We start from the raw sequence: 72,089 nt of genomic DNA on the forward strand, positions 1-72,089 counted from the left end.
CAGGTCTTTGTTCTGATCTGTGAAACACCATCGACACGATAACTCAGTAAATAGCTAATGCTGGCCGATAATATTGGCACACCGATTTATCGGCCGGGCTCTAGAGTTGCGCATTGATCCTGATGAAGTTGATCTCTCTGTGTGTCAGTACGGAGGAGCTCCTGGAGCCCCAGGGTATGGAGGCTTTCCCGGCCAGCAGCAAGACCCTCTCTATGGATACTTCAGTGGTGTTGCCGGCCAGGTAAGTTGAAGGTCCCTGTTTGTTGCCAGTTTAGTGTGCAGCTAATGTCCTGTTTGTCCTGTTCAGTTACCAGTGTAGTTTTGCATTCATGAGGTCTTTAGCTGCCAGTTTAGTTGGAGTTCATGAGTGGACTTTGAGTTTCTCTCTTGACTAGAATGCTTATATCATTTCCCCTTTGTTGTTGCTTAGATGTTGTGTTTGCATGGTTACTGTTTGCATTGAAATGTGTACCTTTGGTTACATAGGATGGGCAGATATCAGCAGAGGAGCTTCAACAATGTCTAACCCAGGCCAACTTCTCTGGGGGTTATAAACGTAAGTGTTTTCGTCAACTTCTTTCCAGACAAGAACAGATTACAGTAGCAGTTGAAAGAGGACATAGAATATTCTCTGATGTAACTTTGATTCATAAAAAATAAAGTCAATTGCAATTTACAAGCCGAATTGAAACCTTATATTTAGGCTGGAAATTGAAATGGTCCTTTGACTAAATGGCGCCCTCTTTGGCAACCCCAATACAACTTCAATGTCTTTGCAATATTTGACATCAGAAATAGGCTTTGTTCTAAGTTCAAGATTTTCATATGAAGGAGGGCACAACCATGCCTCATGTTCATGACATCTCTGTGGTTATGCACAACCTCTCCTAATTCATCAAAACCAAGACAGAAATGGTTTCCATTCTTTGCACCTTTGAGGATTTAGCTGAATCAGACCAACACTCTTAAAACGAATGTGTTGAAAACAACACAACTTGTTTTTAACATATCTCTGTGCCCAGATAGGGACAACACATTCATTGTAAGAGTGAAGATTTGAGGACCTAATGATTCTGTGAATGTGTAACAATTTACTCTGCCTGCTTACAAGTCAAAGAAGGACTATTCAGAAATGAAATGGATTCTTAGAACAACTATTTTGCTTTGAGCGCCAGCAGTAATGTGAACCTTTCCTAAGATGTGTGTTTGTATTATCATGATGCTTACTATTGTTCATCTGACTTCCAGCTTTTAACCTGGAGACATGTCGACTGATGATCAGCATGCTGGACGTATCCTTCATTGCTGTGCACCATGAGAGTGCACAATCCACATGAAAACAGTGCTGGTCGTTGTCTTCCACTCAGGCCACCTTTAACACTAGGAAGGCTGTGACGAGTCAATTTGACCACTACATTGAACAACAACAACAAAAAAAAGACCGTCTTAAAAAAGGAAAGTAGTACTGCTGGTGAAAATATGAATTTAAAGTCCAGTGGTCAAATTGTGTCGATAGTTCTAGTAGTTTTTAATTTCTTGGCAGTTCTATAAACACGTCAACCATCATTGCAGCTGCCACCCAGCTGTTTCGGGGCTGCTCAAAGGTACCTACAGTACTCCTAGGCAGGGTTTTATGTTGCCCTTCATGAAAGTGATCGTACAGTCCTGGAACTGTCAGGAGGGTGTGATGCTAGTACAGGCCATTTTCTTGGTTTCCCACTTTCCATGGTTCCCACTGTTCCGATGCCCTCGCTTCTACTTGCCAAACTGTCCAAATGTGAAAGATGATTGTTCTCAGCCTGTGAGTATGCTCCTTAACAGCGCGTTGTTCTAGAGAGACATGTCTTGCACCATGGGCTTCAATGAGTTCAAAGAGCTGTGGACGGTTCTCAATGGATGGAAGCAGCACTTCATGTCCATCGACAGAGACCAAAGTGGGACAGTGGACGCTCAGGAGATGAATCAGGCGGTCACCTCTATGGGTACGTGCCGCCTCCACCTGTTTGGCTAGGTGACATTTTATGGTAATCCTATTATTTGGCAGATGCTTTTGAACAAAGCGACTTACAGTATTTGAACATTGCATGATCTAAAAGCATAGTTTCAAATAAAATTGTAAAGGCCCATATTAAGCATAATAGTACTAATAGCAACAATATCAGTATCGACAACAACAGCAGGCGAAGGAACTTCACTGAATTCTTTACTTTAGTAATGATATGCATATGACAACTAAATCTCCTTGTATCCTTGTATCAAGACAAACCATAACTCTGTAACATAATTAGATTATGTTCCTGTTAGTACTGTGTGCTGAGATCCAGCATAGAGGACAGGCCTAGTAATAGGTGGAGGCTGTTTTAAAGGGATAATCCGGAGTGAAATGCACTTTAGATCACTTGCCCCGGTCACTTCCAGGCTAACGAGTTTTGGCTAAAAACGGTGAACTCGAACTTTCTCAAAATACATCCGAATGACATGATTTTGGTGTCAACTCAACGTATGTACTCCCAATAGTCCGAAAAATTGATCTAAAGTGCATTTCACTCCGGATTATCCCTTTAAGTAATATTTTGAATGTTCTAAAACATACGCCATATAGTATGAATTACACACTGGTAGACACCAGTGTTCTTTGTTGACACCAATGTTGGTTCTTGTGTCTAGGCTACAGACTGAGTCCTCAAGCCATGAACAGCATCGTGAAGCGTTACAGCTCTCATGGGAAGATCACCTTTGATGATTACGTGGCGTGCTGTGTGAGACTCCGATCCCTGACAGGTGAATATGAATATGACTATAAGGCTAATAATTCTGTGATGAATTGGCTTACTGCATGATCTGAAATTGTTTAGGCTACTGTAACACTTTCAGTAATGTCTCACCCTGACCCAGAGATTAAACAATAGCTAGAAAAATGCCCATGAGAGTCCATATGGATCTTTAAAGGTACCCTATGCAAGATTTTCACCTTAATGTAACCTTTATGAAGCCAAAGTGATGGTAAACAAATTTGTAAGAGGCATAGCTGACCTTGTCAGTAGATGGATCTTTAAAGGTACCCTATGCAAGATTTTCACCTAAATGTAACCTTTATGAAGCCAAAGTGATGGTAAACAAACTTGTAAAAGGCATAGCTGACCTTGTCAGTAGATGCAGCTTTTTGGTGATTTGTGCCTGTTTTTAATCCTTCACCTCCACAGCAAAAGCATTTTCATTGTGTACAGTCACAAGTTTGCTATTTACAACAGTTGCGTAAAATATAAATATATTGTGACTCTAGAGGCAGCCCTATATTCGCCAAAATACCTAAACCTGCATAGTGTACCTTTTAAAGCAACACTAAAGAGTTTTTCATACCTTAAAATAATCATAAATCATCATTCCAAAATCATTTCAGCGGTTCATCAACGTGTAATAGAGTTAACAGCACTTCTGCATTGACTTTGCGGCCCTCCATCGCCTATAACCGCACTATGTAACTTTACCAGATCAGGTAGCGTTCCTGTAGTTCGATGAAATGAGACATAAGAAACTACAAATTTGACTTGCCTCGATGTCGCAATACATTATACTTTCACAGAATCATGCAATATACTCTGCCTTGTCTGTGGACATCGTTATTTGCTGGATAAACAAATGAGTGTGTCAGAGGAAAAGTGTTTTAGTGTTGCTTTAACAACAAAGATCCTTAATTACTCCGCTTTAACCCTCTCTGCTTTAACCAATCTGTGTTTCACGTAGATCTGTTCCGGAGGAGGGATCAGGCTGGTCAGGGGGCGGCTACATTTCAATATGATGATGTGAGTTTCCATATCCATTCCAAGTTCTTTATTTCCTTATTTGAAATGTGGGTAAGGATATGAACAGTACACTGATGTTTTGTTTCTCTTTTTCTGCAGTTCATCCAGTGCACCATGACTTCCTGAAGAGGCTACGGATAGGACATTTCATGGCAACCATGGATACGGCATGCTATAATACCACTAATACCAATATATTAGGAATATTAGTCATGTATGGGAGAGCAAGGTGCCTGCTAAATGAATTGAGTGTTTTTAATGTGTTTTTTAAATCTTTTCATTAACACAGATTACTTTTGTAAACAATTCAGTTTTTTATGTCGTCCATCACTTCCTGTGTCTATAACTCATACTCATGTTGCGGTGCAATGCGTTGCAATGCATCCATGTTGTTGCGAATTGCCACTCTGACATGCCTTCAACAGTCAATCTAACCCAAAGCATATGGAAAATGTATGAAGTACATTAAATAAGTTCTAAATACAATTCTTTTCTTACTCCACTTCGTGAACTTTTTTTGGATCTACAGTGGCTTCGTAGCCATCATCTCACAGTGAAGAAACCAAGAAAATCTTCGGTAGGAGTCAGTTAACATAAGATCCATGCAAAGAAACCCTCCTCCTCAGATATGACGTTTGATAGGGTGTGTACTGCTAGCATTACTTGGTGTGGTATACAGGCTGAAGACTACTTGCTACCAGGTTTTAACAGACCAGCATGTAGAGCCCAAAATTATATTTTGCTTGCCATAAAAATGCTCTCTTGTAAGCACTGTCATGTTGGAAAAATTCTATGGACATCACTGAGACGGCTTATTGAGATTATGTTAGGGCAAGCTGTGTAGAACAAGGATATTACGCAACGCCTTCCACACAAATTCCAATCCTACTGAGCTCTTTCCTGTGCCTTGATCATAACAACATGTCTCCGGAGTAGGACTTTCTCCATCACTTCCGTTTAGAGGGCAGCCCTGCCCACAAGTGATCAGATTGAAGGCGTTGTAGCACAGGAGCGACTAGTACAAGAAAAGCACTGCTATATGAGCTTGTGGTTGTGAAATCTGTTTGCAGTCCCAGTAAGTATGCTGCACTCAACATTATTGCCACTAATCAGGGGTGTGATTTAAGTGATAACGTTTTGTATGTGAAGTTCAATTTCATGGGCCATATACACTGTTTATTTTAAATCTGGTTATGCTGAAAGTGGTGTATTCTATTAAATTGTGTATATTAGGATATCAGATGACATCTCACATTCAGAGAGTCTAACCGTAAAAGGCGAAGAAGTAACTTCACATGTAAACTGGGGCAACTTGGTTCATAACATACCACACTTTGAAAGCAGGGAAACTGACTGTTCAAATGCTACTTTTACCTGGAGTATCCAGATGGGGAAGGTTTTGTCTCATGGGGAATCTCACCCCACAAAGCCCTTTCTGCAAAACTTCAATAGTTCTCTTCAAATCACATGCGCTCTTCTGATCGCCAGAGAGGCTTGAAGCCGCTTCAGCCAACAGACTGGAAAAGAGGTCAGCTTTACTGTGTGCTGTAAGTTTACACTGCTCTTGTTCAGATAGTTCTCCTTACCAATATCATCTTACCTGAAAACCTTCCAACATCCTCTTAGATTTTAATAAGTATTGCATTTGAATGTAATATAATACAACAACATGAACCGTAATGAAGTTGCAAACATATTTCTGCAGAACATAAAAATGTCACATCTGCCCTCATTTCTGAAGGGAGAAGGCGTGGCAGAACTTCGCAGAAGATGGAGGTAGAATGCCTAATCTAAATTCTATTCAAAACTGTTCAGAAATATAAGCAATATAGGAAATATTGTTTTTTTAGCATGTGAGTTTACAGTAGGCCTACAGGCTACTGCTTGCGCTATAACACACAACCATATATTTGTGGGTTTGCTTGTGGGAAAAAAAAGAAATAAAAAATCGCCAATTTAAAATGCTACCTGATCAGATCTAATATTGGACCGTTATTTTGATACACTTTATACGTAGTCTATGTCAGTCGTTGCCATGGCATGGACATTGTTGGAGAAATTATTGAAACATGTATTCTCATTTATATTGATAATCTGAAAAAGCATATAACAAGTGTGATTAAGTACAATTATTTATATATTCCCCTACAGTGATTAATAATATGTGTATTCCTTTCCATTGAATAAAGGAAGTGTTAACCAAAGTGATTAATAATATGTGCATTCCTTTATATTGAATAAAGGAATTATTAACCATCATGAATAAAGAAAAGTGTAATTGTAAACTATGTTCTGTATAATCATACTTTGTAACCGAGACGTCATCTTTTTCATAGAGAAGTCTGTTCTTTTGTATCTTAATGTACCAATCAGATGTTTTTGTACTCTTTGTACTTTTGTGCACAAGATAAGGTTTCAACATTATTGTGTAGTCCCTTTTACCTGATTAATTTATCTAAGGGAACCGAAAGTTTAGTTCTTGACCACAAGTTCTGTATTTGTTGTTGATTCAGAAGTGATGTTCTGTTTGAAAGGTTCTCTCGGACACACGTTTGGTGGGACGAAGGCCAGGGCTTATTGTCCAAGTTTTAGCCATGTGAACATGTCAAAGGGCAACTTAGAGACCCTAGATACGTAAACTCTTGTATAGATACGTCAACCCTGGTATAAAAGGAGACCCCAGACTAAAATGATCAGAGTCTGGTATGAACCATTTTGTGTTGTATCATTCTCTCTCTTTGCAAAGATAATACAATTGTGTGGTCATTTGGAATTCACTGGTCCTTGTCTTTATTTGCGCAAAAACATACAAAATTATTTATCAGACATAGTAAAACTATCCATCAGACATAGACAATGTTTATGTGACAGGTATAGGTATAGGTATAATTTTAGGGAGCTAATTTTAGATATGCATCATTTTAAGACATAATTTTAAACGTAAGTTGTCTGCAAACCTTAACTTGAAGATAGAATATGGAATCACTTAAATTGAGGACAAAATAAGACAGAATCCCCTGTGTGTGGGGTGCACATGAGAGCATAAAACCATCCAAACTAAAATGCCACATGGAAACAACGCCCCTGTCAAAGACAAACCTGTCGAGTATCAGCCACATGGAAACAACGCCCCTGTCAAAGACAAACCTGTCGAGTATCAGCAGTTAAAGACTTCACGAACATCTGCATTTTCCAAACAAGTAGGCCAGGCACTTAGTGTGTCTTACCATGTAGGCTACCTCACCATATTTGTTGGCCTGAATGCTAATATATTGGTCACAGCTTTATGAACCTGTGAAATTATGGGTTCCAAAACTAGACCAGTTATTATTATCTAGATGCACCCTTGAATTAACCAGTGCCCCACTAGGGCCACCCTTGTTAAAAATCTCTAGAATTGCCAATTACGAACACCTTAATATGTCAGACCTTATGAACACTCCACTTTTGTGAAGATTCCGGAGGATCATGGTCAGAAATAGGAGACCTTTTCAGGGAAATGGATGGCCATATTGAGCCAGCTTTATGATGGAAAAAAATGGTAGGCATGTTTTTTTTCAGAATCACTAGACTTGTCAAATTAAAATAGCCTGGCTGTAAGGTGAGATATGATGCAATATATAGGTACACCTGACGAAGACCATACTGATCGAAACGTTGTGTATTACAATCACTTCGGGAGCAGCAGCAACAGTGTGCTGGTACTATTTTGACTTCCCTTTTACCTTGCACCTGTTTGAGTTGGATGTGCGTGCACTCTCTGCTACATATGATGCAATTTAATCATGGGGAAATGGTGGAAAAGCTGTAATATTTAAACACCCATTTACAGGCTTAATTCTTATTCACACGGCAGCCATTGTGCAAACTAAAAGGATGATAAGGCAAAGGGGTACACTGATTATATCATTAATGTGTTTTCGCCACCTACTGGTGAATGCATAGAACACAACAATCCTATGGCTTGTGTAGGCCTACCCTCAAGCCTGGCAATGGCCACTGTGTAAATAAGGCGAATTGTCTGCCCGCTGCATTTTCATATTAATGTATTCACAATTCTAAGTCTGTCACAATGCATCCATCTTTGGCTCACTCCAGTACCGGAGATGTCTCATGAGGTTGACATGTTTGGTTCACAGGTGTATGTTTCAGCCAGAAGAAAGGAAAGGCTTTGTGGAATATCTACAGTTTTGACAAGGGAACCAAGTATGATACATTTGTAGCCACTCTGACAAGACTGGAGAGTTCTGTCCTATGTGAACTTTCATAATGGCATTGGAAAAGAGATCGACTAGTTTTGTGATTAGTGATAAACAATTTAGCTTCACTCATTGGATCAGATCTTCGGAGTAAAGGAGACCTTTTTCCCCCCCTTTTTCTTGTGATTGGCAACAGGAGGAAAATAAGTTTGAACCAAACTTACGCTTTAATGTGTTTCGCTTAGTGGTGTAATGGCATGGTATGGCCACGCGGTGGAATAGTTTAGGTTCAAATGTATGACAACTTAGGAATAAAAACATAGGCGGAGGTCTGCGCTCTCTGAGTGCTTTTCTAGTTTTCTCTGTTATCTGCTTTTTTTTTTATCTTTTACAAAAGACAAAAAAGATACTTGAAAATAAAATGTTGATACAAGCTGTGATGTTGACACTCTTTTGTGTTGGGACTGGGGTGTACAGAGGCATTGTAGATGTGAACAAGGACTTGAATATTTTGGAGCAGTTGGTGTCTGTTGGAGCAGTGATCACTGCAAACACCAGGGCCTTGGAAGTAGATGTGGCAGCTTATTATCTCATATGCAGAAAGTTGGAATTGTTTGTTGTGTTGTACAACAAAATATTTTTCCAAACGTTTACAATCAATCAATTTGATATAATCAGGCGATGCACTAGTTTCTGAAATAACAGGGACACAAATTGTAGCTATTGGAATGTCTATTTGACTTGTGTTAACATTATGTGAGGGCAGCAAATTAATATAGATGAAAAGAAAATATGTAGGCTATTTATTAGTAATTCTCCTATTCTCTGAGTTGCCGAAAGAAGAGTCATTGTTTTATAATGGTAATAAATATAAGGGCAGCAGTCTTGCTCTAACAGTACCTCTGACCTGGTGGGTGTCACAAACCTGGCATAGAAAGAGTTCAGCTCCTCTGCAAGACAAACGGTCGCATCTGCTCTGTGGCTCTTTCCTTTGTAGTCAGTGATGGTCGTTAGCCCACTCCACATATCCCTGGTATTGGATCCTATGTAACATGACTCCACTTTTTCTCTGTACTGTCTCTTGGCCAATTTAATGGATTTTCTTAATTCATAACGGGCTATTTTGCACTCACTAGGGTTACCAGACTGGTAGGCTACTGTCCAGGCCTTGAGTGCTGAAGAGACCTCTCCATTCACCCATGGTTTTTGATTAGGAAAGATTCGTACAGTCACTCGCGGTACAACGTCATCAATGCACTTAGTCTAATAGCGTCATCAATGCACTTAGTCTTAGTCTGCACATGTAGTCTGATACAATTCCAGTGTAATCATCGATGTTATCCACCCGAAACATAACCGTCTGTTGTTTGGAAACAGGCACGTAGTGTAGCATTTGATTGATCATTCAGTGTTTTCTCCATTATTTTTTAGCAGGCATTGATAATAAAAAAAAAAAATGAAAAAGTGTTCCCTTTTAAGCCATAGGCCTATTATCTGTAACACCTCTCTCCTTTGTTGAATTACACTGTAAATCCCTGATAAAACACTTTTTGTATTGTATCTATCGTGTGTTAGGACGTTTTCAGTAATTTGCTTACACATATGAAGGGAACATTTCCATCAAATATGAATTTCCCTTGTAGGGGAAGAGTGTACTCAGAGGTACATTAACTGAAATAGGAAATCGCTGTGATGTCATCACGTATTTAATCCACACGAACGTCACTGACGTTAATGACATCACTCAACGTCATTTATTTGTTCATCTATGACGTTTCTAAAAAAAAAGAAAAAAAAGAGTCAATGCTATGGGCTTCACTCGACCAATCTGTTGTGTGTAGTGTAGTTCTTTTATTAACACTAACAGTTTTAGATACAGTAAACAATTAACTTCTCTGAAAATCCAATGAATAGGTAAGGTATAATATATATGAATATAATTGAAAGAAAAAAATATTTAAAGGTTTAAATTGCGGAACTTCTGCGTTGGTAATGGAAAAATCTTTGGCCTCTGACCATACTAGTAGGCTAGAAAAGGCCTTGAGGACCTTGCGGTGTTGCGTCCAACTAAACTGTTTCCAGCTCAGTAGGCTATCAGAAAAACCCCAGGAGAAAACCCTTCGTCAACTAGATGTCGGTGGCGCAAAGAGGGCTATACATACAGACGGCATCTCGTCATACTCATGGTTCCCGCCCCCAGTTACCGTGGTTACCATGACTGAAACATCCCCGTGGGGGAAAACATTTGTTTCCACTGCATGCAATCTAATGGAGGTGGACGGTGTGAGTACAGAAAACACCTTTAAAAAGATTAAATATTTTAACAAAGATCAATAAACGGCTAAACCACGTTTGGACTGATAGTTATCTCTGTATCACCGAGGTTAAGAGTAACATTAAGTTCCCTCATTTTGGTAATTCCAGTTAAATAGCCAGAACTGTCTCGAGTACACCCATTGTAGAACTGGTGTCAATGGCCAGACTGAGTAGCTCGGTTTAGCAAGCTAAGTCTTATGGCATAACACCACATACACATAAGTTGCTTCTAAATGTATTCTCACATTAATGTACATTTCCTACAATGTCCGTGGGAATAGTTTTAATACGTAATGTGTAGGCTACGTTGGTTATGTTAAACTGATGATATTAAAGTTAGCTAGTTAGCAACCTAATGAAGCTACCATCGAATATTAGCTTCCAGCGAAGCTTGTCATCAAAATTGGGAAACTGAGAGTGAGTTAAGTTGTTAGCATACACTGGACAGTTAGGTAAACACAATTCCTTCACATCATTGTCTTCAGAAACAAGCAGAGCTGCATTGGAAAGTAAAACGAATATATAAAGTGTAACTGTTAGCGAGTTCGCCCATTCACTTTCACTGTGCGATGTTAGCATGTTTTCCCCCACAGAGGGGGCGGCAACCATAGATTTGTGGGCGGCAACTTTCTAACCGTCTGTATCTATAGGCTACTATGCCAATTTCAAACAGCCATTCCTACGTTTAGAAATGATTCTTTTATTCTTTTCGTCCATTTTAAATAACTTCGTTAGCTTCAGGTGCTTTGCCTTTCACTCGTGTTTTAAAATATTCAGTCTGAAAATAAGTCACCTGCCAAACTATTTATGGTAACCTGAAATAATGGAAAGGTGAATTGCGAGTCTAACGAAGTAAGTGTGCCTTTGCAAGTGGTCGCTGCTGAACACTGGTAAAGGTATAGTAAGTGCCCTATGAATATCCATTGTGTTCTCTCTGAATATTCTAACCTCAAACTGAAATTGCTCCTCATTATAGTGTTCTTGTCCGTTCATCGTTTGCGTAAATACGCCCAAGTTCGTCGGCTAAACAGTCCTGGCTCTGTAAATTATGGAAAGCAAATATATGTGGTTCGGACCGAGCTGTAAACAATAATGCTAGCCAATTAACTGAGGTCCATTTTGTGTGTGTGTGAGAGATAGAGAAAGTATGTGTGTATGTGCCCATGCCTGTCTCTGTGTGTCACGTCAACAGTAAAAGCGCACTGAAAGAAAGTCACATTCACTAATTCATTCAATCATCAAGTCTTCACTCCGAACCTGTAGGGGCGTTAAAACCTAAGACTCCCAGAACTCAAACTGGAAGTTCAAACTTCCTGTTACCTGTACACCTGCAAAGGAACAAATGTTTGGTCAAACCAGAGCCCCTTTAGGGAGAGCCGGTCCACTTTCTATTAACTCCATTGTACCGGATTGTTCCTGCAATCTGTTGAAATTCCGCTAGGGGCGCTGCCGAGCAAGTGATAAATGAATTGTGGTCTATGGAGCTAAGCGGCTAAAACTCGTTTTTTTCACAGTTGACAACTTCATTTCTTAATGTACATTGTCGTAGTAGCTACCTGAGTATAGGTTTTCCACTGGAAATGAAATAAAAAGTCACTCATGTCCTTTCTGCTTTTCATAGGATGGGCCGCTTTCCGTGTAACATGCTAGCATTTAGCTCATGGATGCTGATTGGTCAGCGAGAAATCGCGACCGATTACGACGACTGTCGTGAAGCTGAACCTTCTTTTAGGTCTATGGCCGTAAAGTGGTCCGCTTTTGTGTCACGTGACATGAAAACTTTGAAAGGGTTTTTAGGAATAACAACACATATTGAAAATTGCATTGGTCAGCTAATTGTCAAGTCAAGTTATCCTGCATCGCATGCATTAATGCAATTTCAGGAGAAAAAATTATATGAAGACAAATGTGGTATTGGGGGGTTCAGCTCCATTGCTACCCATTCATTCATCACTTGCTCGCGATCGCCCTCTAGTTGCAGTACCATGCGGAAGTATTTAGCAAGTGGTCCTTCTCCCCTTATTAGACATTCTCTGGTCAAACAAAGGAAAGTCACATCAGCAAACACAGGAGAACTCTCAGCTCTGGGTCACAAACTGAAGACGCAACTGGTAGGCTAACTGAGACTTTGAAATGTTTGAAATGTAAAGTTTAAAACAGCCAGTTCATATGAGTTGATGCTGAAAATATATGAAGTTTAAATGTGAGCCTACATGCTTTGATATTATCTGAAACAGTGTTGCTTGAAGTGTTGCTGCATTTATTTAAGTTACATTGTAGATGTTTAGTTTGTATATTCTAAAAACTATTAAGTATATTTTGATGTGAATTGATTTGTTTTATTTGCATTAAGTGCTTCAATTCATGATTTCATTTCAATTTATTTGCAGTAAAAGCTGTGAATTAAAAGCGATTAGTTTAAAGCAATTAGTTTAAAATGATGTTTAAAAAGATTTAAAATGGTTTAAAGTGATTTAGTTTAAAAATGACTTTATTTAAAATAATACAATGTATATTTTGTGTTTATCTTTAAGGTTATCAACCTATCCTACTATTCTACATTATCCTATCCTATCAGCTAATCCAACAACTGCTATCAATAACCTCTACTATTCCTGCTACAACTACTACTGCTACTTATGCTGCCATATCAAGTTGTATGTTGCCATATTGCCAACCATCTTGCCTTCTAAAATAAAGAGAAGAAAGAGGATTGAGTTGTCCCGTGCGTCCTTCCAGGTTGCGAGAGGCCTTTTTCAAGTTTGGACAAAAGAGTTGAGAGCCAAAAACCTACATAACTTGACACTGTGTGTGTGTGTGTGTGTGTGTGTGTGTGTGCAATTCTATACAAAAGTAGCATTAAGTTTCATTTCAATAAGTTCCATTTTTTTGCTAATTAGGCCTATACTTAATTCCGATACAGCATAGCCTCAAGTTAACTTTGATTAAAGACAAAACATACATATTTCTTTATGGCAAAGACTAAAGATACACAATGACATCACTTAGAATCACTAGCTATAATATACAAGGGTTGTACTCATCTGCCTTTGGTGAGAAGAGTACACATCCTGACTTTGTAAATCTTGTTCAGATATTGTAATACTATTAGAAACATGGAGGAAAGGAGGTGAAAAGTTTAACTCCATTCCAAATTGCAAGGAACTCTGTATTCCTTCAGTTAAACATCCCAAAGTAAAATGTGGAAGAGATTCAGGGGGAATTGTGGTATTGTTTAAAGATAATCTTACTGATCATATTTATCCTGTAAAGAAGGGGAAGTCACATATATGGATTAAGTTAACAAAGGAACTCACTTCCTCAGATTTTGACATCTATCTATGCGCAATCTATATACCCCCATCAGAATCACCCTATTATTCTGAAGAAATCTTTGAAATTCTGCAATCGGAAATAATACAATTCCAATCTGAAGGGTCAACTTTGCTAATGGGAGACATGAACGCAAGAACGGGTACAGAAAAAGCTCATATAAATCCAAATGGCTATGCATTCATTACTGAAGCTCAAATAAACTAAAACAAATTTAAACGATCACGTCAGAGTGCAGATATAGTTAATAAAAATGGCAAACAGCTGCTTCAACTTTGTAAAAGCCTGGGTCTTGCCATCACTAATGGTAGAATGAAAGGTGACTCTCTGGGTAGGTACTGCTCACATCTTGGTAGTAGTGTTGTAGACTATGCAATAACAGATATTGATCCAAGCTACATTCATTATTTTATGGTTATGCCTCGCATCCCACTCTCAGACCACAGCCACATCACGCTGAGTTTAAAAACAAGAATGATTAAAGAAACATCCCACAAACACAAAACCAAACTACGGTATATCCCCTGCCAAGTCAATTTCGGTGGGGAACTGACAGTGTGCTTCAATATGAGACTGAACTTAATAGTACCGAAACTGAAAACCTAATCTACACATTTTTATTCACAAAATTTCAAGAGGATAGAGAAGGCATAAATCTAGCGACAGAAAAATTATCTGAAATTTTTACTTTAGTGGCCAGCATAACACTAAAAGTAAAGAAAAAATACAAGAAAAAGAAATCTACAACTAAAAAGAACGAGTGGTTTGACAAAGAATGCCAAAAATTAAAGAAACAGCTAAGAGCACTATCAAATAAGAAACATAGGGAGCAAACTAATATAAGCACACAGTTATTATACAAAACAAACTCTTATCAAATTTAAATCATTACTAAGACAGAAAAAAGGCACATACATGACTAAAAAAAACTACAAGATATAGAAGAAGCAGTCAATCAAAATTCATTTTGGGAATTATGGAACAAACTGGAGATTTCCAAAAAAACTAAACAGATCCCCCTAAGTGATGCAAATATCTGGACAGATTATTTCGGGCACCTCTACAGTGAAGACAAACTAAATCCACTCCAAACGAAATTAATTGATAGATTACAAGAATTGGAATCAAAAGTAAAAAATTAGTCGAACAATCTAGACACCCCCTTTTTCACTAGCTGAACTAAATGAAAAAATAAAAACCCTAAAAAACAATAAGGCATGTGGGTGCAATGGGATACTTAATGAAATGAATAGGGAGTGGAATAACAATCCATCTGCTGCACAGCTGAGGGGCATTTTCCGTCGTTTAATGGTCCGGTGTGGTGTCTCCCCTACCAGGCAACGTGACAGCACAAGATGACACCGTGTCTCTTGCCGCCGTGGAGATGTCCTCTGTTGTGCCATCAGAGGATACTGAAGACCTTCCTTTCCCCTTTTGTAAACCTTCCAGGACTTGTGGAAGATCACAGCTGCCTGCAACTCGTTTTGGGAGCCTAATAGACAACGCCCTTGTTTACATTTCTGGGTTTGTCGTTCGCCAGGTTCTCAAAACATTGCCAAGTTGTCAAGTTTGTCGAACCAGCCTTGTAATGGATGTTGTCCTATCCTCATTCGATACGAGTTATCATCTTCTAAATTTAAAAAGTAGAGGAGGTCTGATGATCCCTTCTGATGGCACCGTCAAGATGGTGAGATCATCGATTCATTCGCCAGTCAGGGCACACAGTGAGTTTGTCCCAGGTAAAAACCATTCATGCAATGAAACAATTTGTTAGGGCAGATCTTGGTTCGGAGGATAGGCTATATTCACTCTTGGGGATCATATTGAGGACACACAATTTGGCATTGAAAACCACTACTTTGATTTGCTGTCACTAGTTGTCACAACATTTTATAAATTAAGTAGTGATGCTCCGATCGATCGGCCGCCGATCATGATCGGCCGATATTGGCTAAAAATGGCTTGATCGGTGAAGCTCAAAAGCGCCGATCAAAAAAGCCGATCATGTGACCTAAATTACTTGCGTGACATTTTTCCACCTGCAGGCGCGGCGCACAGGCACACAACAGCCTAGAGTAGAGAGGAGCTTGCAGTGGCAAACATGAGTAGGCTAAAGGTTCAGTGTAAAATTAACCATTTGCAATGTATGTCGTGCTGAAATCCCTCGAGGTGGAAGCCACCAACAACGTTTTAACACCACTGACGGACAACTGAATAAGTCGGGTATGAGAAACTAAACCAGCCAACTTCCTCATGCTTCAATCTGCCGACTAGGCCTACTAACGATAGGGATGATAAGAGATGGGAAGGCATCACGTTCAGAATTAATTTGCCTCCACGAACAAACTCTATTCGTTGTGGAGGATAAGCCCTCATTAGCCTACGTTACGATTTTGCAAATATTTGTAGCCTAAAAGATTTTTGAAAGACAGTCAGACTCTCACCTCTAAAGACAAATCATAGAGTTTTATGTCACAAACTAGTCACAGACTATGCAGACATGCGATAATATCAGACATGTTTGATATTGTCGTAACGGCAGAATTAGAAAAAGACTCCGACTGGCTTACAACCGCTAATTGACACCTTACATTAAACGAGCACACGGGAGCGCGCCGCGCCATGATTTCTGTCCCGACTTTGGATATTTATTCGCCGACTGTGAAAACATGGCAATATCGCGCAATGTAAGCATGAATGTAAGTCGGCCCTAACCTGTCTTGATCCACGATATTACCCCGCAGGCATGAAATACTAATGTGTATCTCCTCACGTTACCAAACAGTGTAGCCTACATTGACAAGCTGAAGAATAGCTTCCCAAGCGCAGACGCCTGTCCAATGTCCCTGCTAGCTTAACAGCGCACTTTATTGACCCAAACTGGTGGCATTTAACGGCATGTTTCAGTCATGGGGGATTTCAAGAGAAAAAAGACTTGCAATTTATTGCTTACAGTAGCTTACATTGTTTCTTTTTTAGGGATTTGGAACAGAGAAAAAGCCATAGTTTTGCACTTTGTGGCAGTAGGTTTTGGTGTAACACGTTTTTCATTTAATGTAGTCAGTCTATTTAGAGGCTATACTTTTCAAGTAGCCTAGGCAATGTAATTGCCCATCCCATTTAGGTGATCTGTGTGTTGGTCTGCCTGACCCCCTCCGTGTTAGAAATCATTTTATGTCTCGCTGCATATTTGGAAAAGATGGCCAAAGTTATTTCATTTTCTAAATACAAATCGATAAATGGTGCTTCCTCAACATCTTGACTAGCCTATAGGCCTACTGTCTTTTATGCCACTTACATTAATTCATAGTTAGTTTAATTTCTACAAATGATGCAAACTCTGCTAGACTATTGTTAAAAGACTCTCATTCCCCTGCCATTCTGTGATCGGCAGTGATCGGCAATCGGCCGATCATGATTTTGATGATCGGTAATCGGTGATCGGCCCCAAAAATGCTGATCGGAGCATCTCTAAAATTAAGGCTACATCACATCGCTAAATTGGACACAATTAAACTACAGCGTGGCAATTCCAGGAAAAAACTGTGCAAAACTATTTTGTTTCAGGGGCTTTAGGTTTGCTTTATTCACTCCCCTCTGTGGCATAGGCCTATAGTTTTGTAGAAAATAATAATAACATATCTATCTATCTATCTATATATATATATATATACTGTATATAAAAAAAAAACATTGTATTTATTGTAGGCTAGGTTATTTGTTTTCTGTGTTAATCACATACTGTAGGTTAAGTCTGATCAGTTCTATTTTTGTCTGTTTATAGTTCATTTTTTTTTTTAAATATATACAAAACTAGGATGCAGGCCACTGTGCAAAAAACCCTTCCTACTGTTAGTTTTTTTTTTTTTTTTCATTTTATTGTAGGCTATGTTAGCCTATTTGTTTTTGTGATTTGTTTGACAGAACGATTGAATTCTGTGCATTTTGGAATAATTGAATTACATAGACAAAAGTGTTGCCTAGTCTAACTGTGTGTTCACACCGCGGGCGACTTGGGCTTCCAAAGATTCCGGAAGTCATTCATTTTCAATGGAAGCCGGCTTCTCTCAGCTGCCAGCAGGACTAATCCGTCGGCGTCGCGTTTTGGGCGTCTTGAGCGACTAGAAAAAGTTGAAAGTGGTTTAACTTTATGGTAATTAGCTATGACTCGGTTCAGCGACCAAACGACCAGCAACGAACATAGAATGCTACTACGTCAGAGCGGCCAAAGCATCCAAGCTTCCCACGGCATCCTTGACAGGGCGTCCAGAGCGATTTTGGAAGCTCAAGTCGCTCTTGGTCTGAAAGCACAGTAACGTTTCCATAGTAGTTTGTAGCCTATATGCAAATTAAAAAACGGATATCTAACTTGCCTGTAAATAATTATTACCCTGGATGATGTGCATCGGCTGTTATATACAGTGTAGTCTAAGCTAAACTAGAAATGCAATTCCAAGGAATTACCAGTGCATGAAAATGCAAAAAAGTACAGCTAGGTAATGTAGATATGGTTACTAAGGTGTAGCTAGGGTAAACATGGTGGTTGCATAATTTAATGAAAGTTCATAGAGTGAAGGTAGACCGTTTAAAATTTGAATGCGGATAGCTTAAACGTTCCACTTCTAACTTAACTAATGATTTGTAAAAGGTATGTTAACGATGTTAACTATGCTAACCAGATAATCAGATTGATTGGCTAACTTAGCATTTTTAGCATAACTGCTAGAAATCATTAGCGAACAATGTTAAGAATGCTAACCAGGTTGATCAGCTAACTTTGCTAATGATTGTATGGAGACTAGAGCTCATAGTGCTGTAGACGCCAGGCTGGTATTTCATTTAGCCTGGGCATCTGAATTCTCATTCGTGCATGAATGTGCGTCCATGGAGGGCGGGACTTGAGGTTGATTATATTCAAAATCTGCCGGCCGTTTTGCGAATTCCGTACCCAACCTTTAGCCCATTCTGTTAAGTTCTATTCATTTAATAAATCTAATACTGTATATAGCTATTCCGCGTGTGGCCTTTCCCTACTCTGTTGCATGCTTTGAGCCGGGCTTGTAACAAATGAAAGACTGAAAAACAAAACAAACAAATAACCAAAAATTGAAAAAAAAAAACATCACTGAATACAAACCTGATTAGTAGTTTGCTAAATAACGGAGATGCTCTTTTATATCCTTTAATTTTTGCTGATTTTCTTGCTTTTTTGAGGTCACCTTCTCCTTAATCTCAGCCATTGTAGCCTCCATATTTCGCCAGGAGTCCTCAATTCGTTGCTGTTTTGCCCCTGCCTTTAAAGGGATAATCCGGAGTGGAATGCACTTTAGATCAATTTTTCGGACGTTTGGGAGTACGTACGTTGAGTTGACACCAAAATCATGTCATTCGGATGTATTTTGAGAAAGTTCGAGCTCACCGTTTTTAGCCAAAACTCGTTAGCCTGGAAGTGACTCGGGCATGTCCTTTCGCCGCTACAAAACGCTATTTTTATACCTCTTCTACTGTTCCAAACAACACTACACTTACGTGGTAGTGAGTAGAGGGTCCCTAAAGCCAAACCGAAGTATCCCCACGTCTTTATGTGGTCGGGTAGAGAGTCCAGAATGAATTTAATCGAGTCAGTACCTTTCCAGAAATGTCGCTGCTGCAGCTAGCAACGCTGAAACAACACTTTATTAACATTTCCGGAAAGGTACGGACTCGATTAAATTCATTCTGGACTCTCTATCCGACCACATAAAGACGTGGGGATACTTCGGTTTGGCTTTAGGGATCCTCTACTCACTACCACGTAAGTGTAGTGTTGTTTGGAACAGTAGAAGAGGTATAAAAATAGCGTTTTGTAGCGGCGAAAGGACATGCCCGAGTCACTTCCAGGCTAACGAGTTTTGGCTAAAAACGGTGAGCTCGAACTTTCTCAAAATACATCCGAATGACATGATTTTGGTGTCAACTCAACGTATGTACTCCCAATAGTCCGAAAAATTGATCTAAATTGCATTTCACTCCGGATTATCCCTTTAACAGTTCCTCTCTTTTTTGCCGCTTTGCTCGAGAAATTGGGCAATCAAAATACCCTAAACAAACAAAAATAATGTAACCAGTTAGTTACACCTAAGACACAATAATAATTGAAGATATATTAAGGCCAGTTCAAACCGAAGATTCGTTGCGGTCTGAGACGTTTGCAGAGAGCAGTTGCGGTGGTGTGAATCAAAATCTTAGTTGCAGAGTTTTGCGCGGAGCTATTGTGACGTTGACTAAAAACTTTCCCGGGAATTTTTGTTACGAAGAAGAAGAAGCAGGACGAGAGTACTGACAGCTTCAGCCTGTGACGGTCAAGCGAGCTAGAGTTCAACCTATCGAGCAAAATCTTCTTAGCACGGTGGAGAAGTACATTAAACAATGCGCAGAACCAAGACAAGATGACATCAAAACATTTTGCAACAGTTTTGAACAAAAGATGAAACGCATAACAGACGAGAATATAAGATTCGAATTAGAGAGGCAGGTGCAGGAACTGTGCTATGAGGCCTTAATGAGGGACCGTGCACGGAAGGCTTGTGTCGACCCGCCTACCTCGCAGAGTGGCTTTCAGCAGTATGCCTATACGCCCAATGTACATTTTGGGTAGTACACACACTGTACAATTTCCTGTGTGAATTATATCCTAATTTTGCAAGAGACATGGAGTAGTGGAGACTTGTCCAGTGGCTGTCCAATAGGCTTTAGAGAGATAGTTCTACCATCAATAAAAAATAAAGGAGTAACACAAGACAGAGACTCGGGAGGTTTGGTACAAAACTGCATTGACTCACATACTAGAAACCATCAGAATAGGCTAATTCAATATATTGCTAAAAATTAAAAAAGAGATTGTTTCTTCAACTAAAGATATTTTCTGGTGTGCAGCATACCTCCCTCTGAATCCCCCTATTACAATGAGGAATATTTTCCTACATTAATGGAGGAAATAAATCAATTTCAAGGTAACGGTAATGTCATAGTTTGTGGTGACCTAAATGCAAGAACAGGAATTGATCCAGACTTAATCAGCATTCAAGGAAATAAGACATCAATAACATCAACAACCATACACCAACAAATAAAAACAGAAACAATGACACAGCCAGTAACAAAATTGGAAAAAGCCTAACTGTGTGTTCACACCGCGGGCGACTTGAGCTTCCAAAGATTCTGGAAGTCATCCATTTTCAATGGAAGCCGGCTTCTCTCAGCTGCCAGCACCGACCAATCCGTCTACGTCGCGTTTTGGGCGTCTTGAGCGACTAGAGAAAGTTGAAAGTGGCTCAACTTGGACGCGGTTCAGCGACCAAACGACCAGCAACGAACATAGAATGCTACTACATGTACATCAGAGCGGCCAAAGCATCCAAGCTTCCCACGGCGTCCTTGACAGGGCGTCCAGAGCGATTTTGGAAGCTCAAGTCACTCTTGGTCTGAACGCACAGTAATACACATGTGTCGGTCACTGGGTCTGTACATAGTCAATGGCCGGATCTGGAGAGTCTCAATTGGACAATATACTTACAACTCTCCTTTGGGCTGTAGTACAGTCGACTACATTATAACAGACAGAAGAAGATAGCATAAGAGTATTCACAGTCAGCCCCCTTACACCACTTTCAGATCATAGTAAAATAACACTCTACTTAAAACAGAGAGAATCAAATCAAATAATCAATGAACCTTGTGAAATGATATTCAATGAATTGAATTGAATTGAATTGAATTGAATAATCATGATGGAATTAATACAATGGTAAATGATATTACAAAAATATTCCATCGAACAGCAATAATGAGCAATATGAAAAAACAACAATCTCCAAACATTAAAACACAATACAATAAGGAAAAATGGTTTGACCAAGATTGTAGGAATTCACATAAAAATCTAAGAACTATTTCTAATCAAAAACACAGAGACCCTAACAATCAAGAAATACGCCTTAAATATAATGGAATCCTCAATCAATACAAACAAACCCTGAAAATAAAGGATCAACACACAAATAACATTCTTAAAAATATGAAAGAATCAATAAACACTAACAACTTCTGGCGAAATTGGAATACCCTTTATAAAACGAAAGACAATTTGGCTCTACAGGATGGAAACGTATGGAAAGCACACTTTGAAAACCTATATAAAAATGTGCTATCACCGTAGCACCGCGCAACAGAGCCAGTGAGTGCACACATTGAGGTATGTATCAACTCGTCTTATAGTAGGGTAGGAAGGGGGGGTTCACCTGCACCCGAAAGGTATATTTTTTTTAACCTAGTTTTTTGTAATCCTTAAGGTGTCTAGTAAAGGAATTTTGATGTTCCCCATGCAAATTATTGTCCCATATGTGATTTTTTTGTACCATCTTTTGTGTCTTTGCTTGATTTTCGGGTTTAAAAAATGAAAACTTTAAATGTACATAGAATCTGAACAATACATCCTACAGACACAATCCACCCCATTTTCTCTTCGTCTTTGCATGAGGAATTGATCGATATGAGGATTGTCATGATTAGATGATGTATGGTGCCTAAAAACTCAAATAAGCACCAAGAAATTGAAAGAAAATGGTGACATTGGCTCACTGAAACTCCTCCCCTATGGACCCTGTTGATATATGTTTTCTAACTTTTGTATTTTTACAATCTTTAAGATGTCTAATAACCAAATGTTGTTGATCCCTACTTGAAATATTGTCACATGTTGGTCCAAATGAACTTCTCCCATAATAAGGCATTACTATTCAAACCATTGTATTGGTATTATATGTATTGAAACAAAACAGAAAAACACTCATATAATCAAATATGTGTATATGTAGGGTATAACAAATCCCCATTAGAATAAACTGAAATATAAAAAAGTGATTCTAATCAAAGGTCAAAAAGGTCAAGGGCAATGATGTCTATTCATCATACAGCATGTCTTAATAATCAATCTTGCTCCTCATGTTCTCCACCATCTCCTTGACTGTTTCCTCCAGTAAGTCAGTGAGTGAAGTGGGGAGGATAGGTCCACAAAACCACACTGGTTCCAGGGTACCTCTTCTGTCTTTTCACAGCCTTGGCCAGGATCATGGGGCTTGGAACACCAGAATAGCGGTATGGCTGATCTCTTGTATGGCTAGACCAGGGGTCGGCAACCCAAAATGTTCAAAGAGCCATTTTGGACCAAAAAAACAAAAAACAAATCTGTCTGGAGCCGCAAAAAATGAAAAGCCTTATGTAAGCCTTATATGAAGTGTATATTATCTATATTAGCCTACTATCAAAATAACTAAGTAGGCTAGGCTACAACGAGGCTACATACGGTAGTGAGCTTTCATGATTAAATGTTTTTCCCTGCAGCGCATCTCGGAGAGAATGACACACCACGTGACTTCTCCGCTGTATATGGTGCTTTAAGTTCAACTTCGTGTAATCACCATCCGTGAACCGTTGTTTTCCACGTTTTAATATCTCTCAGGTTGAAATAAAATTTCTCCAGAAGTAGGCTACTGCAATCGCACTTTTTCTCTCAGTCCCAACTGGATAGTCGGCTGCAAATGTAGCATGCCTTCCCTGAAAATGTATTTCTAAATGTCTTTCTCTTTTTGTTGTTCGCCAACTTCTCATTACAAAGCAAACATGCAGGCAATCCTTCCGCAATGGAAATGAAAGCAAATGATTCGGTCCATTCTGCCTTAAATTCTCTGATCTCATCGGCTATCTTTCTCTTTTTCCCTTTGGGATCCATGGCATGGCCCATACAGACATAGGCCTACCCGCCGGTTTGTTTACAACTAGGTTTACAGCCACCTGCCTGGCACGGCGCCGCCCTGAAACGTGTGTCGCAGGCTATCAAACCTTCGTTGACAGAAATGTTGAACTTTAATATTTATTATGCACATTTTTACAACATTGGAAAACGTTAAGAAAGTTTGTCCTCATACAGAAACCATATTAAAACAAACAAAAATCCCCCCATTCATTTTCATACATTTTCGAAGACGCTCCAGGGAGCCACCAGGGTGGCGCTAAAGAGCCGCATGCGGCTCTAGAGCCGCAGGTTGCCGACCCCTGGGCTAGACGGTGGTTGACAGTTGATGTGTGGGACCAGGTTGTCTCTGCAGGGTGGGAGTTGGGACAGATCCACCTTGGATCTGGTGGTAAGCTAGCCTGGACACCAGACTCTCTTCTTCGCAGAGAGTCTGGCCTAGCGCCATTTGCAAACGTTCATTTTCTGGTTTGTGGACACTTGCCTGAAGTTTGAATTCATTGGAGTTCATTCGCTAATGTTTGGTAATGACGTATGATAGATAGATAGATAGATAGATAGATCAATAAAGTATCTATCTATCTATGATAACCACGGGGGACACAACGATAACGATAGGCTTGAAACTTAAATGTAATATCTCATGAGAACGCCCTCTGTTCGCTGATTGGGCGGAGATGCATTTGCCGGAGTAAACCAAGCTTGATGAAGCTGTGCCAGACGGAATATGGAGAGAGATGTAAATGAGCGGAAGTACGTAGTCAGGCGGGGGCCAGGCTAATGGTAAGCGTCTCATCCTCCCCAATCATTCTTTTCAGCATGATGCTGCACACATTGTTAATAGATTCTTCACGGGCCTGGCCATACATTAGACATGTAAATGCCCTGATGTCCTCCACCACATCTGACTCCAAAGACCACTGGTCACCAAGTTTTCTGAGGACATAAGTAATTATAGTATTACAATGTCACAATGTATCAATACCTATGTTCAGCATTAATTGTCATTACATGTTACAGAATATCTGACTGAAAATACTCACTTGAAGGCTGCATGATACTTTGGATTACTCTGCAGCTTTTTCAGCGGCCCAACCTTTCCTTTGCCTCTAAAGGTACTTGTAACGTCTTCCCCTGTGAAGACGTAGAGGCCAAGTATTGTTGTGTAGTAGTCTGCCCCCTTACATTCTGCTAGTTCGCTGACATTTAGGATCCGCCTGCACTTTCCTGTCCCAATATCGACGTAGATGGTCAGCGGGATGGATTTGGCGTGGTGTAGGAGGATGAAGAAAATGTCTGTGTCTGGAGTTCTCACCACAGCCACCTTGTGCCCCAGTTAAGTGGCATACAGCAGGTACAGAACAACCCAGGTGTCAGTCTCTTCCTGGCTAGACTTCAGCTGAGGTATCTCACATGTGGTCACCTGAAGCAAGTTATTGAGTAAGGTGTGCTAGTATATTTTATCTATTCCCTTTTATCTATCTGGAGAAGAGCTGGGGGTAGCTAATGCCACAAAATACCTGGGGCACATCCTAACTGATACTCTAGAGGATGATGCTGACATGAGCAGACAGAGGAGAGTGCTATATGTCCAAGCCAATATGCTGGTTAGAAAATGCCATCATTGCACTACTGATGTCAAAGTCAACCTGTTTAGAACTTACTGCTCCCCTCTTTATACAGCTCCTCTCTGGATCAGATACAAGAAGGAGAGTCTACTGAAACTGAAGGTAGCTTACAATGATTGTCTTAGGATCCTCCTAAAGAAACCAAGGAGTACTAGAGCAAGTGGGTTATTCTGCAAATTTGGTCTAACTACTTTTATGGCACTGTTAAGAAACCTTACCTTCAAGTTCATGAGCAGGCTTGATTGTGCAAAAAATGAGCTCATCACTCAATTGGTTGATCCAAGTCGTAGCTCTGTAAGATATATGTCTACTATCTGGGAACACTGGCATGAATGCCTTCACTAGCTTCCTTTTATTGTATGTGTATTTTTTTTTTTTTTTTTTAATTTATTATTGTGTTGATGAGTGTATTGTAATGTGTCCAATGTGGGCCCTGAGCCTGTAATAAAGTTTATATATATATAATGAGACACAATTTTATCAGTTTCTCATGTATAACTGGGCTTGGCTAAATATTTTCCAAAAGTTTCTGAAAAAGACTCACATTGCCATCCGATGACTCCAACTGATATGCTTTGCCACTGCTGTTCCACATTTCTCCAGGCGTGATGCAGATGCATTGCTGCCCCATACCTCAAGTGGCAGTTTGCAGAGTTGTGTCTTACTCTTGTTCATTTGTCAGGAAGGGTTTAAAGTCACTTGGCTTCCTTGTTGCTGGACCACCTATGATGTATGATGTACCGCTGGGACACGCCATGACGGAATCATTATGGTAGGAGTCCGTTGAGAAGACAAAATGCTTCTTAGCCACCATATGGTCAAGGGACTGGAGACAAATTTCCTCGAATGTTGGTTAGAGGTTCCTCAAGGCATGAAAGAGTACATTGCCATACTGGATGTAGAAAGCAACCTTTGGATAAGGCACATCTTCAGGAGTGTCTTCCATCAAGTAGTGAGGCATTTCAGCCTTGTTGGTCTTATTGAAGAACCCATCAGCTGTGCCTAGGCTAGGAGGAACTGGGAAGAGTGAGTACCGCAGAACTGCTCGTCTCACCATTATTTGAGGAAATTTCTCTTCAGTCCCTTGACCATATGGAGGCTAGGAAGCATTTTGTCTCCTCAACACTCCTACCATAATGGTTCCGTTAAAGCTCAGGAGAGATTCCGTCGTGGCGTGTCCCAGCGGTACATCATAGGTGGTCCAGCAACAAGGAAGCCAAGTGACTTTAAACTCTTCTTGGCAAATGAACAAGACAACTCTGTAAACTGCCACTTGAGGTATAGGGCAGCAATGCATCTGCATCACGCCTGGAGAAATGTGGAACAGCAGTGGTAGTCGTTGAAGGCAAAGCATATCAGTTGGAGTTTCCAAGAAAGACTCATGTGAGTCTTTCTTGGAAACTTTTGGAAAATATTTAGCCAAGCCCAGTTACACATGAGAAACTGATAAAATTGTGTCTCATTATATACTAGCACACCTTACTCAATAACTTGCTTCAGGTGACCACATGTGAGATACCTCGGCTGAAGTCTAGCCAGGAAGAGACTGACACCTGGGTTGTTCTGTACCTGCTGTATGCCACTTAACTGGGGCACAAGGTGGCTGTGGTGAGAACTCCAGACACAGAAATTTTCTTCATCCTCCTACACCACGCCAAATCCATCCCGCTGACCATCTACGTCGATATTGGGACAGGAAAGTATAGGCGGATCCTAAATGTCAGCGAACTAGCAGAATGTAAGGGGGCAGACTACTACACAACAATACTTGGCCTCTACGTCTTCACAGGGGAAGACGTTACAAGTACCTTTAGAGGCAAAGGAAAGGTTGGGCCGTTAAAAAAGCTGCAGAGTAATCCAAAGTACCATGCAACCTTCAAGTGAGTATTTTCAGTCAGATATTCTGTAGCATGTAATGACAATTAATGCTGAACATAGGTATTGATACAGCTTGGTTTACTCCGGCAAATGCATCTCCGCCCAATCAGCGAACAGAGGGCGTTCTCAAGAGATATTACATTTAAGTTTCAAGCCTATCGTTATCGTTGTGTCCCCCGTGGTTATCATAGATAGATAGATACTTTATTGATCTATCTATCTATCTATCTATCATACGTCATTTCCAAACGTTAGCGAATGAACTCCAATGAATTCAAACTTCAGGCAAGTGTCCACAAACCAGAAAATAAACGTTTGCAAATGGCGCTAGGCCAGACTCTCTGCGAAGAAGAGAGTCTGGTGTCCAGGCTAGCTTACCACCAGATCCAAGGTGGATCTGTCCCAACTCCCACCCTGCAGAGACAACCTGGTCCCACACATCAACTGTCAACCACCGTCTAGCCATACAAGAGATCAGCCATACCGCTATTCTGGTGTTCCAAGCCCCATGATCCTGGCCAAGGCTGTGAAAAGACAGAAGAGGTACCCTGGAACCAGTGTGGTTTTGTGGACCTATCCTCCCCACTTCACTCACTGACTTACTGGAGGAAACAGTCAAGGAGATGGTGGAGAACATGAGGAGCAAGATTGATTATTAAGACATGCTGTATGATGAATAGACATCATTGCCCTTGACCTTTTTGACCTTTGATTAGAATCACTTTTTTATATTTCAGTTTATTCTAATGGGGATTTGTTATACCCTACATATACACATATTTGACTATATGAGTGGTTTTCTGTTTTGTTTCAATAATTAGAATACCAATACAATGGCTTGAATAGTAACTCCTTATTGTGGGAGAAGTTCATTTGGACCAACATGTGACAATATTTTAAGTAGGGATCATCAACATTTGGTTTTTAGACATCTTAAAGATTGTAAAAATGCAAAAGTTAGAAAACATATATCAACGGAGTCCATAGGGGAGGAGTTCCAGTGAGCCAATGTCCCAATTTGTGTGCATTTTTTGGTGTTTATTTGAGTTTTTATGCACCATACATAATCTAATCATGACAATCTTCATACCTATCAATTCCTCATGCAAAGACGAAGAGAAAATGGGGTGGATTGTGTCTGTAGGATGTATTGTTCAGATTCTATGTACATTTAAAGTTTTCATTTTTTATACCCGAAAATCAAGCAAAGACACAAAAGATGGTACAAAAAATCACATATGGGACAATAATTTGCATGGGGAACATCAAAATTCCTTTACTAGACACCTTAAGGATAACAAAAAACTAGGTTAAAAAAATATACCTTTCGGGTGCAGGTGAACCCCCCCTTCCTACCAGACTATTATAACATAGTTTAATATGAAAAAACGGTGAAGTGTTGCTTTAATAAGAAACATAGCCAACTGATTTTTGAAAATGCCATTATGCAGTAGCTTCTGACAGTTCTGTTTTGGCGCTTGCTCAGGACCAGTGATGACAAAGGGACGGTCATCTGCTCCACGCAGCTTTCACTCACTCTTCTTCAAGGACCCAGGTTGGTATGTGTCAAAGACATGAATCTCATTCCCTTGACTGGCACAGACATATGTGAGGAGTTTTCTGGCAAGGTCTCCATATGATGTTATCTTTCCAATGGCCTATAAGAAGGAATGAATCAGAAGCCCCCCATCTATAAGTGTTACATTGATCTGTGGTAAAGTTGTGTCTGTGAAACCGTCCTGTAGCATTTCAAGTTTTCTGAGCAACTTGCTCTTGTCTGTCTTGAGGCTTGATCCATCAGAGTGTGCAATGGACTGTGGATACTCTGTAACTGGGAAGCTCATAATATGTCTGAGGTTAAAGGTCGTCTTCTGTGAAATCATGACAAGAAGATGAATGAATACAGTGGGTATGGGTTGAGAATGCACCTTTTGCCGCGGCAGTCCCGAAGAGATCCCGTAGGCTGTCAAGCCGATTTTTTTTTGAGGCTAAGGCAATGTACCCAAACAACCACCCGGTGGCAGAACGTTTCAACCTGCATTTCAACTGCATTTAATAATGAAGACCGCATATCCGTCAATAGTCGACTCCTTTAATCTCATTTAATCATTAAAATGAAGGTGATGACTGGCGAAAAAAAAACGATGTTTCAAAAACCATTGTTGAAATGAATGAAAATGGTTTTAGAAAATCGCCTACGATTTGCGATTGATCATGAAGACATACATGGTCCAGTACTGGGCAGTTGGGCCAAATTGCCCATTCAGGACCTCTATGAAGAACTTCTCATATTGCATCATATGAACAACCAACAGTGGTTGGGATGACAGGAACTGTTTTTGGAGTGTGACATCTTCCGGAGCATTTGTTAGAATGTCCTTGACATCATCAAGCCTGTCATGGGGGATGGTTGACTTGAAATAGCTATAAATCTTTCGCTCCATGGGAAGCGCAACAATGTCATGAATCCTGACGCATCGGTTGTAGTATTTGCCACGTAGGAAACCAATCAGTGATCCTTCAGCCAGTACACCACATTCTGTAAGTAGATGTTCCATGCCACTCTCATTGATGAATGTGCCAATGGCTCCAAAGAAGGCCAGTTCTAAATGGAAATTGCCAAGCACAATGAGGAGCTTGTCAAACAGGGGTGCATCTAAGGCTTGGATGGAGTATGCTTTTAGTGCTACTGCTAAGTCATATGTGACTACACCACATTCCTCACCAGTCTCAATAGCTACATCCATTGTCCTTTTCATAGACCTCTGAAGTTCACCTACAAAAAGGATCCAAAGCTGCCATCTTTGCCCATATAAGGAGATCCGCGAGTTAATTGAAGCTAACTGCCTATACGTTCGACCGGCATCGCGTCACACAGAGCAGGTTGTTTGCTCCACGCCCCTTTTTTGGGGAAACAAGCCCTCAGAACAAGCCTGAAACAAGCCAAAGTGAACGGGTGTTGTTCACGGTCACTGATCTATAACGAATAACTTATTATTTATAGATCAGTGTTCGCGGTAGACAGACATGCCGAGAAGTTGCTGTGTGGTTGGGTGTACCAACCACAAAGCTAAGAACCCCTAACATTAGGCTACACCAAAAATAAATCAGACCAACGAAAACGGAAATCTAGGCTAACACTTGGCTAACACTAACAGCTAGGCTATCGGCTATGACAGAAATTACAGAAAATATGTTGGAATTATCTAACGAACATACTTTACATCCAAGCCTGTCAGTCAACTACACAACATTACAATTAAAATAAGAGGCCAAAAATACAGGAAAACAATTTAGTTATTTAACTGGAGATTCAATGAGATAAGAGTATGTCCGGGTATGACACTGACCACTGCTACTGCTAGCAGGCTACTCGGGAGACCGAAGGGACATGTTTTTACTTTGATTGAATTAAGCTTTTGAACGTATTTTTCACGGTCAACGACCGGCAAAGTGGTAATATATTGAGTGGTCCTATTGATTCGTTGTGTTTTCTGTTATCATTTACTCCTACGTTTTCAGTACCGAAATCGTAAGGGTAAACAATAACAGAAAACACAACGAATCAATAGGACCACTCAATATATTACCACTTTGCCGGTCGTTGACCGTGAAAGATACGTTCAAAAGCTTAATTCAATCAAAGTAAAAACCTTCGGTCTCCCGAGTAGCCTACTAGCAGTAGCAACAACCCCACTCAGTGGCCAGTGTCATACTCGTATCTCATTGAGTCTCCAGTTAAATAACTAAATTGTTTTCCTGTATTTTTGGCCTCTTATTTTAATTTTAATGTAGTGTAGTTGACTCACAGGCTCGGATGTAAAGTATATTCGTTAGATAATTCCAAGATATGATCATTTCATTTCTGTCATACGTTAGACCGGCACATCCGGGAACTTGACTCGCGACGAACGTTCCCGCCCCTTTTAGGAGGAAACAAACTACATCTCCCATTAACTCCAATGCAAATTAGGCTCAATAAACGTAATTCGTACCGAAATCGTAGGGGTAAATGATAACAGAAAACACAACGAATCAATAGGACCACTCAATATATTACCACTTTGCCGGTCGTTGACCCTGAAAATTACGTTCAAAAGCTTAATTCAATCAAAGTAAAAACATGTCCCTTCGGTCTCCCGAGTAGCCTGCTAGCAGTAGCAGTGGCCAGTGTCATACCCAGACATACTCTTATCTCATTGAATCTCCAGTTAAATAACTAAATTGTTTTCCTGTATTTTTGGCCTCTTATTTTAATTGTAATGTTGTGTAGTTGACTGACAGGCTTGGATGTAAAGTATGTTCGTTAGATAATTCCAACATATGATCATTTCTGTCATAGCCGATAGCCTAGCTGCTAGTGTTAGCTAAGTGTTAGCCTAGATTTCCGTTTTCGTTGGTCTGATTTATTTTTGGTGTAGACTAATGTTAGGGGTTCTTAGCTTTGTGGTTGGTACACCAAACCACACAGCAACTTATCGTCATGTCTGTCTACCGCGAACACTGATCTATAAATAATAAGTTATTCGTTATAGATCAGTGACCGTGAACAACACCCGTTCACTTTGGCTTGTTTCATGCTTGTTCTGAGGGCTTGTTTCCCCCTAAAAGGGGTGTGGCGCAAACAACCTGCTCTGTGTGACGCGGGTCCGGTTGAACGTATAGCCGATAGCCTAGTGTTAGCCAAGTGTTAGCCTAGATTTCCGTTTTCGTTGGTCTGATTAATTTTTGGTGTAGCCTAATGTTAGGGGTTCTTGGCTTTGTGGTTGGTACAGCCAACCACACAGCAACTTCTCGGCATGTCTGTCTACCGCGAACACTGATCTATAAGTAATAAGTTATTCGTTATAGATCAGTGACCGTGAACAACACCGGTCACTTTGGCTTGTTCTGAGGGAATGTTTTCCCCCGCTAAAGGGGCGTGGCGCAAACAACCTGCTCTGTGTGACGCGGGTCCGGTCTAACGTATGGCAAGTTGCATGGTAAGTTAGCTCTGGGGTAGCAAAGATCAAAGTGTGCCGTCTTCACCTACCGAAGATCACAGTATCCACTAGACGGCAGTGGACAAAACTGTAGTGAAAAACGTCTGCATTTCCAATGTCATCATCCCCACCAGAGTTTAACAGGTGCGATAATTGAAAATCCCCATGTTATTTTCCCATAGAAAAAATCTCAAGATACCGGATCTCCTTATTTGGGCAAAGATGGTGGCTTTTTTGTAGGCGAACTTCAGGTCTATTGTTTCCCTCACAACATCATTCCGGGTTGGTGGGGCACTAATTGGATCCATATACCATATCCTTTGTTGTGGTAATTGATCTACTACTTAGAGTAGAATCCAGGAAAAAGGGGAAATGGCCTTGCCACTTCTGACTGGTGTAACCAAGCAAAATCAATGACTTGTAGAGTAGGAACTGATGGTGGTGATGTAATGGGTGATAAATCAAAACAAGCTTTCTTAAGCTGTTAGTAGTATGGTACAATTTCACGTTCCTTCCCGTCAAACTGGCGTCTGTTCCTCTGACTTCGGACACCTACTATACTAGGCCCAAGATTTACATTTGTGCTTACAGTATCATGAACAGTATATTCTGATAGCAGATTCCCACTGTAGCATGCAGAGTGTTTTTTCCATCAATGGTATCCATATTAACATCATAGTTATCCTATGCCTATTTGGGATTCAGTTCCACACCAGCAGGAGTGTCTCGACCGTTTTCCTCAACTGAATCAAATTCAGTCTCCAATGCCTTGACCTCATCGTAACTTATTGAATTTCCCGATTCAGCATGCGCAATATTAATTTTGAACCAGTCAAAGTCCCAACTCCCAATCCAACCACAGTGTGTTTCCAAGGTCTCACAGCACCTCTTGATACATTGAACACACATCCGATGACATAGCCATCACTTTCCGATCCACTGCTTCTATGTTGTCACTGCCAGAAGGCTCACGACTCACTGGAGTGGTTTGTAAAATAGCAATAGGGAGGGAAAGTGAAAACCAGCGCCCCAAGTGGTTGCGTTCCTATCGAAGAGCAGCTCCAATGTTAAGTCCCATAGACCGACTTTTCAAATAAATACTACGCAGCTATACCAGCGATCTTATCCACCAAAAATATTTTTCAGTCTTCATACTGTAATAATCTACTAACTGTGAAAATATCAGACCCTATTTCGCCTTATTTAAAAAAAAAACGTAATTGCTTGTTTCATTTCATAAATGGACTACAACTACAAGTGACGTGACACCCTTCGACGACGTTACTCACTTAGCATGGTTTGTTTATTAGCCTGTTAGCTAGTTGGTTAGTTGGTAGACAATCACACTTACTGCCAGCTCTTGTGTGAGTAGGAGCACAACACAAGTTATTCCAACATAAAGGTAATTACCACGCGGTTTACATCGCTCTGTTACTACAAAAATATGTAAAGCCAGTTAAGAAAATTGCCGTTTTGATCAGTTGGAGATGAAGCGCCCAAACTGGTGACGTCAAATGCTACTGTAGCTAGCTACTATAGTTCGTTATCACCATGTTAGAAACAAAACTCAAAACAATTAAACTGAACTCAAAACAATTAAACTGATCCTAAAAATAAAGTATGCCCACTAGAAGCAATAGAGTTGACCTACATGCAGAGCATATTGAAGGCATTTAACTAAGTTCCCATAGTGGGCCGAGATATTTTTTCTAAAAGAAAATCCCATCCACTCCCGCTAGCCTCTAGGAACGCAACCACTAGATGGCGATGAGATTACTTTCCCTCCCTATAGTTCCTGTGGTAGAGCAGGTGAGCATTCTTTCAGTGCTGCTAAAGACGTTGGGGTTGGTGTTTCCCATTTCGGCATAGCTTTTATCAAACTTCTGAGATGAAGTGCCACTGTTGTTATCAAGTGGAGTCACTTGTCATGATCATCGTTGATACGAGCTCTAGCATCACATTCAGTAATCGCAGAGTTATACAGAAAGTTTCCCTGCCTGTGATTGTAAGATGATGTGACGATTCTGTTTCCAAATTTGCCTTTAATTTTATTTATTAAGGCTTGCACTGTATACTTTTCACTGTCCTGCTGAGCTCCTCCAGCACTGACAAACTCTTTGTTGTATAACTCCATGATTGAACTACAGAGCAAATAGTTACCTTCTTATCTTTTCTTTTCGTGCATAAATCTTTTTGTGTTTGCCGTTCGTATCGTTTATTCAATTTGTTTTGAACTTAGTTTGGTTGCCTTAGCTACCTCGTAGTGCAGGCTGCTCTCATTGGCTAAGGCTAGCCAGGGCTTAACCCATTGTTGCCTGGGCTACAATTGCCTCCCTATTTACAATGATTTCTTTATCAATCCATCCGGATATTTTGTGAAATGTTGACCTGTGCAGGCTCCTACAGTAGTTGTTGTGTCTGCTGCCGTTTTTGGTTGAGGCTCAATATTTCTGAAGAAATCTCTACGGCAGGATTTGTGGTACTGGGCCCCTTTGGCAATTAGATCAATGCCACTGGCCACTAAAGCTTTTACGCGCTCGTTATCACTGTTTGGAGCAGCAGCAATTATGACATCACATCTGTCTTGGGTCAAGCAATCGGACAGTGTCTCCAATTGTCTTTTAAAGGGATATTGTGTAGGATTGAGAACATTTGATTGTGAAATTCTCCCATCTACCGGTTAGGGATAATATCGCAGCCTGTAGGAACTACGGAAGCCATCGCACAACAAAAACATAATGCCTATTTCTGCGACGAGAAGAAACTGTTGCGGAGGTGTGAATTAAATGCAATTTTCTTTTACTGTCTATGATTAAACGTTGCACATCGTTGCCAGCATTTGCAAGCCGTTGAAAAGCATTCATTAGGTAATGGTTGCAACAGCTCATCTCGTCGCGAATCTACTAGCAATGGCCCTACTTTCAGTCGCCTTTTCTCTATTGTCGTCGCTTGTGCGTGATGCCAATAAAACTCACTTTCGGACACGCAATACATTATTTCACTTTGCCTGTTAACCGAGCTAGCTAGCACAGAAGGCCTACATAGAAAGTTAATGGCAAGGGCTAGTAAGATTTGCTAGCTAGGTAGCTAAGGACTGTGGTTAAACGTTTGTTGCAAACTAACCTGAAATAACATAAAACAGAAACTTCTCTATTGTCATTGCTTGTGTGTGATACAAATAAAACACACTTTCGGACACAATAAACCATTTCATTTAGCCTGTTAACCGACCTGGCTAGCTAACGTTTGCACCGTAATGGAAAGTGATGTTCCCTAGCTAGTGGTTTTGTACACACAACCTTACAAGCTAATTTAGCTAACATAGGTAATTTATACACTTATGACGTGGGTGCTTGCGTTCCTTTACGAATCTGCAGTCAAGTGACATAGAGCTATATCGAACCGAGTCGGACTAGTTTGGGAGTGGAATTGGGGCTTATGTGCACTAAATTAAAGGCTATTGCTGAGACAGGGAGAGATCACGATCAGAATTATTTTACTTGTTTCATCATTGGAAAATACAATTTCAGTGTTGGAATGTTAGATAGACGTGTGGCTTGTAGAAAACGGGTTTATAACTTACATCGCTGAATGTAGGAAATTCAGCGGATAGATCCATGCATTCAGACATCAAAGGCTGAGCTGTAGTATTTCCATAGAGCATTTCACAATTGTCCCTAGCGCCCACCGGTATTTCAAAATGGCGCACGTAAATGCAGGGTCGAGTGTGAGCTATGACTATTTAAACAAGGACTTCTGAGCTAATAGGATGCGAAGAAGCATCATTGTTTTGTAATCAAACCCATGTCCCCAGTCAATGTAGCCTGGCCTAGCGCCTACGGTCTGGCAACCAGACGTTCATTTTCTCGTATTTGGAAAAATGCCCAGATCCGTTCATTGGGCGCCACGGATGTCTATCAAATGCGTCTGTGTATAGTTCATCATGGTCTTGCAACACGGTCTTACACCCATAGTCAAGCCCCCTGGCCCCCTGGCACGTTTTGTATTTATACATCAATAAACTGTTCCAAGAGGACAGTAGGGACGCAGTAGTATAACGGTGTTTGGCTTTTATAACTGAAGTGTATTGTTATTTAAGCGATACAAGTACTGTGATGTAGAGATGCTGTAGAGTAGAGTCCATTGCACATGTGTTTTGTGCTGGTGCCATGCCTTCTTCAGGGCCGATTAACAAACAAACTCTGGATGAGGGCTGCTCAGGTTAGGTCAGGTCAGGCTTGGATGCAGCTGCCTGTAATTAGTCCTAACGCAGCTATAGGCTTTGTCTGAATCATAAGTACACACGCTGGGCAGCGTGCATTTTCCGGAAGTCACGTCAGAATAGACTGTCCGAAAGTCAAGCGCTCTCACTAGATGGGTACTTCGTTTGGCGTGATTTCTAAGCACGCATCGATGCATCTTTTTTGGCCTCAGATATCCCATAATCCATTGCGCAGCGCAGGTCAAGCTCCACACGTCATGCAAATCGTCAAGCAACACACCCCCCTCCCAGAGTCAGGTGCCGCCAACTAGTTTGTGCTGTCCAAATGTAGGGACGCATGCTGAGGAGCAAGCTAACTGAGACGCTACTGGAAAGAATGGTATTATCCAGCATGCGCGCTTGACAATTGGACACTGCCATTGTCTGTATTAAGTGTCTTTATTGAAGGGATAATGTGGTGGAAGGCAGCCCCTTATCTTTGGCCAATTAACTAATCTCAATGATGGTCTACTTGTACTCTGTGACTGTGGACCTTAAGCAGCACATTTGTCTGGCATACTGATGGTTGTACTTTGTGGATGTGCACAACATTTCATCTATATCAGTTGTATGATATTGTATATACAGTATACTGCTTCCTGCTTATAATTTGTAACAGTAATATTTTTTTTCCAAAGCACCAGTCACATCGACCGTGTCCTTATCCCCTCAAAAAAACTGAGGGATATGCTGGGAAGGTACAGCCAGGGTGGTTGTACAGTTGGCGAATTCCAGGAGATGCAAGCAGAGGTAAACCAAAAAGCCATATTTATGTCACCTCTGCTAGACGTCCTGAGCAACAGCGGCCACTGTAACAGAGCACCTGAGCCGTATCGTCATCTCTTGTCAGAGCTGTCCAGGTCGTCACCAATGTGTGCTCTATTGCATCCCTGTGACGACCTGGACCAGCTCGTGGAGGAACTCAACAGTGTGACGCAGGGGGACCTTACCACCCACACTGCCACAATGCACAAGCTGCATTTGCACTGTCCTCTAATATGGCAGCTGGTGGCAGATGTGGGTGGTTTGAAGGAGGAGATGTTTCCCCTCATACGGGAAATGAACAGGGTAGCCAAACAGGCTTTCATCGGCCGAAAGGAGGACGGCAACACCACCTGTTCTGTTTCTGGGGAGAGCAGCTGCAGCGTCCAATGGTTTCCTCATCTCCCCCTGAAAAGACCAAGGGGGAGGTTTCTATTGGACGCTGCCAGAAAGGTGGAGGATGCCACTGATGGGTGCAGAAAGTTTTCTGGACACCATTCCACACTTATTCCAGGACCTTTCACTCTTTTCTGCGGCCATGGTAAACAAGCTTTTTTCAGTTTTCCGCCATGCTTCTGAAATGTAAATGATATTTTTTAATAAATAAAATATTTTGGTCAGTCTTATTACAGTAACGCCACACTGTTTTTGATTTAACATTATCGTTCATACAGGGGGGCTGTTGAAAATGCTTTTACATACTTTCACCCACCTATTAATGTCACATACCGCTTTACGTTTCTTGTCCTCAGGAGTGTGCTATGGGTTCTCGATCATGGAGAGCAGTGAATCGGTGAACATCCCCTTTACTATCTTGAGGACCAGATTGCAAACAGGTGAAGTATGGATGTCAGCCCACTTAGAAAAATGCCTGGTATGCCAGTCCAGCCCTTCCACCAACGCAGCCATTGGTTCTGTACTCTCTTATCTGTAATTATGTAAAGCGCACCACATGTCTGATAGACGGTCGAACGTGAAACAGGAAGGGGCAAAAATAGCCTAGTGCACAATGGAAATAATTTGAAGGAATCTAGCAGCAGTCTTGTAAATAGTGACCCACAGTCTTTGCAAAATCCTAATCTGAGACTGGCCTGTGACTAGACTGTGACTAAAAACTCAATGAATAGTCTTTAGATGTGAGAGGGTCTGAGACTGTAGTCTTTCAAAAATCTTTTCCAAATCTTTACAAAGTCTGTCAATGTAAGGTAGGCTTTACCTGATGTGTTTAAAGGAATAGTTCGGAATTTTGGACTTAGGACCTCATTTCCAACTCTACCGAGGTGAGGTCGGTGGAGACCGTTTTTATCGCGTTTTAAGCCTACCTTACACTGACAGACTTTCACAAGATTTGGGAAAGATTCGTGAAAGATTGCAGTATTTTGAGTAAAGCTTGAATGAGGGGCATTAGTTAAAAGACTACAATCTTTCAAGAATCTCTCCCAAATCTTGTCAAAGTCTGTCAATGTAAGGTAGGCTTTACCCATTCCTTCAGTTGCAGCGTTCCCCTTTGCTAACATTGGTTCTGAGGTAACGCATTTCAATAGTAACATTCAAAACTTACCAAAACCGTCTTACTCACTCCACAGCTCACCCGAGACAAGTCAATTAAAACGTCAGACTATCGATATACATGTCTGTGTTGATAAAATAATTTTAGAAATAAAACTAACCTTGCAACTCAATGATTTATTACATTTTGAGGGACTAGTTTCTCAATATCAATCCGCCACTGCCATACAGGGAACAAAGTAGGCTATTGCAATGCGATTCAAGGTTAGTTTTATTTCTAACATTGTTCTATCAACACAGGCATGTGCATCGATAGTCTGACGTTATAATTTATTTGTTTCGGGTGTTCTGTGGAGTGTTTTCAGTGGCAGGCTGGATGTTACCGTTGACTTGCGTTATCTCGACACCAGGTTAGCACGAGATGAACGCTGCAACTCAAGAAAGGGCAGAAATTCACTGAAAATGGTCTTCACCGACCTATATCACCCCGACTAAGTTGGAAATGAGGTCCTATGTCTAAAATTTTGAACTATTCCTTTAATCCCCTGACTCATGGTATTTTCATCGGGAAGGGAAGCCCAAGAAAGACATGTCGCTGGTATGTCTGTACAATCCGGTGTAGCTGTGAATGGTGCTAACGTCCATAGTGCAACTGATGGGTTTGTAGTCGTTGGAATCTTTCACAATGTTATAATTCACTAGTTAAAATGTCTTTACATGAAAAATTGTCTTTGGAATTGAATATCATATGGGTAATTCAAGGCACAAGGCGATCGGGATCAAAGAATAATTAATCTTTCTCCATTGACTGACCGTTTTCAAAAAAAGGTGGCTAACACAAGGGGCGTGACTTCAACTCTCTACAGGTCGGTGCAGAACGGTAGATAAAACAGAGTGGCGACACTCCCATAGTGGCAGCGCTTTTTCCAGGCTACTCCCGTGTTATGGGACTTTTGGAACAGTCAATCTCTTAGTCAGTAGTCAATGGGTTAATTTTAGGGGTGTGAATCTCTCCCTTTTAAAGGAACACCATCCACTGAGCCTTTCCATAAAGGAACACTTCACCGTTTTTCCATATTAAACTATTGTTATTCGCTTAATTAAGACGAGTTGATACATACCTCACGTTTCAATGCGTGCACTCACTAGCTCTGGCACACGGTGCAACTTTGATAGCACTTAGCTAGCTCAATGCATTCATTAGGATCCAAACAGAGATGACGTTAGAAGCGACCAAACACCTCCATGTTTTCCCTATTAAAATACAGTTACACAAGTAGTCACACGACCAAGTATGGTGAGACAAAATAAAACATGGTGCATTTCTAAGCAGGTTAGAGGGATAACCATAACAGTTTTCAGAATAATATTCATCGTAAACATTAACGTCATTCATGACATTTATCTAGATGTCACCATGTGTTTAGCATTGGCTAACATTAGCCTGTACAGTTTTGCAGGAATTTTAACCAGGAACGCTGTACGTCAACCCGACATCACTCAATAACGTGCTGGTGCAGGTCTGCAGCAGATGGGTGCCTTCGCGGTAAATGGATAAAGGTTTAAAGGTTAGCAGCATTTTTTTTCCTAAAATTAAATTAGTAATGGCCCCAGCCGTGGCGCGACTGGCTGGGGCACCTGCACCGCACGCCGGCCCCGGGTTCGATTCCCGCCCCGTGGTCCTTTCCGGATCCCGCCCCTACTCTCTCTCCCGTTTGTTTCCTGTCATGCTCTCTACTGTCCTGTCCAATTAAAGGCATAAAAAGCCCAAAAAAATAATCTTAACAAAAAAAAATGTAATTAGTAATTGAGTCGTAATATATATTTTAAAATATATATATTTGTAATAATACTAGCTTATGAATAATGGACCGACATGTCCACGGGTCGATTTTCCATAGCAAAGCGATCCTTTTAATAATGTTGTTTATTTTAGTATAAACATTAAGCTTGGTTGTTGTTGGCTAATAGCATTAACATTAGCGGGTTTCGCGGCAATTTAGCCAGGAACGCTGCGCGTCACCTTGACATCACTCACTGCTGGCGCATCCAACATTTAGCTGTAATGTTAGGCTACGGTTCTCGTTGCTTGGCTAATGGCTTTAAAGTTAAATCACTAAACTTTACACGTTGGTAGTTATCAGACATGTCGGAAGTTGGTACAAAAAAACAGACAATATTTGTCGTGAACAATAACATTATTCATGACATTTATCTACATGTCGTTATTGAATAACGTCGAGTGAAGTTGACCTATCAATGGAGGTCGAAAGTGCTGGTGTAACGGGTACCGCGGCACCGGCACCGTGGTGAACAGATTGACTCCTGTAACACAGGAGAGAAACGAGGAGACAGCTTGTCAGGTTCAAGTTCTCTGCAGTAATTTATTAAAGACTTCTTTTCAGCAAATGCATTTCTATTTTCAAGAGTAATTCTATGTTTCACATATTACATATTCAACGTCTTTTTAACATAACAATGAATTTCAGTGTCCATGTTCATACAAAATCCATTACACAATAAACCTCTATAGAGCTCCACAGTCCCGCCCCTCCTCCGAGAGAGGTGCTTGTCCGGAAGTAAATTTGTCATTCATTTCTCCCATTGACTTCTGGAAAAATTCGGATATGAAGAGTTTTAGACCATGCCTTAGGCTAACCAGCTACGATGTGACTCATAAGCATATAACTTATAATTTCGAGTGAAAAAATGAACAGAAAATGTAAAAAAAGCGAAAGGTACAAGACTGTGTACATATCTTAAATTCCGAGATAGAGAACTCAAATCCCATGATGCTTTGCAAACGTACACACATTTCCAACATTTGCAGCCTAACGATAGTTTAACATGGTTCCATATTAATCTGAGAAAAGAAGATGATTACTTCCTACCGTTTCCATTGAGTAAATTCAACCTCAACCGTTCTTTTTCGGAAGACCACACATCGGTCCTGACAGCCCTGCAGCCATTTTAAGTTTTGAAGTTCCAGCGAGACATAGCTGGACGATAGGCGCGGGAAAAGTTGAGTACAGTTTGTTTGGGACTGCCATGGCAACGGCGATCTCTACCAATCAAAGGCTCTGCTTTCACCAGTTTTACAGTTTCGGTGTCGGGTAGTGTAGTACTCTCTCGTTAAATCGTGAATAAAGCATTGTTTTCTCAAAACAAGGTTGATGCCCCCATTAACTTTTGACATCTATATGAGCAGGTATAATCGCTTAGTCACATCGTAGCTGGTTTTAAGTCTACCATGGACGGTTACGATGTTATGGCTTATTCTCCAATTGTCAATGGAGAAATTGTATTGGATTTTTTCTTCCGGACAAGGCTGTGGGCGGGACTGTGGAGCTCTATAAGCACCAAATGCATGTTCACTTACTCTTCGTGCATATATGTCACTTTAATTATCACAATGAAATGTAAAGACAATGGTTTTCATCACCAGCTAGTTTTAAGAATACTTAGAAACTTCTATTCACCATATCCTATCAGTATCACGTGAATACAGCACTGCAAATCATACTCAGAACTAATAAAGTGCTTCAAATGTAACTTCAAATCTCATTTTAAACTGTTACTGTTACAATTATTATCTAAACTCATTGAGCAAAACACGTTTTTAACTGAAAGTAGGAAGCTAACATACAATAAGCTAAGCAATACTTGTTAACATTACAAGCTCATGAAATATCCGTGTGCATCTACACGTGGCAAAGTGTGTGTGTCAATCAAGCTAACTAGCTCTCTAACGTGACATGTGCGTTGTCATTAGACAGTAAAGCTTCTCTGCCGGGCTTTGCCCTCTCGTTTCAAACTCGGTACTTAAACAAAACCATAAACATACTCCAACGAAAATTACTTCACTAAAACGGTTCACTTATATCACAAACACATTTCAGCATGGCTAAATCCTAGTTTTATGGTGTTTTAGTACATTTACCCACCTGTAACACAGGAGAGAAACGAGGAGACAGCTTGTCAGGTTCAAGTTCTCTGCAGTAATGAGAAACTCTCAATAAACGCGGCTAAACCCAGTTAGTGCCCTATATGTGGAGAGTATCGCCAACTGTGTTTGGAATGTTCAGAGCAGTTCTGCCAAGGATTGGTTCAGAGGTGGTCACGTGTTTTATGGACGCCATTTTTACTACCAAAAGTACTTTTGACTAGAATGCTTTCTAATGCTTTCAGATGGCAGTGTTTGAGTATCGTTGGCATTAAGTCTTAATATCTTCACCATACAGCGACCCATTTTCTCACTGGACACTTTTCTGATAACGTTAACATTATAACGTTTACGTCATAAGCATTTTTAGTGATAAGACTCGTTAAGACATTTGCAGCACGGATTTTGTTTCTAACTACCCGGAGAGATGCCACTTCTGGAGGAGCAGCGAATACATCATACATCGTTCGTCTTAACCTTGTCTAAAAGGAAAACGGTTGGAACAACTCTGGTAAATAAGGTTTTTCATCTCCTACTGTTATCATTTATGGTCTTAATTTCCTTGCATTTTTGCGTTTTTGAAGCACTAAAGTGGCTATTAAGATAAGCAGCCAGTACGTAGTGCTGTGTCGTGTGTGTTTACTAATAGTGCTACAGCTGCTTAGCAGGTAACATAGCGATCTGTAATCATTGATAAACTTGTTAGTTTTGCATTTTCTTTCTTGTCGAGCAAAATAAGACAACGTCTTGTTTGCCTATTTTAAGAATGTCCTCCTGCTTGACTGAAATAGCTGGTCGGATAATTGCAGTTTGCAAGTTAGCTAGTCTTTCTATCAACGTTGTTATAAACTTTACCAGTAGCCTAGGCACAGTATTGTCCAAATAAATCTGTTGAAATACACAGCATAGTTTGAAGATATGGTTTGCTAGCTATCTGTCAAACTTGGTAGGTGGTGTGCTAATCACGAATTATTAAGTGGTGTCAATACAGACTTCAGCTCTACACTGGTTGTGTAGGCTATACTTCAATCTGTCAATCTGTCAGCCCTCTAGTGAGTGTGCCATGCTTTATTGAATCATGGTTTAAGGTGATGAATGTCTGTATTATAAAACTTAGCAATATAGTAAATATTATGCTTCCTCTTTGTCTTTTTTGTTATTTTAGATGTAGGTAGAGAAGAGTCAGTGGCTGGTGAAGTAAGAGGATACATCTGTCTGCTGATTCAAGGTCCCTGCCCCGTCGCCTCAACATCCTCAAGATCCTGTAGGCTACTGCTGCTGCTCCTTGCTTCAGCACCTTTCCCCTGATGCCTGACACCCCTCATCACCAAATCAGCCCAGTCAACATGGACCCAACATGGACCCAAGTCTCCACCACAGTGTGCACAATACACTATACACAGACAGGGTATGTGATCGGTGTCAATATTGCATTCAGACAAATTGAAATTCCTTCCAAAGAACAAGTGCTTTCCTCAGCTGGATCAATTTAAGTCAAGATAAACAACAGCTTCCTTTCTTCATCGTGTTCTACCATTAACATTATTATGTTTATATTTTTGGTTAATTAAGGCACTTAGTTGCAGTTTCTCAGGTACACTTTGCTATGATGTCATTAGTAAAATTATTAGGAGGATGTAGCGTGTGTGGTGTTAAATGGTACTGCCTTGTATTATCCAAGTCTGAGGCTGAGAAGAGGAGATTCACGGTCTGCTCCCTTTGTGTCCCATGTTTTGTGGGTGTGTGTGAGAGAGTGCGCGACAGATAACGAGTGTGGTGTAGAAGCATACACATTTAATGACAACCTGTGCACATTTCAGATTTTTTAGAAGAGCAGTCCTTACTACAGTGGTAGAAATAGTGGTATTTTTATGTACATCTACCCATTTAATGACAAGAGTTTCATTATTTTACATGCAGGACGAGAACAAAGGTACAATTGGTCTGAGGGGAGGACACCGCAGACAGCTGATCAACTCCATGTCATCTAATCAGGCCATGTAAAGGACCATGAAGGGATGGACTTGGTGGAGGACAACAATGTGACACCCGAAAAGAGTACATGGAGATCTCTCATCCTCATCCCTCATGCTTATATTGCATTTCATATAGGCCTAGATTCTGATGGTCTTGTAAATGTTTGTTACACAAGTCAGAAATTGTTGTCTTTGATTATTTAATTTGATTATAATAAATGGAAATATATTTTATTGAAAAATATTTTTGAAAACCTAGCAAGTTTGTGTGTTTTAGTATCAGAATGAGCTTGTATTGACCAAGTATATCTACAAGGAATTTGACTGGCATTAGCTGTTGGAACAATTAGACATACAGTAGTATGCAGTCAGAAGATGCATACTATAGAGCACCACAATATACATAAGGCACCTACCAATAGATTGAGTGATGGCAGTGGGAAAAATGTGATTATTGTCTGGCAGGTTTTGTGCATAAGGGTAAGTTATTATTTAACGGAAAAGTTTGAGGTCAAACTAATGGTGACCTCCATGTAGCTTTTGTAATAATAACTTTATATAATAATAGCCTAACTTTATGATAATAATATTTTTTAAATAACATGTGTTCAATTAAAACTATTTTCTTTTACTGTCCCAGAGTCTATTGAAACAACATACTTATTGATAAAAAAGAAAATAAATAGCATATTTTAGTCTTGCCTCATGCACGGTCGAAATACATTGTATGCCTGAATCTGCAGGTCAGACGTCAAATCTAACAGTGATTCAAATAGTTGCTGCAACATGTAGGGATCGCTGGCTTAAGTAAGGTAAGATGTTATTCATTGTGCCCTAAACAGTCTTATTTCACCAAAATGAAGCTTTCAGCTTTCTCTTACTGCTTTATTTCAAGTTGTTTCCTCAGACTAATATTTAACTGCTGTAAGAAATTGGATAAACGAAGTTCGCCTCGTAGGCGTTTTCAGAGCTAGCTGGCTCCAACTAGGCAACGTTTATCACTATTTATCTGGTCTTTGCTAATTTTTTCAAAATGTATAATGCAGCGTATTTGCAACAGCATTTACATCTTAATGAATAGTGATGCATATTATAACATTTATAGGCTTGTTTATGACGATGTTAAGCTATTTGTTTCAACATGTCATATTCGCCCTATTGACCATCATTGAGACGAACGTACGTGACGTCACTTCTGGTCGTAAAGATGGCGCCCATGATTTGAGTTGGCGATACTCTCCACATATAGGGCACTAAACCCAGTCACCTGACCCTGCCCCCTGTTGGCTTGGAGCAGACATTACACCATTCATTTTGATAAAGGAAAACCACATTGAAATGAAAACCTTTGGAGTACTTTTCCAAAATAAAATACAGTAGCTTGTTGTCCAAATAAAAGACAATAATTCTGAAAATTCTTATAACAAAAATACAATACTTTTGTGGTCGTCACACTGGCGCAGCCAACATTTAGCTTAGGCTACAGTTATCGTTGCTTTGTTACGTTGATAGTTATCAGACATGTCAGAAGTTTGTACAAAAACTGACAATATTCGTCGTAACATTAACGTTATTCATGACATTTATTTACATGTCATGTGTTATTGAATAAAGTCGAGTGAAGGTCAATGGAGGTCAAAAGTGCTGGCGCAGCCAGCCTTCAACTTTTTAACATTACATGTATAATTTGCTGTTCGCTACACTGAACATTATTAGTTATTTGACATGTCCCAAGTCAACGTTTGCCATAGCAGATGGTGTTGGGTACAAAAACGGCAAAGGTAAATATAAGACATTCATGACATTTATCTACATGTCATGAGTTATTGAATAACGTCGAATGAAGTTACCAATTACATCAATGGAGGTCAAAAGTGCTCGCTCAACCAATGCTCAACTTCAACGTTTCATTCTTGTTAGCTAATAGCTTTAAGTTAGTACACTAATGTGACTTAAACATTGTTGTCACAATTACACAGGAAAATACTGCCCTGAAATACCTAAAGCTAACTATGTATCGAACCAAATTAAACTGATTTCAATAAGATATAACGCTGAAAACAACTATGTATATAATAAATATAATCTTTATGTATATAATGAATATATTCTATATATCTAAGTTAATATTATAAATATAATCGGTAAAATTAATCGCCTAGTATCATCAAACTGATGTCTCGATCGTCTCCAACCACTGACGTCTGCGCAGATTGGTGGTAAACATAGCAACAATTTGATCTTTATGTGTGTTATTCCAGAAATGGGGAGGAAAACTTACCTCTTTTATGCACCTCCTGATACAGCCAAAGCTCGCCAATAAATCATGAGATGCAGTCCCGCTCATCACTTTGTCGGCTGGTTAACCAGGCCTAATCCATAATTTAGCCAGAATTACATGGCGCCCTTTATTTAAGGCAGATCATAATTAAGCCACAGGTAAACCAAAAACCTTAGAATGGCTTTTTCCTGTGCCAAAGCAAGCCCAAAGAGGCCAAATGTATGCCTAAGGAAAGCCAAAATTATTTGCTATCTGGGAAGTGACACATTTAGTCTGACTTTTTTCCAATTTGTAGTAAAACTACTTACGATTTTCAAATGTTATTTTTACTTGTTTGGAGGCAACACCATTGTTTTCAAGGTTCGAACTTTAAAAGTCTTAGCTCTATATATTCATAGGGTGTTTTTCACCTTTGACCTTTGATGTCGTTTTTAAATAGTTGTGTTTATTATAATTTATTGTAAAGACATTTCATTATCCTTTTTACACTCATATATAATTATCGTGGAGGACCTCTAGAATATAACCATATGTGGCACTTTTGCGCAGCTGTTTTTAGTTATATGAAAAACTTAATCTCAAGGTGTAGCTGACTGCCGTCGAATGTAACGTCGTTACGACCAAAAGTCTAGCATGTTAGAATTTTTTGGGAATCTCCTACGACTCCCGTGTTGACACTGACACTGTGACGACACACAACAAGAAGGCTACGATAAATGATCTTGAAATGTGGCCACTCTTGCGGCCACGACGCTGCATGATTTTGTGGTTCTCTGATCGCCTAGTCTGACATGGTCAATCGTAAAAGATAATCGTGAAAGACAAAAAAGTTGTGTAGTCTGTACAGGCCATTAGACACAGGCAAGGGGGCCTTCAAGGAAAAAAGGTTGGGAAACACTGGCATAGGGCCTAGGCCTACAGTAAATGATCCTGGAATTCACTTGGTGTTCCCATATGGTCGCGTCAGCCAGGCTAGCTGAAGCTCATAACTAGGCTGTTCGTATAGGCTATGGCTTTTGGTTTGAGATCCAGTGAGGGCCACCCAACTTTTTTGAAACAAATTAATATGAAAAAAAAAAAATAATAAAAAAAACATATTAAAGCTGGCTTGCATTACACGATTTTGGTCTGTTTTAACAGTCGTCGACTAAATTTCCAAAATCGGGCGGAAATCTTGGGAGTTGTACTAGAATCTCGGCGCGCTCCCGTCATCTCGTTTAGTGTAAGGTGCCAATCTTAGCGGTTTTAAGTCCGTCGGAGTCAGTCTTTTTCTAGTTTTGCCGTTACGACAATATCAAACATGTTTGATATTATAGGAAGTCTTTTCAGTCGTGGCTCATGCAAATAGTGACGTGAACATTAAAAACCAATAGTGACCTAGGTCGAACACGAAACAGGAAGGGCCAAAATAGACGACAGCTGTAGCCTAGGCTATATGATTATTTGTTATTTCGTTTCTTATAATTTATTAGTCGGCTATTCTACGTGACAGAACAACTCTATATCTGTTAGTGATGTCACACATCAAACAATGCTGCTGAAACGCGAAAAAATTACTTTGATATGCGTGGCTATCATGTGAGTTCCTGTTGATGATGACGTGTAGCCTAGTGCACGATGGAAATAATTTGAAGGAATCTAGCAGCAGTCTTGTAAATAGTGACCCACAGTCTTTGCAAAATCCTAATCTGAGACTGGCCTGTGACTAGACTGTGACTGAAAACTCAATGAATTGTCTTTAGATGTGAGAGGGTCTGAGACTGTAGTCTTTCAAAAATCTTTTCCAAATCTGTGCAAAGTCTGTCAATGTAAGGTAGGCTTTAGATAAGCTGTTAGCAAATTGGACCAGACAGAGTTTGCAATTTTTCGCTGGTTTAACTTTGCTGGTGAGAGCGTCATCACACAATCAAGATATAACCAATTAAAACACAACTGATGGGCTTTGAGGGCAAGCGACTGGTGACGTGGCTACTAATTTATAATGGCTAGGCTACTATAATGAATGATGATGGGTAGCGGGCGGGTGTGGATATTAATTGTTGGCCTCGGGTGGATTATTGATAGCTGCGGGTGCAGATGACATTAGCCTACAGCTCATCCACGCTTCTCAGGATAAATAAAATATATCATTAGGAGACTAAAGGCTACATATCGTGGCTCAGCTGTAGCGTGTCGGGTTGGGAGTGATCCGGATCCAGACCATCCGGATCCAGACCATTCCACCCCCCACACACATTCAGACCATTTTAACAATAGAGGATAGTTCTTTCTGGATGCCAGACCGAAGTTTAGCCCCGCCTTTTCTGCAGGGAACTTCGGTCTGGCACTGCTCCGTTCAGCTGCTACTATTCGAGATACAGATCTGTTCGGTCCAATCACGTTGTCAGGGCGGGCTTTACGTGATGATTGACAGATGAACAGCAGTGAAGTTCACGGCTGCATGCGTCCTCGTTCGACGAGTTGGGTGTGAGACCATGTTGGCTTAGGTTGATTTTGATTGCAACAGAAACGCTATGGCTATGAATGCATAATTTGTTCATGCAGTTTGGCCTTTCGTTTATCTTAGCTATTGAAACGGAGGTTTTATCACGGATTCACACAACTATTTCTGAACACTTAGACCAACGTGGATATGTGGGAAAACTTCAATTTCACTTTCACCAAGGTAAAACAGCATGTTTGGGTGATGTTGTTCCCGTTTGTTTAAAAATGTCTGTTTGCTCGTTGGGTTAACGACACACTTCACCAGCTGTTCATTGCATACAATTTGAAGGAATTATTTTTAAAAACGAAGGAGGATGTTTTCCATATAGCCTACCCTGCTACATATTTTGTTGTCTTAGATTTCGCAGATACTGACAGCCAATAACTTGTTCTGTTTGGTTTGGTCTATCCAATGAGTGCAGAGATACCCCCCCCCCCCCGGTTGAATCACGCCCCATAATCGCAGCTGAATGGAGCAGTTTCAGACTCATATTCTGACAAGAATTGAGTATGACGTCATCAGGCTAATTTCTTTCTCTTCAAAAGTCTTTTCAGCAGAAGTCTGAAGGGGAAGCAGCCGGAGCCAGAGGACTCCTCCCGAGGAGTTGGTTGCTCCTGAGCCATCCTTTGAGCGGTCCGATTAGCGCTGGCGGTGTCAGGGATGAGCGTCTGGTCGCCGCAGTTCAAGACGAAATGAGGAGTCTTGCAGGCAGCGTCCTGAATACCTGGTGCCGGGGTCAGCAGTCCCTGGGTGCGCTCAAGGGCAGCAGCGGTCTCAGCCCGCTTATCTTCAACTGGAATCTGAACGTCTGGGTTGAAGTCATCTAGAACCTCGCTCTCCACATCCACCAGGACAATGTCATTCTGGACGACTGCCTGGGATGCCACCACAGGGAGTGCGGTAGGAAGCTCAGCAACAAGGGTGAGTTTGACCTGCTCAGCCTCCTCTGTAGTGACATCCTCTAGCATAAGGCTGTAGGATGGGGGTTACCTCATCAGGCTTGGGTTTAAAGAGGGGACTGGATACCTTTACCTGTCAAGTAGACTTGACCTCCACCCAGCAAAGTCGCGGGCTAGGCTTCTCAGAAAGTGGTGACTCACAACATCTGGTGCAATCCATGGTTTGCACGGTGAAGTGTCTCCCGCAAAAAGTAATGAAAGTGGCAAAATTACACCTTGTAGCCCTATTTATAGCAATCCATATGTGACGCAATAAACCAAACATGACGTCACAATTGAACTTTGTAGTTAGCTAGGCCAGAGGATCTCATCTTTGGCTAGGCCTAGGCCTACTTTGTAAAAACTATGGAAACTATCACATTTAACAAATGGTAATATAGCCCCAGCCATTATATTAAAATGTGTCTAGAAATAGGATAGGCTAGGCTATAGAAAACATTTTGTAGGCTAGCCTATGAATTCACCTTGTCACCATAATAATTGTAGCAGATAAATGTGAGCCTCTGATGAATAAAATGGCAGAATTAGCTGGCGAATTCACCCATGCTGTTGAATATAATGGTAGAATTATTTGGGGATTTCACCCATATTTTATGAAAGAGAAATACCATCAAAGGCAGAGACATAGCCTAACTTTTGCACCACTGACGCCTTCTGAAAAGCGTAGCCTAGGCCTACATTTATTCTTCAAAGACAATGACAATCGAGACCATTTACCCGAAGTGACAATGAAATGGGCTTTCAGACAGCTGTCCACTGACCAAAATATAACCAGACTAAATGTATCAAATGTCAACCTGAGATGATCCACTGCGTAGCCTAGTGTAGGACTAGGCCTATGTCACTGCACTAAGGTTAAATGACAGCCGTCTCCCCAAACATCTTAGAGCATGGCTGGGTTTTATAGTTCACATAAGCAACATCAGTTATAGACCCGCATGTTTATTTTACATTGATTTGAAGCATTGCACTGTAACTCTTTCGCAAAGTAGAAAGAATAAGCTGTGAGTTATATGGAGTTTGCTAGTGGTCTGTGAGAATTGTTGACCTAGTGTAATCACAAGATGGCGCCAATGTGTTGTTTCCCATGATTCAGGCCCAAAACGATTAGATGAGACCAAAGATCATTAAGGGCGGAGCAAGATACTTCATGAGAAGCCACTTCCTGGAACCCGAATCGCAAGAGGGGGGGGTCAAAATCCCCCTTTATGCAGAGCAGAGGCAGCAACTGTTCCATTGAAGTCTATGGACATAGATCAGAATTTCAACTATATGCTAAGATCTCCATTCTCTAGAGTTAGGAATGTGAATTTTGGGCACGGTTTCATGAACCTCAACCCCTTCTGACCACTTCAGGTACATTTTTAGCATTTTTGAGCATTCCCGTCTGGAGAAAATTGACTTTATATCAGGTGTGCCCCTCTTGTTTATTCTGCTGATGTTGGCCGGTTGCTACGTACGCTCTACCTTGACAACACATTAGCCAGCCAGCTGAACCAAATCCTGATTTGTGCTAACGACGATCAGATGGCGCTGGGGTAACTTAATGAGAGCAGCGACATATTTCCATTATTCCATTGATGTTTTTATTCAATTCCTTGAAAGTGTACATGCTTTGTGTGTGTGTTACTTCCATATTAGAACTAATAAATGTAGAAGGCTTGAAAGAGCAGCAAGATTATTTTGGAACATCATCAGCAACTGATAGCAATTGCATTGATAATCGAGTGCTTGATTTTGTACACCTGTGGAAAGGGACCTGATGAAACCCACGAACGTCTGACACGCATGACACCCCCCCTTTATGCAGAGGAAGTGATCCCCGTTTTGCGCCCATAGACATGAACTACGACGACGTATCTTGCTACGCCTTAAGGATCTTTGATGAGACCTTGCAATTTTGGTATCTTCTAAGGCCTATTTGCCTGATAAAATTGTATGTGGATTCATTCTTCAGCATTCTAAATCTCATTTCTTTTGAATCTGTATTGTGTGGTAGTATTGTAGAGTAGGCGAGGTTAACTGTCACACTCACCATTTGTATCTTTTGCATCTTCTGACATTCTCTGGAATATTTTTTTTTTGATACAGTGGGAGGTATCCTCTTAAGTTGCCAGACGTTGGTGCCACACTCTTTTACTCACAGAATGTTGTGAAAACGAACTGTTTCTTTCAGTCATGTTGGTCATCATAATTTTATTTCATAATCAGTAAGCAGTGATCAGAGCAGTAATGTAGTCATCGGAGGAGATATTCACAATAGGCCTAAAGAAGACAGATGTGGTGTGTCATTTTTTTCTATGGACTCAAATAATTTATCTTACCTTTGCCAGTTATTGTTATGGGGACTGTTGGTAGAAATATGTGAAATCTGAAATGAAATAATAGCGAAACATAGAGGCCAACCAAGTTTTGCCTTTTGAGTCCAATGTCACTCCACTGATTGGTTGAGACATCAGGTTCCCCATCAGGTGAGCTTTTCTGAGGAGTCATGTTCACATGGTAACCAATAGGTGGCAGTAGTAAGTTATTTCTGTTGATGGACACAAGTGCCTCATGGTAATGTGAAAACTTCCCAGTGCACAGATGATTTCTAGACAGGGTAGCTTGTTTGTAAATAGACAGGTAGTCTTTCAAATGTGTGACCTCAGTGTGCTTTCTACATATTTAGTAGGAACATGTCTGGAACTTGTAAGATAATCAAGGCACTAATGTCTAGGCAATTTCAGTAAAAACAGTTTGAAGGAGAAAATGGAAACAGGAATAACATTAAAGAAAGAAAACATGGTGAATATTGAAGCAGTATGCAACACAAATACATACCAAATAATATAAAATGTACACACCAATGATTACAAAACTATAAGAACAAATACATGAAGAAAGACCAATGTAATCTAAAAGAAACACAATCTTGAAACAAATAACATACAGACAAAAATTTTTGTAGTGTGATTGTGTTGAAGGAGTCAGTTGCAAAGACATGTCGAACATGCATTATAGTTGCCTAGTATTCCTATCTTAATCTCTCCGATTTAGCAAACAAATCAGACCAGTCCTGAACTTCCAAAGAATTGTGGATACCCCCCCCCCACACACACACACACACATGCCACCCCAACCCGATGCCCTTGTCAACCATATTCCCTTCCCTTCACCATCTCAGCGACTCCAACAGCCCTCATTCTCACGCAAGATGACATTGTGCAACTCTGTAGAAGTGTCAAATTAGTTCAACGGGGTCAGAGCTTTTGAGAGAGTTGTCCAGTGCTGGACAAAAAGGTCTGATAGCCAGGTTACTGAGGTTATCTTTTGACAGAAAAGCACAATCCACCACTGTGAGAGTCAGATTTGTGTGTCTTTCTCCTGCAGAGATATCTTTGTCAAGCCTCTTGAGTAATTATGGTCATTTTTGTTGACATAATGAGGAAATGAATGTGTGTGTGTGTGTGTGTGTGTGTGTGTGTGTGTGTGTGTGTGTGTGTGTGTGTGTGTGTGTGTGTGTGTGTGTGTGTGTGTGTGTGTGTGTGTGTGTGTGTGTGTGTGTGTGTGTGTCTGCTTGTGTCTCTGTGAGTCAATCTGACGACATACATAAATTACGAAGTTGGAATGCGCAAATGAGTTTCATAGCAGTGGAGATGAACGCAGAGAAGACTATTTGTCCCATAAAGTTAAACCAGTCGACAGACCAATTTCACCACCATCTTTAATCAAGAGGCACCGTTTGAGTGTTTACATCACTCATGTGTGTCCTCAGCAACCACGCCACAACACTGACCATTGGATGGGAGCATGGTTACATATTAACTGCACCTTCATTACATGTTGCGCTCCTTCCTTCTCTTTAGATCTGCCAGGCTGGTGCCTTAGCGACTCCTTCCTTTAACTGTCCGTGATCTCACTGCCTGGGGCCAGTCTGTTTGAAGACTCCTCTCGTTAAAGACCAGGTTATAAACGGCTACGCGGTCAGAGCCATGAGTTTATTTGACTTCCTTTGCAGCCCTGCCCCCCACCTTTATAGATCTAATATGTGTTCCTTAAATATCACTACTGCACCATATACTATCACTACTTCTCTGTGCCTCTTGGTCCTGACTGCTTTGCTTGTCGTTTTATTTCATGGTGCAATGTGACAAATGTCTTGGTTTCAGTGTGATATCAGTTTCTGTGAGATGGATTGTTCTATAGTGAAAGTATTTGATGTCTATGGAAGGGCATTTTGAACTCAGGGCAGACCGCTGGGGTGCGGAGGTCACCCGGATGGCAGGGCAGAGGCTCTTCAAACGGAACGCAATAGGCTGACGTCTTCTGATCAACTGTCAATCATCTCCTCATTGTGACAGCGTCTCTCTGATCTGTGGGCGTGGCCCACCCAGGCGATGGCCCGGGAGGTGAAGAGGTCGTGAGGTGCACCTCTCCTGGCGCTCACCTTCTCTCTTCATCTTCCTCAATCAGAGGGAGCATCCTTCTCTCTCTCTCTCTCTCTCTCTCTCGCTTCTCTTTTCTCTCTTTGTCTCCTCGCTGTGTTTCCCTGCAGTGGTGTGTCGCTCATCACCTGTCCCTTTCTTTCTCCCCCTCTCCTGGTCTCCAGTCCTCCATGCCTGTCATCGCTGAGACCTCGGTGTCCTGCTGACCCCTGTGGACTACCCCCACCCCCCCACCACACACACCGCCCCCCCCTTCAGAGGCTATCAGAGTCATCAGCACCTCCGTCAGCAACTTCATTCGTCACTCGGCCCCTCTCTGCCAATCAGATCTCTCGTTTCAGACAGGAAGCATCAGCCCACTGCTCCGCTGTGTCTGCACGTCCCAGACCGAAGCCGTACCGATACCTCAGCGCTGAAAAATTCACATGCATTCCAAACAAAAGCATTCTACGCAGAAGCATTCACGCTCACACTCACGCTCACGTGAGCGCGTGCGCATGTACTGTACACAAACAAATGCCTGAAGGAGGGCCGGACGCGGCGATGACGCGGGCCGCGGTGAGAGGGCCTGCCGTTCGTCACGTTTCCTGGGCGGCTCTTGACGTCACGTCGCCGGCTGAGCGGCAGTGTCCGGCGAGCGCGCTGGGAGAAAAAGAGAACAGGGCAATATATCAGTCCCGCGAACGCATCATCAAACTGTCCCAATCGGCCTGCCGGGGAGGAAAACACAAGCACACAGAGTCTAGTAGGATTAAAACTTGCCAGGGAGGGGGGTCCGTATACCCTCTTGAATTACTCAACCTGCAGTAAATTACAAGGGAGTCCACAGCAGGCGAGTGGAGACAGGGCCTGCTCAGTCTCTGGAGAGTGGCATGCAGACATCGCCAGGCACTGGGATGAAAACCCGAGTCTTCAGTTTTATTCCTGTCTCTCTCGGTCTGTCTCTCTCTCCCTCCCTCTCCTTTCCTTTTTCTTTTCTTTCTTTCCCTCTCTCTGTCTCTGTCTCTGTCTCCCCCTCCTGACTCTGAACTGTAAACAACTCAGACCCAATAACAGGCTGCGGGGCGACGGAGTGTTTATTAGGTGAGAGTGAGAAAAACAACGCGATCGTTTCGGGAACCCAAAAGAATGCGCGTGAGTGTGCGTGCTTCACGTCCCATTTCGAAGAAGCCAAATCACAGGAAGGGGCTAGTCGGACGCGCAAGCATCCTGGCATGCGTTACGGTTACGAGAGGACGCTTACGAGATGTAGCCCGCTGGAGGCCATTGCGGTTTTGGCGAGGGGGGGGGGGGTTGGAAATCGGGGCGGGGGAGGTATTAGTCAGGTCCGCAGCCCTGGTCCAGTTGCAACACTGGCAACACCTTCTGGGGACAGGAGCTGGACCTGGAGTGAAGAAATGCGTCCCTGTTGGATGACCCCTCTTGCCTTCCTGAGCCGGTGTTGTGTTTCTCTGGGGTGCTCGCTTAAGGGGGTCAGAGAGGTGGCCATGAGGCCATGCGGTCACTCTTGACAGGGGCAGCAGTGGTGGGGTTGGAGGGACGGTCAGTCCGGTGTAAAGGGTGTGTATATGTGTGTGTGTGTATGTGTGTTTGTGCGTGTGTGTTGTGTGTGTGTGGAGGGGTGATGGTGCAGGCAGAAGGGCAGACGCCGCCATCACTCTTCAGCGTGGACTCATCGCCCAAGGGGACCTGAGTGGCCCCCTAACCCTCAGCCCTGGCCATTACCCTTACCGTCACCCTTTCATGGACAACCACCCTGTGTTTACATATGTGTGGACGCACACACAACACACACACACACACAAAGTTACACATACCTTTTTCCAGATAAAGATACCCACAAATAATAGACATACTCTTAAAATGAATGTGTTGTCCCCGGACACAGAGATCTGTTAAAAAATAATGCACGTTTTGGACACAGAGATGTTGTGTTTTTTTCACATATTGTGTAACAAATAATAAAAGCAAACAACACAATCTGTGTTGTCCCTTTTTGGAGATGTGCTAAAAACAACGCAAGTTGAGTTGTTTTTTACACATTCATTTTAAGAGTGGATGGCACTACACAAAGGCACATTCAGATTTGTATGCTCATGTGTATAATTGAATCACGATGTTCAGCAACTAGCAGCAACACTAGATTTTTTCCCCAAGTTGCCTGGTAACGGACACAGACACAGAGGAGACACAGAAGAGCAGGCTTCTACCACACAGCTAGCTGTGTTTAACGTATTGTGGGTCTGATAAACATGAGCAGCACCGTCCACTCCAGGGACAGCATAGATCAGCTGGATATAGAACAGGTCTGGTGCTGATTGGCACTGGAGCTGTTCCAGCATCAGCTGCTTCTACTTACAGTACAAAAAAAACAAAACAACAACAACAACAGCAACTTTTGAACTTGCAGGCATCTGATGCAAATTGACCTTGAAATCAAAAATGTGTTATTTTAATGGGCCATAACTTTTTTGTTTTTATGGTTGATTACCCTGAATTAAGACGTTAGAAATGCTCATTAAGAGCTAGTGCTTGGTTAAAAGTATATGGTACTTGGGTTTCCACATAGCATTGTGAATTGTATCTGTTCTCTAATCACCTTTGCTAAACTGAATGTTTAAAGACATGTAAGATGTAAAACAAAGGAATTCAATTTCATGTGCAGGGCCTACTTGCACCTGGCAAGTTCAAGACAAAACCATCAGAGAAGCAGACTTAGCAACTGCCACTGCATTGTCTTTGTTTATCCATGTGTAACAAGCATAGCTGCTTCCATATGCAGTGGGCCTATATGACCTATATAACCTTACATAACCTAGTGATATGTCATTTAAAGGCTAAATGCTGAAAAGCATAATTCCAATTGCCAACACTTATTCGGAAAAAAAAAGAAAAAAATGCACATATCCAGTGAGTCCATAGTGAGGCTCCGTGGTGCTGCACTGATTGGATGATGGTTGTAGCAGAGGATTTCTGGTTGGCTGGTCAGCGGAGCCGTGATCAAGACCCCGCCCTGACCTTTGGCTACAGTTTAATCTACCCAGGGGGTCAAGGAGAGGTTGGCTGCATCGTAATGACTTCCTCCTAATAAAAGTTTGATATATAGCCGTGCTGATACGCTCCGCTGTTGACCACTGCATCACCCTCAGTGAAGTTCTGGGACAGGGAGGTCTAAATCCTGTCCAAATGAGATGTTTGGTATTTGGTGACTATAAGTTGTTTTTCTGTATGATGAGTTCTCCCCCTGCTCTAAAAAGATATTTTGGGTTTGAATGTTAATATTTTAACATTCAAATATATATAAATATATTTGGGTTTTCTGATGTTGGGTATGAATGTTAATGATCAATGTTCTCAGTGTTCTTATATTAAGATGCAGCAAAGAATAGATTCATTTTAGGGTTTGCTGTTCATCTTTCAGTTAAAAAAAATGGAAACGAGTTCACAACTCTCAACTCTCAATTTTCTTTTTTTTCTGCTCTTCTGGTTGTCACACGGGAGTGCTTTTCCCTATTTGTCAATCCAAATGACTGCAACATTTGTAATGCGCCATCTTTGGGCACAGAGCCGAACGTAATGATCTGTGAGCTTTTATTTTTGCCTTGTATTGGATTAGCAGTGCAGAAAATAGGTTGACTACGGGGTGACTTGCACGCTACATGGAGCAATAGTTCTGCTGACGGGAGTCAGAGTCATACTGAATTGTCATCGTCAAGTACCGGTAGTTAAACATCAAATTTAGTGTTTCCTGAAACACCTGCTGTTCCCGTGAATTTCTCGGCCAATTTGCGTAAGTATGTTGATTACCCCATTAAGACAATTTTATGTTCACTCATGCAAATGTATGGACACAAGCGGTAACAGTAATAGTTCTTCTGTGGGTAAATAATTCCAACATTGCATCAAGCCTGCGTCATCCACCCGTAATTGTACACATTCACACACAAATACACACACGCATACACACACGTACACACAGACACACACACACACACACACACACACGCGCGTACACACAGACATCTCTGATGTACTTGTGTCTGGAGTGTGCACTGTCATGGTGATAAAGTTTTATGGCTTGCTGGAGAAAGCTCTCAGTGTGCACGGTGCCTGTGGCCGGACCAGAGGAGACTGGCAGACTCATCACTGAGGAATCCTTCCTCACCCCGTACACAGCCAGACAAAACTACGCCATGCACACAATGAGAGCTCTCACAGAAAGAGAGAGAGAGAATGCCAGACAATAACATCTGGGAGGGAGAGAGATCTGAAAACAATATACATACGACCAGACATATCGTACGCTACGCCGGCCAACTGTACATGTGCCCTATGTGTCTCCCTTTGAGCGTCCAGATGTGTGCATAGTGTGTGGTAGATGTGGCATTAGTACTGGTGCATCCTGTTACAGGTACAAACAAAACATGGCTTAAGTATAGTCTTTGAAAAATTTAAAAAGAATTAAATTAAAAACACCCACCTTAAAACACAGAGCGCTTTCAGAGAGAGAGAGAGAGAGAGCGTGTATATCTGAGACAATGACATCTGAGGGAGAGTTTTTCCCTAAAACCACTCACTTTACTTTATATTGTTACTGTACCATTGTTTGTGGCTGGAATTGCTTTGGCAAACTGCAGTCTATATTTCATGTCAGCTCACTGGAACTGGAACTAATTAGAGACAAAGCAAGATGTATTGAGGTGCAAGTCAGTGAGTTGAGAGTGAATTGATAATATATTTGTGCTTTATTGTTTGTTTTATTCTTTAACCGATTTGTTTGATACAGTTCAAGTATACATGTCTAATACTGAAAATGGGTAATGTTATCCTTTATAAAGGTTGTGGTAATAAAACTCCTTAGAGAAAGAGAGGGAGATGTGTAATCACAGACCCCAGCTTGTTGACACTGAATTATATTACTGTTATGAACTGTTTTGTCTTTGTGTGGCACTGCAGTGCAAAACAATATGTTTATTGTCAATAAAGCTCTTTTGAATGAGATTTTTGTAAGTGAGCGAGCGAGAGAGAGAGAGAAAGAGAGACAGACAGAGTCGGTTGGGTGTCAGCATTCGATTGACCAGTAGGTGTCATCACGTTGACGTCAGACTGAGAGTAAAGACCTCCACAGTGGGAGAGCTCCGCTCTGCTCTGGCCTCATATGGCCTTCCTGTGCCCCCTCAGCTGGTCAATCTGCGCTCCCGTCCATTTGGTTCCAGTGAGGCCTCACAAAGCCCTTATGGTGCCGATGTCGCCGTTCGCTCTTGCTGAATGTCTCCAAGGCCAAGGAGATGGGTATTCATTTTAGGAGAACCAGCGCTAAGTGGAGCAACATCTTATCCAATCCTGGAAGAAAAGATGGAGGTGGTGGTGGCAAACAAATATCTGGATGTTCTCCTTGACATTAGACTGAACTAGAAATGCAACACTGAAGCTGTCGACAGAAAGGGACAGTGCAGACTCGACCTCTTGAGAAAGTATAGTTCCATGTAGTGAAGCAAGATGTGGTGGTGGCAAGGACAAGTTCCTTTCCAACCATCTGTTGGGGCAACAGCACAAACACAAGTGACATTAAGAAGTGATCCAGGCTCATGGTAGACATGTTAGACCGCATCTCAGCCGAACAAAATTGTATATCGGTGTTAAATTCCTAGGGCAAAATGATGTGTCCCTAATATCCATCAGGCTTCTTTATATGCTCTGTAGAAATGATTCATCTTGTAGTTTTGTGCTGAAAAGTGATTTTTTTGGTTTTACACATTTATTCCGTTTTTGTGTAGTGTTTGTGATTGTAATTGTAATTTTGCCGGTATTATGGAAAGCATTTATTTAGAAGCTGAAAAATGTAGGATGAAAGAATGCCTGATATCAAAAACATTTTGATTAGGCCAAACTCTATAATTGTATCTTACTGTAAGAAGTCGGACATAACTGGACAAACTACCACAGTGGAGTGGACACTTGGTTTGGAAAACAAAAACAGCTTATTTTACCTGCGTCTTTTTCAATTCTTTTAGCACATTTTTTAGCATGTAATCTCTCAGATCTTTTGCAAAATGAAACACTTCAGTCAAAGCTATACAATTATTTATCAAAACTCTATGATCTGAGTATGTTCGGTTGAATCAGTTTCACGCTAATGTACTCAATGCAAAACACATTTGACAGAACAGGTTTTCAAGAGCTTGATTTTCCCCCCAGAAATATTATTCAAGTAAAATTAGAGGATGACTTAGAGTACAAGAATATACTGACCAAACACGACACATAAGACCAGAGGTGTCCATTGAGAACATGTTTCTCTTTCCACATTGTGGAGTGCACTATGTATCCATTTTCAAATGCATTTTGCACTGGAAATCAGAGAAGAGGATATAGTTGTGTTTGATCAGTTGGTTCATTGAGGTCTTGATCAGGGTATTTTGTAAGGTGCATTGAAACTGCAAAGAGGAGACCACGACTGAGAGTCTAAAGTAGAGCAATGTGTTTTGTAAATCAATAGTGTTTTGCGAACAGTGTGAGACTGACAGTCTGCTTATAGTTGTGCAAATCTGGGCTGAATTTGCTCCTTGAGTATAAGGTTTCACTAACTGGAATCATTTTGATTTTAGTGTTTAACCAAAGAAAAAAAAAAAGTTTGTGTTTAATTTTTCACTGAAGTCATTTCTTCTTTTTTTTCACTTGACCGAATTTATTTTTTGTTCGGGAATCTGGGTGATGTCATTGAGAGTTTTTTGTTGGTGTTGTTTAATGTCGAGAAAATGTGCACCGGTTTAAAAAAATACTGTGCTCATTTTACCGAATTGTGCGCTCATTTTAGTAAATCGTGTGCTTGTGTTACTAAATGGTGCTCAATTTTGCGCTCATCTCAGTCGATCATGTGCTCGTTTTACTAAATTATGATCTTGTTTTACTACATTGTGTGCTCTCTTTAATTAGTAAAAGTAAAAAAGGGCATAACTATTTTCTTGTGAATCCTACTTTTTTCACAGGAAGGCTGTTTTGATGGTGATTTTGTGTTTGTTGCTTTGGTTCATTGTTGTTGTTGTTTTTGCTGTTTCTATCTATCAATCTACTCTGCTTGGAACATGTAAACACACACACGCACACACACATTAAATCAGACACATCACATATGCAAAGTTGCAAAAACACATAGCTCTCAGCTGGGGTGAAAAAAACAGTGACATCCTAATCCTCCTATTACATCAGGGGAACAATGGCTGTGCTCCGACAGTGTTGGGAAAGAGGCTCAGGACAGGTGTCAGCAAATCCAGCTGTGCAGAAATAGATTGAGAGAGAGAGAGGGAGTGAGAGAGAAGGAAGGAGCAAAACAGAGAATGGCAGTGGGAGGGAAAAAGAGAAAGGGACAACAGAGAGAGAGAGACAGAGAGATGGAAGGAGAGAGAGAGAGGGAGACGGGGGCATCTGTTTCCCCCTGTGAGACACCTGGAAGCAGAACAAACGTTTATAGGAGCGCAACACTCTGGGCATGGAGGAGGGAAACTTGGACTTTGACTTCCTGTAAAAAAGAATACTGTTTCCTGTGCGCTTGGGAAATCATCTGTGGACATGCATAGTGACAGCACCTGATGGTCCACAGTTACCCTGACACTGTTACACAACAATGGCGTGGCCTGCATGCTGGGTATAGGGGGCCTGTAACCCCCCCAAATAATCAACCCTGAGCCTCCCCACCCCCCCCCCCCAACACACACACACACACACACACACAATGTTCAACTTAAAGTTTAGCCCCTGCTAGCATCAATTCGCTACCAGGTGCAGTTTGATCTGTTGCATCTATATCATACTGACAGCACCAACAGTGATAAGCTGCTGTTTGCAAACGTTATGATGAGATACAGCGGTGTAAATGAACTTCCTCTCCAAGACGTACTATGTATACTGATGAAACAAAATCAAAATCAGTGGATGTGAAATGTTATCTATAGTCTGAGATGCTGTCATTTGGCTGAGTAGATGGGGCGAGGGAGAGTGGGGAGGGAAAGAGGCAGAGAGAGAGGATAAGATTTTGTCAGCGTGTATGCGTGTATGTGTGTGTGTGTTTGGAGGGGGCGGAGGTGACGACTTCCTCGTTTGTTTATACTTCTCACACACTTTTCTTCCTGCCTTGGCTGGATTTAGACTTCCTCTTCCACACAGTCTATTCTGAGTCCTATTTTTCCCTTGGCCCTGTGCATGTGTGTGTGGGGGGGTGGGTCGGAGGGGATGGGGGGGCTACTGTGTTTGTGTGTGTGTGTGTGTGTGTGTGTGTGCACGCAGAAGCGGGATGCAGGGGAGAATGGCAGCAGGTGCTTTTGAAAACAATACTCCATTGCAGGTGCCAGAGAGTGCTCCATTCAGGGTGTGAAAGTGTGTAGTAGATATGTACCACACACACACACACACACGCACGCATACCCACACACTCTCTCTTTTTCACACATTCACACGCACAGACAGCTGAGGGCTCATGGCCGTGCCCTTGCCACGGAAAGACTCGCTGTAATCCACTGAGATGGCGAGGTCGTATACGAACTGTGGGAAAATAAACTGAAGTTGTGGAATTCTTCCGTATTTCTATTCTCCCACACACACACACACACACACACACGTACGCATGCAGACAGATGCAGCTTCTCACGGCGGTGAATCAACGTTTGCGTAAAACTCTACAGATTTTGTAAGTAGAGCGAGTTTGTGGAAAGCCCTTTAGAGATGGTGTCATATCAGCCCCTGCTTGCCCAATGTCCCCTGGATATCCTGACACTACCACTTTCTCATGGACACAAACGTCAGACGCTGTAACAGCAGCGCAGTGCACATTACGTAACGGGAAACTGGGTCAAATTCTCTTGTATTGCTCGATTCATCACAACGATTGTGTGCGTGCCGATTAGTTTGTTTGCCAATGACTGTCATTTAGGCCTGCGTGAAGATAAGCATTTTCAAAGCATGAATCTTTGAAGTGAAAATCCGTATCAAAGAAAAATGAACAAGGCATGAACAAATCCATTAAATGAATAAAAAAAAGACCCCCAAGGATGAGCTCATGGGAACCCTGTGTGTGGCATGAGTGCCTCCATGTAGTAAGCCATTGTCTTGAACTCTTTGGTAAACAACATACAGAACGGCTCTGACCAAGGATCCTTTGTGAGGGTGCTGCAGCATTTAGTCCAAGAAACTTTCCCTGGGTTTTCCTCGTGCAAAGACCCAGCCATGGCCCTCAGTCTCGCACAGCACGCATGCAGAAAGGCAGACCGTCTGGACAGATGTTCATGTTAACGATCGTTTTCTGCATCTTTGGAGACAATAAATAGTTTACCCAGTGACATTTGTGGCCAGCCAGCAACAAAACGAAAGACAAGAACAAATGACAGCCAAGGCCCATGCTCCTCGACCAAAGCTCTTTGTCTGTGATGCCAATTAAAACGTTATTTTCACCAAGGGTTCCGTAAACTGGTTCGCCATCCCTTTTGCCTCCTTATTCGGAGAGGGTGGCGGGGCTCTTCGCTGGTTTTTAGCGGGGGAAAAGTTAACACTCTGACCGCTTTGTGGCCCCCACTGCCCTGGGTCTTCTCACCCGCCACGCAGACACTAATTACGGGCCTGCATGTTTGTATGTCTGCAGGATCCTCCAGCGACAAAACAAAACAAAACGCAAAAAAAAGCAAAACCACAACAAAAAAGTTTCCCCCTGTTTTTGCAGAGCTCTGATGTTATTTATAGAGCTGTTTATTAGTCACCAGAGAAGGAGTGAGGGAGAGGGGGGGAAGAAAGAGAGAGAGAGGGAGAGAGAGAGATGGAGAGCGAGAATGACAGAGAGAATGAGTGTTTTAAAGCAAAACAGAAGAGAGGTACAACGCAATGAAACGTTGATGAGACCGGCCTGTGTGCGTCTCGTCCAATGGGTGCACTCCAGACTCTGTTTATGGCTTCCTGGCGAACACGGGTGAGCTGAAGCCAATGGCAGGGTGCCTCATCACCGCGGTGGCGGCCTGGACAGAAAAACACCCAAAGTGAAAGTATGTGAAAATTTGTACGATGTTATGGAGACTTCACTGTTTTTTCCCTCCTGGTTTTTTTTAAAGCTTCATGTGGTGTGCCTTAGTTTATTATGTTTACACACCATTCTCCAACCCTGCGCAACCTCACATTTTGAACAATGAACATTTAACAATGATAATCAAGTCTATTAAACAAATACTAAACAAGCCCGTACATTATGGCTACTTGCTGTACACTACTCACAGTGGCTCTTTGGCTCAGTTGTGTGTGTGCGGTCTACACTTCACCAAGGGTATGATCTTTACACTCTAGAAACACACCTACGGATAGGATGCACACTTGTATTGTATGTAAAATGCTTCGGACAAAAATATAAAGACGTCATCATCGTACAAGCAACCTATCTGGACAAAATGACAGCAGGTACAACCCCAAAAATACACCATGACCATGAGATACGTATGACACCTTCAGTCATCATTACCCAAGAAAAAGATACTGAAATGTGTCATGCACCACACGGATGAGCCGCTCAATGGCGGTGACTGTCCTTCTTTTACACATTTCCGACCCATAATCCTCTGGGAGAGTTGCGTCACGACCACAGGACTGTGGCCAATGTCCGAGTGGAAAACTCTGAGGCCCACTGCTTTAAGTCCAGGGCTTGAGTTCTGGTTAGCCAGGTGGTACTCATCACTTCCTGTACTCCGTTCCTCAGATAAGAGTTGACCAGGTGTGGTTACCTGGATACTGGGTCTAAAAGGATGAGATAAGAACTTTAATTATGAGTTTGTGCATGCGTGAGAGAATGCCATTGTGAAGGAGCATGTGTTGTGCATGCGTGTGTGTGTTTGTGGGGAGGGGGGATCACAGGATGATGGTGACAGTTGCTGGTTTCCAGTAGCTTTGGTGGCATGCTCTTGCTATGTCAGCTATGATCACAATGACCCTTCATGACTGGGAGCTCTGAAACAGAGATATTTATATAGTACGTGTGTCTGTGTTTGTGCATGTTGCATACTATGAAATAGACATGATTGTATGTGCGTGTGTATATAAGTCCCCCCCCCCCTCTCTTTGTGTGTGAGGCTGTCTGTCTGTATGCGTGTGTGAGCACGCGCGTGTGTTTGTGTGTGTGTGTGCACGCATGTCACTGTGACCCTCCTCATGTCGCTTATTTTTGCTTCTCTCAAGGCTACAGAGGGCTCCAGGTGCCTGTTGTCATACGCCATTTTATTCAAAAAGACAAAAACAGGAGGAAGGATGTTGTCTTTTCACGGGGATGAATGGATATATTGTATTGTAGTTTTCACACAGGACATCAGCAGCATTTCTCACACTCTTCACCCTCGACAGCTCCTCGCTTCCCACATGGACCCTTGCATCATTTGTGCTCCAGCAGACACATTGGACTGTGAGGTCCACATAATGCCACACAGGGTTCATACGTTTTTAAAAAACCTGGAAAAGTTATGGAATTTGAAAATGCCAATTTCCAGGCCTGGAAAGGTTTTGGAAAACAAAAAACACCCCAAAAGTTTTGGAAAAGTCATGGAAATTTGCTTCATCCAATTCAACTCAGAAACATATCTCATTTGGGCAGGTCATGTCTCACACTTGCGTCACAACCGATTGGCAAATGTTTACGTTTTGAGTGTATTCCTTCTAGGTAACCATCCCGTTATCTCTCACGCCATATCTATTATTAATGTAGCACTAGTTGATGTGAGGTTTTGAGAAATATAAGGTCATGGAAATTTGTGAAAAAATCATGGAAAAGTCATGGAAATTCTCCATGTGTATGAACCCTGGCCACAGTATGAGGTCCATTTCAACCTCATACTTCTCAAATACGTTTGGGCGTTCACAGAGGGCAATTAATGACCATTAATGCAGGCGACACAAGCGGAAACGTTTTTCCCTCTGTATCTCAGAAACACTGTCTTTTCAGTGCCATATTTATTCTATCCGTTTCGGTCTTTCTTCCTTAGTTCTCATAATATCCCTCACTTCTTTCATTGGTTCATATATCTCTTTATTTCTCTTTCTATGTTGTGCTTGAATTGAAAGGATGCGTTTTAATGGTGCATTGATGTGAAATATTTTACTAATGCACCGTTAACCCCCTCTCTCTTTCTATTTCTCTCTCTTTCTCTCTCTCTGATTCTCTTACTCACTCTCTTACTCACCCTCACTCTCTCTTTCTTTCTCTCTGATTCTGTCACTCTCTTTCTGCAATTCTCTCCCTGATTCTCTCTGATTCTATCTCTCTCTCTCCAATTCTCTCTCTGATTCTCTCTCTCCCTCTAATTCTCTCTCTCTGATTCTCTCACTCTCTCTCTCCATCTCTGCTCTCTGTCTCTGTGAGCCCTCCCAGGAGAACCCCTTTGCTCCAGATCCAGCTGTGCCAGCACATCTGCCACAGCTGCTTCCCACCCCACCAGCCAGATGGCATTCGTGCTCATCTGCGTTGCTGCTCACAGGCCGTGACTCAGGCCAGACACTTAATAGCTGTCAGAGACAGGGGATGTGATATATGGTTTACAGAGAAATCATTAGTCGTCAGCGTTCAGATATGACACTGGTCAGTTTTGGCATTCCCCACATTCGTCTGCGGAACTGGTGGCAGGGCTAGCATGACGTGGTGGCGTTCTCGGGAATGGGAAGGATGGTTAGTCACCTGTCTTATGGCCTCGTCTGCTGGAGCTGAGAAGCGAGGAAGACAAAACTTGTGGCTTGAGGCATTCCATCTCCTTCCGTTCCTAGCCTCCCCTTGACCCAAGATGCGCACACATACTGTACACATGCACATAGTCACATACAAACACACACAGACACACACAGAAAAACACATAGTCACATAGAAATGCACACACAAACACACACACACACACACAGACAGACATATTGTAGACCAAACAGTCGCATGGGGAGCGTGAGTGTGTGTTGTTTACAGTCGGAGGGATGCTGGGGTGGGTGGTCGGGGAGGGTGCTTATGAGTTGGGGACTGTTTACTCTTTACGAAGAGCCAACGGAAAAGCACAGCGCATCAATCAGTGCACCATGGGGGTGGTGTGGGGTGGGTCATGTTCGTTTGTTTTGATTGGTCCAGTGGCGTCATCAGGGGTGTCTTCCTGTTAATCAGGGCTGACCAGAGCAGCGGAAACCGCAGGGCTACGTGGAAAAGGTGGTGTTCTCAAAGGTGCTTCCCAAGAAGCTCCATGCTCACGATGACAGAAAAGGAAAAGTGGCGACTGACCTTTTTTTTATCCGTTGTGTATTTCCCTTGAACGTGGGGTACTGCATGTGATAAAAAACCACACACACACACGCACAGACACACAAACACAAAATGAACACAAACACACAGACAAATACACACACAGACACACACACACACACACACACACAAATAAACACAAACACACAGAGGCAAATACACACAGATATGATATTTATACTATACACAAAACACATTGTGCCTCTTTTTAGTTGCTCTCTCTCTTGCATTCTGTCTGCCTGAATCATGAAAAAAAAACCCATTATAGGTGCTATTATAACTATCATAGTTATTCATATGTTCATGAATAGACTAGGAATGTTATGACTATGATGATTTATTCCCTACACTGGACTATTTGAACTTTCTGATACTAAAAATGACCTTTTTGTACTGTAACTGACCCTAGGCAGATGGGTTGGGCCCTTGAGTCGTGGATCTGTCCGAGGTTTTTCTCCCATATGTGGAGTTTTTCCTCTCCCCTGTTACTCATGGACTCTCTCTGAATGTTTAACACTCTGTAAAGCCCCATGAGACATGTGTAATGTTTTGGCACTCTATAAGTGAATTGAAATTGAAATTGAAAATGATACTGATGGAAGTACACATACACACACACACAGACACACACACACTCACACACACACACTCACACGCACACACACACACACACACACACACACACACTTTGACATCCCCATGGGGCAGGATTAGTAAGCGTAAGAGCTCCACGTTAGCGTGGCATCCATGACCCCAGGGTGGCCAGAGGCGTGATTTAGAGGGCCGCGTGCGGGAGCAGAGCAGCCAGGGTTTGGGACAAAATCCCACTTTTCAACAACTCATCTCCTGTCAAGGCCGGCATGACAGAGGCCACCTCTGAAACACATAACTCTGCGCAGACATGATCAAAAAGTCACACACCCATGGTACACACACACACACACATACACACACACTCTCACACACACGCACGCTCGCAAGGACTCACAAATACATTCAATCTAAAAAAAAGAAACAGATAAAAAAGACAGATGATGAAGAGATGAGGAAGTGGGAGAGAAGGAAAAATAAAAAGAGATGACCTCCTCAGGAACAGAAGTCTGGCGTTTATTTAGGTCACAGTGAGGAGAAGGAAAGTATAATCAGAGGGCTGATTAGGTTTTGAACTACAATATTTTATCAAGACATACAGTATATATGAAGAATTATTTTCCAAAACGCTATATCCACCATTTTAATGAATTTTCATAAATCTTTTTTTTTTTTTATCTATTTTGTTTTCCAAACAATTTCAGTGCAACTGCAATTGGGTTATGTATGTTGATTTATCTTTATTCAATCAAAAAACAAACAAACTGCATTTTAATTGATATTACAATAAAATAACATGACTTTTTAATGTTTTAAAAAATGGATTTATAGTGTTTTGGAAATAATATATATATATATATGATTTATGATGTACATACAATTATCTATTTGACAGCATATTTTACTTCGGAATACAAACAATAATTTACCTCTTTGATTGATTTGTTTGTCACATTTGTGTTTTTATTACATTTTCAAACCTTACATACATAAATCTCATAAGTAGAGCGAACTTAATCAAATGTGCTGAATGGATCTCTTGCAGTCTGCCATGATCATTTGTTTGAATTCTGCACAAATGTAGCTCACTGGTGGCATCCAAATTCAAAAATAATTTGGTCACAAAGTTTCTGACCCACAGGCAAATTGAGAATGTAGTGTTTATGAGATGAATTACACCATGCTGTTTCTGTGGATGTGCAAGACATGTTTCATCGTTCAGTTGGGAGATTTTTATGTAGTGTACGTGTTTAAGCAGGTCTATTCAATAGCAGAGAGAAATTGATGGGAATTACCACAAAGGACCAGTCTCAGGGAACCCTAAAGCAGCTGTGAGCAAATACATACTCTTTCACCCATACACACGCCTTTGTTATTCACACACACACACACACACACACACACACACACACACACACACACACAAAATCCATGTTTCCTGTAGGTGCATTATACCAAATTTCCTTCCTTTCGGAAATACAGTGGCGAGTAATGAGGCGAATTATATATATGGTCAAGAGAAAAACGAGGCTGCAGCTTGGAGACGTCCACTTCAAAAACTCTCAGCTCACACAGGAACCACGCACACTCTATTCTCCTCCCCTTTTCTTTCTTTCTTTCTTTCTCTGTCTCTCTCTCTCTCTCTCTCTCACACACACACACACACACACACACACACACACACACACACATTCCCATAGATCTGTAGGTTGTAGTACAGTCACCTCCGGCAGAAACCAAACAAGGCTCATGGGGCCTATTTCAACACAGGCGCTAATCTCCCCTAAGACTCTTGGAAGTGGAAAAAGTGAAAAATGAGTTTCTCAATAACTGTTGATGTCCTTGCCCATTGCCTCGAAAATAAAACCAGTCTCACGCCAAACAGACGAGTAATCCTCATAGTCACTGAACGCTGTGTTTGTGTATGTATGTGTGTGGGTGTGGGTGTGTGTGCTTGGGTCTACCTTTTTTCCATATTGGTACTGTAAGTGACGTGTTTGAATAAATGTAAACATATAGAGGAATGTTGCCTATGTTTGTATGAATTCATACCGCACCACAGAGAGACACCAACAAGCTCTGTCACTTCCTTATGAGTTACTGGCACTCATTCAGGTTTCACGGGAACCATGAATATCCCTGCTCACCAAGTCATCTGATTGAACCGCGACCCACCCAGTAAATGCGAAGAAGAGGGCTGGTATTTGTACAGCTATCGCAACAGAGACTCATCGTTAGCTCTAATTAGAGGCTTTAGGTCACATTGACAAGCATAGATTCATGTCATGCATCCTAAAGAGTCACTTACCGGGACATTGTGTGTCAGACACGTCTATTTCAGTCACTCTCACGCATCCAGAAATGAAAGGAAAAAATTAAGAATAGAGAGTATTAAATGCCTATATTGCACACTTGTTAGAAAGTAGGTTGCCTGTGTTGCTTTTCGAGCCCCATTTCAAAACCTCTGGCGTGCCAAGTTGTCAGACTTGTTTTTTTTCTTGTCACAGCCAGATGAAACGGATATTGACCATTTGACTGGAGGACAAGCACTTGTCATCATCACAGGCCTAAGGCAGACAGTGAGTGAGAGAACCAGAAAGAGAAAGAGAGACAGACAGAGAGAGACAAAGAAAGAGAGAGAAATAGAGAAGAGGGGGGGGTGACAAAGAACAGAGAGAGAGAGAGAGCTTTGGAGCCCTTTAATTTACAGGTGAAGTACAGGCGTGTAGCGGGACATGAGAGGTCAGCGTAATGACAGGAGGTGTGCTAATAGAGGGACGCTTTAAGATGCCACCGGCCTGCCCCAGTGAGTAGTGGTGTGTGTGTGTGTGTGTGTGTGTCGGCAGCAGCCAGGACGAGGGACATTTGACAGGCGGGCCAGACTTGGTGGCACCTGGCTCCGCACTACTCGTGGTCGTTTCTGTCGCCAGGGACGCTTCTGAGTCACTCTCTGTGGAGAGAGATAATTTACGTCTGCAAATTTGCTTTTAACAAGACAAGGGGAAAGAAAGAGAGAGAGAGAGAGAGAGGGAAGAAAGGAAAAGAAAAAAGACAGACGGCGATTAAAATCGCGGGGACAAAAAAAGGAGGATGTGGTTGTGACGAGGTGTTTTGAGTCAAGCCGCACGCTCCCCGTAGACATTTATTATCTCCTCAGTCAGAGTGAGAATCACATTTTACTGGACTGAGGCCATCCAAGCGAAGTGCATGGTGATGAATGACGAGAGAGAGAGAGAGAGAGAGAGGGAGAGAGAGAGAGAACTAAGTGCGTGCGTATAATAACAGGTTTCCGGCGCAGGTTTCAATCGAGATCGGCTTGCAAAACATTAACCTGTTGACAAAATGACAATCGGTCTGGCCGGGCTGTCTCTTTGTTTGTGTTTTTTTTTTTTCTCTCTCTCTCTCTCTCTTCCCCCACCGCCGCTTCCATTATGATGCCGTCTGGCCACGCGCATCAAAGCCAGGCAGGAAAGAGCACCTGACAAACAAACACAAACAAAAACATCCTCATGGCCGCCGGCGGCCCATCCCGTCTCGTTCCCGTGACAGCCACAGACAAGCACAAGCACAGCAGCGCCGTCCAGCCCAGGGGGAAGTGGCTTCGCCGGACTCGCAGGGTGGCCATGGGACGCGATCGGTACCCGGGTCCATCCACATGGCATGTGGCCTGCAGTACAG

The 72,089-nt window shown here is 41.6% G+C and overlaps 1 protein-coding gene and 1 long non-coding RNA gene across 2 annotated transcripts in view; both read left to right on the forward strand.

Annotated features, from left to right (window-relative positions):
- sri (sorcin) overlaps window positions 1–4,291 on the forward strand; it is a 6,117-nt gene extending 1,826 nt beyond the window's left edge. The window contains exons 2-8 of the mRNA XM_062538615.1: window positions 149–241; window positions 487–556; window positions 1,249–1,292; window positions 1,835–1,982; window positions 2,668–2,781; window positions 3,745–3,803; window positions 3,903–4,291. Coding sequence (XP_062394599.1) covers window positions 149–241; window positions 487–556; window positions 1,249–1,292; window positions 1,835–1,982; window positions 2,668–2,781; window positions 3,745–3,803; window positions 3,903–3,929 — 555 coding nt within the window. The 3' untranslated portion in view covers window positions 3,930–4,291. The remainder of the gene's footprint in view (window positions 1–148; window positions 242–486; window positions 557–1,248; window positions 1,293–1,834; window positions 1,983–2,667; window positions 2,782–3,744; window positions 3,804–3,902) is intronic.
- Window positions 4,292–42,536: 38,245 nt separating this feature from the next.
- LOC134082706 (uncharacterized) lies at window positions 42,537–44,624 on the forward strand. The gene is made up of 3 exons (XR_009939652.1): window positions 42,537–42,915; window positions 43,570–43,812; window positions 44,325–44,624. It is a non-coding gene; the product is annotated as an uncharacterized LOC134082706 (long non-coding RNA).
- The last annotated feature ends 27,465 nt before the right edge of the window (window positions 44,625–72,089 follow it).

Source organism: Sardina pilchardus, chromosome 6 (assembly GCF_963854185.1).
Source record: "Sardina pilchardus chromosome 6, fSarPil1.1, whole genome shotgun sequence".
Taxonomy (NCBI): domain Eukaryota; kingdom Metazoa; phylum Chordata; class Actinopteri; order Clupeiformes; family Clupeidae; genus Sardina; species Sardina pilchardus.